Source organism: Microtus oregoni, unplaced genomic scaffold (genome assembly GCF_018167655.1).
Source record: "Microtus oregoni isolate MIOR12 unplaced genomic scaffold, Mior012 000004F_ref0000308, whole genome shotgun sequence".
Classification (NCBI taxonomy): domain Eukaryota; kingdom Metazoa; phylum Chordata; class Mammalia; order Rodentia; family Cricetidae; genus Microtus; species Microtus oregoni.
The window spans coordinates 1253658-1325746 of NW_024543063.1; the positions used below are offsets into that span (position 1 = coordinate 1253658).

Here is a 72089-nt window from a genome sequence, read left to right on the forward strand (position 1 = left end):
ACTGCTCTTTCAGAGGTCCTGAGTTCAATTCCCAGCAACCACATGGTGGCTCACAACCATCTGTACTGAGATCTGGCACCCTCCTCTGGTGTGCGGGCGTACATCGAGGCAGAATGTTGTGTACATAATAAATGAATAAATCTTTAAAAAAAAAAGAAAGAAAGTCTAACATCTTCACCAGCATTTATTCTGCCTTAATTTGTTGGACTCATAGAATAGTACCTAAACTTTAATAGGTTATGTTATTCTTTCTGCAGAGTTGGATGCGGGGTTGGAGAGAAAACATGAGACACAGGGCGGTCCCACGTGGGTGAACTTTAATGAGGGGGGTGTCGACAGGTGAGGGACAGGGGTGAAGAGACGAAAGGAAAAGAGGGGGAAAAAGGGGCGAGTTATGGCATCCCCCTGTTTTTAAAGGGGAATCAGGGTGCGTCTGGGAGTGTTGGTGGGATGCTGGGAACTGTAGTCCAGCCGCCTTGTCTCCAAAAGGAACAGCATTTCACCCTTTTTGGTTTATTAAAAAAAATTGGGACGGTCTAAAAGGGTAGGGAATGGGGGCATAGCCCAGTCTCTCATGACTGCTTCCTGCTGGCTTTGAGCGTCGAGGGATCCGCGGAGTGTCCTATCATTCTGATGGTGTCCTGTTGATTATGTCCTGGCTTTGGGCGTCTTGAAATAGCTGATTGAAAGAAATCGCATCTATCTGGAAATCGCATCTGTCTGGCTCTTGAGTAGCTGGGTCATCGCTGAGATGCTGGAAAGCAAAAGTTGCATTCGTAGAGAAAAAAAATTAAAGGAGAGAGGAGGTTTGGGAGGAGGTTAGGAAAATTAAAGGGGAGATTTGGGGTGGGGGGTTTAGGAGGTCTGGGGTTAAGAATGATAAAAAAATTAAATGATACTTATTCCGTTAATGATCCGCTTGTGTTTGCTTTGTTTAGGTGGGTCGGGCTGGCATCCTGGAGCTTAAAGAAAATGTTTCAAAAGAAATAGATTTTAACCGTGTATTCCTTAACATTTTAGGGGTCACTGCTGCAGTCAGTGACTGGCCTGTTATGTCAAGGAACTTTGTTAAGAATTTGCTCTTACCACCTAAACCTTTGACTCCGTGTTTGATGATGATTTCTGTAACGACAGCTGGATGGTTATTTAGGAATTTAAAGAAGGGAGGGTGTGTTAACACAGGAGGATTAAGTGAAGGATGGGACCACTGTTTTCCTTAGACTGGAGTAGAGGGGGCTGAACCTGGTGTCCTTTGGAACTTAAGAGAACAAGGTCCTGTCTGGGTTACGGTGTATGGGGATCATCTTGAGCCGTGGAGATGAACGGTTTAAGAAGTGACAGGTGAATCCAGTGAGGAATTCCTTCAAGCTTGGCAGCTGTGGGAGTTAGAAGAATTACTCTGAGGGGACTCTGCCATTTAGGGGAAAGGGGTGAGGGGCGTTGGCCTGGAGGTGGACATGTGTTAGTACATGGTTGAGGTAGTGAGTGATCTGTGTGCGTAGGTGGAAAAGGAGGGGAGTGAGCAGGTGATCAGGAAGGGGAGAGGTCCCCGATGGGAGGCTGGGGGTTAAAACCAGCCGCCTGTACATGAGTTCGAAGGGTGAAATGAAAAGGGGGCCCTTTGGGAGAGCCCGAAGTCTGAGAAGAGCCAGAGGCAGAAGTCTTACCCAGTCGAGGTGGAGTTCCTGTGACATTTTGACCAGGGCTTCCTTTAAAGAGTGGTTGGTCCATTCTACCTTACCTGAAGACTGAGGGTGGTACGGTATGTGGAATTTCCAGGGGATTCCACGTGCCCTAGACAAATTTTGAGAAATCTGGGAAGTAAACTCTGGGCCGTTATCTTTTGGCAGATCTGACAGGAGGCCGTGGTAGATTTTAGGAACCTGATATCCTTAGGTGTGGGTGTTTTAAGTGAATAACAACAGGGGAATGGTGATTAGTGACAGCGGGAGCCCAGAGGGGCTTTGGAAGATCGAGGGGGAGGCGTAGGGCGGGAAGAAGATGGAGAAGAGTCCAAGGAAGCTTCCAGCTGCCTGTGTGACCTGTGTCGGGGGGAAGCTTCCAGCTGCTTGTGTGACCTGCTGCGGGAAAAATGGGGTGAAGCTGAGTCGGAGGGGCTAGGTGAGGCCCTTGCAGATCTAGAACGGGACTTTCTTGGGGATCTAGAAAGAGAACGGTTAGGTGACCTGGAAGAATATTTACACGGGACTCTGTTGGAGGGGCTAGGCGAGGCCCTTGCAGATCTGGAATGGGACTTTCTTGGGGATCTAGAAGGAGAACGGTTAGGTGACCTGGAAGAATATTTATGCGGGACTCCTGGATACCTAGAAGTGGAACGTTTGAGGCATCATGGGGGGAAGATGTAGGTGAGTCCTTCCTGTGCCTAGAAGAAACTTTTGAGGAAAGAGGGATAGGTGAGGTGTCGCTCAACCTGGCAGAGCGGGAAGGGGTGGTCCCTCGAGGCTGGAGGGGGGGGGTGGAGGTTCGTCCGCGGGATCCATGGCAGGAGCAGAGGGTTCCTGGAAAGATGGCATTGCTAAGAACATGTGGGCAGGTGAACAGTGAGAAGAAGTAGAGGGGTCAGTTTTTAGGGCCATGTAAAAAAGGCCATAATGTACATCATTTCTTTACATTTAGCTGAACGGTGACAAAAGTTAGCTAGCTCCCGTAAAATATCGGGGTCAAAGGATCCCTGAGAAGGCCATCTGAAGTTTCCCTGTAAATTGTATTTTGGCCAAGTCTTAGAGCAAAGACGGATGAGTGTAGATAACTTAATGGAAGGAATCAGGGCGTGAGGTTGTAATGTCTCCAGTAGCTGTCCTAGAGGAGAGGACGGGGGAATTGTTTTTGAAGGCTTAGCACCCATGGCTAGAACCATGGAAATATCCACAGAAGGCACCCGGAAATGCCACGAACACAGCGGCTCTGGACATAGGCGTCCGAGTGACCAGAAGGCAGTGTTATAGCCTAACTGACCCAATTCTAGCTTCCGACGGGAAACGGGGTCCTGGCTAGAAGGGGATAGTCAGGCCTGAAGGCTGCCCATCGTCGCAGCCAAGGTGCTCATACCGTAATGAGCTGTAAGTAAAGAGGACAGGAAAAGATCAGAAAAAAGAGGGGAGAACTGGAAGCTCCGAGCTCCCAGGCGTGGGTAAAACACAGGTCTAGCCGAGGGTGGAAGGCTGGGGTGGGGGCGGTTAGTGCCCGTGCCCAGGACACGCCAGAGAAAGCTGAAAGCTCCGCCAGCCAACTCTGGGTGAGAGGAGACGGTAGGCCAACCCAGGTAAACTCACGAATCAAATAGGTGGAACACGTGGAGTGGTCGCAGGTTGTCGGTTCTGACCTTGTCTGGGGGAGGCCCCATCTCCAGGAGGTGCCAAAAAACGGGAGCCAAGGCCTCAGGTGAGGGTACTGGGACAAAAAGGTCCCCGAGTAGATAGCACCAAAATGTTGTTCTTTCCGCGGGGTTGGATGCGGGGTTGGAGAGAAAGCACGAGACACACGGCTGTGGGTGAACTTTAATGGAGGGGGGTGTCGACAGGTGAGGGACAGGGATGGAGAGACGAAAGGAAAAGAGGGAAAAAAAGGGGGGAGTTATGGCGTCCCCCTGTTTTTAAAAGGGAATCCAGGTGTGTCTGGGAGTGTCGGTGGTCCAGCCGCCTTGTCTCCAAAACGAACAGCAGGTTATATATATAAAAAAGAAAGGAAAGGTGGATAGGGGAGCACGGAACCACAATTCTTAGTTAAGGGAGCCACTTTAGGGTGGGCAAGCGACTTGACCCTAGAGGGGCTCCCTAGTGCCCAAGATGAGGTTCCCAGTTAGTTCCTTGGGCAGCTGAGGATTGGGAACCTGAAATGACCCTATCCTAGAGCAATACTGACGAATATCTTGCATATCATCATAGAATCTTCATCTGGTGATGGATAGAGATAGAGACAGAGACCCACACAGGAGCACTGGACTGAGCTCCCAAGGTCCCAAGGAGGAGCAGAAGGAGGGAGAACATGAGCAAAGAATTCGGGACCACGAGGCGTGCATCCACCCACTGAGACAGAGGAGCTGATCTACGGGGAGCTCACCAAGGCCAGCTGGACTGTGACCGAAAAAGCATGGGATAAAACCGGACTCTCTGAACGTGGCGAACAATGAGGCCTGATGAGACACCAAGGACAATGGCAGGGGGTTTTGATCCTACTTAATGTGCTGGCTTTGTGGGAGCCTAGCCAGTTTGGATGTTCACCTTCCTAGATATGGATGGAGAGGACCTAGGACTTAACACAGGGCAGGGAACCCGGACTGCTCTGTGGACTGGAGAGGGAGGGGGAGAGGAGTGGGGGGAGGGGGAGAAGGGTGGGAGGAAGGGGAGAAGGGTGGGAGGAGGGGGAGAAGGGTGGGAGGAGGGGGAGAAGGGTGGGAGGAGGGGAAGGGAAATGGGAGGCTGGGAGGAGGTGGAAACTTGTTTTTTGTTTATGTTTTTTTTCTTCTTTTCGCAATAAAAAAAAAGAATGATCATCTATGGTGTCTAGAAATTGTTCATTTCCATAACTGAAATTTCATGTCCAGTAAATATTAATTCTATCTTTTTAATTTTTTTTGTATTTGCAACCTCAAATGTTAGAAATATGTCACAGAAGAATTGTTTCATTATAGTATTTCACTTTTCACAATAGCCTCCAAGGTATTACAGTTACCGTTCACATATGTGGCTAATCCTTCTCATATAAAAAAAATCCATCCATTCATCCACTAGTAAATGTTTATGCTTTTCCCAAATCCTGCTTATTCTTAATACTTTCAACAACTTTCAGAGCAGTGATAATAATTCTTCAAGATACTGGTTTTAGACAAATGCCCAGACAAAATATTACAAAAAAGTTAATAACCCAGTTGAATATTAGGCAATGAACTAGAAGAGATATTTATTTAAAGAAGGCCTATAAATGTAGACAATGTATATGAAAATGCTCTCCAAGTTCTTATGACAGAAACATAAATAAACAGTCTTCTCTTCATTCACATTGGCATTATTACTGCTCTTACATCCTCAATTTTAAATATCTCGTGTCTTTAAACCCTTTCCACCAGAAAGTTTGCTTTAGTAATATATTCATGACTTTCACAATATTCTGACTTCTTGACGATGTCCAGTTTCCTGGTCTTCCTTTTCTAAAGCTTCAGAGTAGCCCCAATGTTTGCATTATCTTATTATCCATCCTACATTGCATTGTGAGTTATCCAATCACCATTTGAAAGTAATATAAAATTAAATTCATTTGTTCTTTCTCTGATATTCTGCAAAACTTGTATTTAGTTTTACCCAACAATAAAATAAAAGCTCATTGCCTCTACATCAGACATTCCCTCATACACACAAATGACTTTCAGTTTAGGTTTTTTTTTTCATGTGTTCATGCTTTAATTAATGAACAAAAAAGGCCATAATTTTGAAACAATGCAAATGAAGTCATATGGGAGATTTTAGAGGGAGAAAAAGAGAAAGTAACGATGTAATTACATTATAACCTCAAAACAAAAATAAACAATAAAAAAGAAAAATTTTTAAAGCTTTAAAAAAATAAGTAGTTTGCTTTAATGATATTAAACCATCCATGTGTGTTGTCCCCCAGTGACCTAGCTAGAAAACATGAGAAAGGCTTGCTTAATGAAACTTTCTCTCTTTTAAAAATTATTTTAATATGTTTTTCATTGAAATCAAATTATATCACTTTATTTTCTTGTTTTTCTCCATCCATGGTATACATACCATATTTTAATTATTCATTTGCCCAGATGAAGGACATTTAGGTTGTTCCCATTTTCTGGCTGTTGTGAATAGAGCAGCAATGAACATGACAGATCAAGCATTTGTGGAATAGGATGCTGAGTTCTTTCAGGCATATGCTAGGTTTTTGTCTTAACATTTTGAGGATTTCCATACTGATTTGCAGAGTGGCTACACCAATTTTCATTCCTACCAACAGTGAATGAGTGTTCCTCTTTTTCTACACCCTCAAAAGAATTTGTTGCCAGTTGCTTGGTTGACCTTGTCCACTATGACTGTGATGAGAGGAAATCTCAAAGTTGTTCTAATTTGCATTCCCCAATTGCTAAAGACTATGAATACGTTATCAGGTATTTCTTAGCCATTCTAATTTTATAACTCTTTAATGTTTCTTGAGCTCTGGAAGAACAATCACTATAGTAGTCTCTTTGCTTGGGGATGCTTTGGCTGTGGCTCCTGGAAATAACTTCTTGATTCTCACAAAGAAAGCATAGCATTATGCTTTCTCTTCTTTGGCTGAATGCTTCCATGGGACTTTCTGGAGATGTGGCAGCCTTTTGCAAACAGGGTTGCTAGTCATAAAGATCAACACTGAAATGAAGTGGAGTTAACATGGACTGTGGAGAATTACTAACTGAGGCAGCTCTAGCAAAGTGGGAACTTCATTTATAGTTTGAGAAAAAATCAATTTGCCTTATTAAGTTGACCTGAGGTTTTGTCATACCTGCCAGGAAACTGAAGATATTAACCAGGATGTAATTGTTTTGTGTACTATTCGACAGTCTCATATCCCACAGGCCACTTCACTTTCCTACTAGCCCAAACCGCATTTAATCCTTCTTTATATATACTCCTGTCACAATTCTTCATGAAATACTCATAGTCTCATAGAACACCAAGATTTCTCACTTTCCCATTACTAATTTTCTGCCTTCAGTGTCTACGGCAGTTTTTTGTGGCCTCTGGTGACATTTCAGGAAGAATCTGCACCCTCCCTATAAAATATAAACTGCTGCATTTGCATTCCTTTTTATTTCCAAAGCACTTCTGAGTCCTTCCTGGGCCCCATCTCCACCTGCCCTCCTAGAACTGTTAATTTTCCTATGTAGTACTTTATTTCATATTCTATCTTTTATCTGGATTAAATTTGCATCATTTAATTGATTTCCACCGAGAAACACAACTAGTAACTGTTGTATTTCTTCATCTAATCTGCACGGTAATGTCACATTGCTAAAGATCTCTGCACTACTTGATACAGCTGTGCACTGTATCTTTCCCAAGCTATGATACCTCAGCTAGGGTATCAATACTTTTGAGATCCTACTCTGGAGTTCTTTATACATTACCAAAGTTACAGGAGACTTCAGCTATTCTTATGACTTTACCATTTCTAATCGCATTTTGTTCACAAGTACATATAAATACGTGTTTTCATTAATCCTTAACATAGTGTTAAACACACATCACTAGAAGCCACTACAGTTCTACTGTAGTAGAACCTACTATAATATACCACAAACCTCCTACTAGAATCAACAATTCTGAAGGTTTGCAGACAGGGATCTTATAATTTCTCTTCTGCAATGTGAACAATTTCAGCAGATGATTTCTGCTTGCAAATAAAATATTATATTTATGTTGATGATGCAAATTTCAAAACTCTCTAGCAAGGTGCTGCACATCTAATGTGTAACTACTATTAGCCTAATTACATCTCCATGATAGTAGTAATTAAATAAATACCCTGTGTGGGATAAATTGTTCAGTGGTTAAGATCACTTCTTATTCAAACAAGGACCTGGGTTAAATTCCCAGCACCCACATGGTGGCTCACAACTATCTATAATTCCAGTTCTAGGAGACCCAGTGCCTTCTTCTGACCTCTACAGGCACCTGACACGGATGTGGTACACATGCCTACATTCAGGCAAAACACTTGCACACATACTAAACAAATAAATATTTTAAATGAATATTTAATGCCTCCGAGTTCTTGGCCTATAATGAATGTCTCACTTTTTACCCTCTCGTCAAAATTGCACATTTCATTTACATGAGTAAAACTTGAAATTTTAGGAGTTATGCCACACCTATTTTTATTCATATTCAGTATCTCAGTTGAGAATATTATGAGGAATTCAGTTATTGAAACTAAACATGTGGTGGTTTTCGCTCCGATCCCTTCAGTCTCCCTGACCCAGTGCCTTAATTGGCCCTGCTGGCTGCCTACGTCAACTTGTATTGGGTTTCTTTCACTTAAATGCATTTCATCTGCCACCATTGCTGTCCAATACTGTGCCTATGTATTTCAAAGCCCTCGTGACTGTTTTCCTCACCTGTCTATACTAGTATAGTAGCAAAAAGGGCCTTTTTAAATGCAAATAAATTGCATCACTGACTACCTTAAAACTTCCCATAGATCCTTATTCACATCACTCATACTGAAACAAGGATCCTTGCCAGCTCTTAATTGCTCTGTACAGCCTATCCATGATGTTGGTCCACCATTGTGCCTGTTTATTTTCATAGTGAACGATACCACACCTTTGAGCATTAAATTTCTATAGCAATTCAAATTGGCTTCCATCCGAGCAGCGTTCAGAGAGCAATTCCCCAAGAATGCTGTCCTACTGATTTTTCAAATATCTGCCTTTTCCTACACATCTCATTTTATATGTAACTCTTTTGAGAAGCACATCTTGAATAGCACACACAGCAGTTTATCTTGCTCCCACCAGAGATTTTCTAACATAAAAACTCAGTATTTCAAATTTTTTGTCATAACTAGTAATCATCTTGCTAAACTTGGCTGTGTGCTTGCTGTCTGCTCTGTTGCTGGAATACACACTCTATTTGGTTGCATCTCCTTTCAATCCTTTTGCCTTTATGTGCACAGCAGGGTTTCTGCAAAATTGTTGTGGCACTGACGTCTAAGTGTTGAGACTAATTGACATTATTTATCATCCAAGGACACCAAGGACACATGTGAAGTGCCATTATTTCCCCAGAAATCTTGTGTTCTCCAAAATATACTCAGCTACTGATGAATAACCCGAGGAATTCAACTTCTAGAATCTAATTTTTATGCAACCCTTTTCATATTCTAGCACAGATTTAAATTAATGCAAATTATGCCTTGTTCTAGAGAGAAATATCAAGGTCTGAATTACTATTTATGCCAATACAGAGATTTTAAATTGAGAAGAACAAAAGTATGGAGACTTTTTTTCAAAGTGAAAAAAATATATATAATATAGAAGCCATCCATCACTTAGTACAAATTTACTTCAAATAGACACTTTGCTAAAAGCTAATTTCATTATCCCTACATTATCATCACATCCAAGAACATGTCAAGTAATGATACTGAAGCTTAAAATTTAATAACAATACTCCCGTGGTGAGTGAAGAATGAACGTCCTCAACATCCATGTGTGGAGTCGAGTCTCTTAGGTTGTATTGCCATATGATGTATTTCTTTTCAGCAGGGGTGGAAGCACAGGACATCCGGGTACAGAAACCCCTACTTACATCATGGCTTAACATTCATTCTTGCATTCTTTTTATCTTTCTTGTTTTATGCCAACTAAACGCTTGCACAAAGTTAAAAACTATAGCCCTTGAATATCTTTCCAATGCCAAGAGCAGAACAGAACAAAATGAGGCAGCCTCCAGGCAAGGACAGGAGATCTTCTAGCATATGTAATTTCAAAGATCTGTTTTCTGGGCAGCTTGTCGAAGTTTCTCTTTTTCTGTTTCTAATGTCCCAAGAATAAAGTGACAAGTTTAGAAGCAGGATTTCTCTTTGAAAATGTTTTCTTTCTGGCCATTCTGGAGATGAGATTTTTAAGAGTGGCTTGGAGTTTAAATTAGCTTAAATATATGGCTATTGGACCTAATTACATCGATTGATTCAGTAACTGCTGTAAGAGGTTGTTATAAATAACAGCTAACACATTGTGGATTTGTCTTAATGGAGAATGTGGAGAGATGAACATGGAGTTTTAGATCTGAGACTAAGAAGCGAATTATTTTTGATGTACAATGGAAAACAGTAGCGTGAGACATTCACCTGCTACACCGTGTGAAGCAAACTGTGTGCTGAGGCCTGCAGTATGAGAGCAAGAACTGGCAGAATGTTGGGTGGAGCCGGCTTGACACTCTGAGGAAACTCTGAAGTGAAAAAGGGCCTACAGGCACAGATGGGGGAAATGCTGCTTTAAAAGTAAGAGAACTTTCTGCCCACAGCTTGACATCTATATTTACAGATAATCCTATAATTCAGACCTTTAGAAGATTAAAAGATAAAAGCTCTGCCAGTACTCTTAAGAGAAACCGTTGTGAGGAGAGCAAACTCCAGCCTTAGGAAGAGATAAGCTGGTAAGAAGCCTGTCAAATTCAGATAGCATCAAGGAAGAAATGAAAGTAAAGGGTTTGGCTTCCTCCCAGTATTGTTTTCTCATACTAAGTCAATGTCCAGTAAGTGAAGGGAGGGGAAAGGGGGCAGAGTAAAAGCCAATCAATGCAAAGAACATCTAGTGTGAAGATACAGTCTAGACTGTAAAATAGGGTGACTGTTGGTGCTTCACTGAAATCAAACCAAACAGGCTCCAACCACAACAGTTTTAAAAGAGTCGCAAGTATTAGGTCTGTGCCCATCTCAAAGGATGAAGCCAGGGATACTGAAGTTGAGGGAGGAAAGATTGACTGACCAAAGAAGTCACTGACACTAGCTCAGACTGACACTAGCTCAGGGAGTGTGAGACCTGGTATAGATCAATACTTCTCTGAATTTTCTTAATATTCTTTGCTTGACTGGAAGTTTTCATAAAAATTATTCTATTTCTTCCCACCATTATACTTCCTGGGTGACCTCCGATCTTAGGTAGCATGTACAGGAAATTGGGAACAGGCAGGCACTCCTGTTGGTAAAATGGCACGCTGCTGAAGGTACAACTTGAACTCTATCTAAATTGGCCACCATCATGAGGGGAACACTTGTAATGCCCCTACTGAAATAGATTTAATTACAGAATACTACTCCTAAAACAGGGTGTGGAGAAGCCACCAAAGGATGAGCTACAGCCAGTTAACTTGGGATTCCAATCAAATGCCCATTTCTTTCCTTATTAAAGGACCACCGAATTTTTTGAGTTGACAATAAAGGCAAACAAAAACCTGTATTTTCCCAGTGTGAACAGCTTCAATAAGATGCTTCTGACCATCGGGAAAGTGCAAGAATGCTAAGAAACCCTAGGCAATTTGACTTTTCCAATTCTGTATTCTGTTCCCAAAGACAGACATGATAAAATTCTTTCTCTGTCTTCACGCATAAATCCCTTCTTCTATCAAGATGGGATTTAATTACTCCTGTCTTGAATACAGGAATGACTTAATGGCTAGCTTAAATGGTCAAGTACAGCAGAAATCACATCTGAGAAGTTCTAAGATATCATATAAAACTTCCCATTGGCAAAAACTAAAATTACATATGGGTAACATGCTCCAATAATGCGGAAAACAGCCAAAGATGGTGCTTTCAGCTACAATCCTTGTGTCTGGAGTCTGACACAGGAGGATTGCCACCAGTCTAAAACTATGAGATTGACAGTGAGCTGCAGGTCAGCTCGGGCTTGTGTGAGGCCGTGTCTCAAAAACAGAAGAAAAACCACAGAAATGTGGACAGTGGAGAGGGGCTCCAATAATGCATATGCCATGGAGAAGGATACAAGTGCCAACTAGTTTCTATTGGATCCATAACATAATTCAAAGACAGAACAAAAAAACGACAAAATTCAGTGATTTTCTTCAAGACTTCAGACGACAAAGAATAGAAGACACAGAACTGGACACTTTATCCAGTCTTTCTCAGTACAGATCTTCTCTCAAAATAAGAAATGCATTAGAACATAATGCAGTCTAGCTAATTTTCAATAACATGCAACATTAGCAGCACCTTAAGACATGCTTCTGGTCAAAAGTGCACTTAGAGAAACTTGTTATGACACCTCCATGGAAGGGAGATGTATAATATAAACAAACAAACAAACATAGTAAACTCCTTTAAAGGCCAAGATCTGAGCCTGGCGGTAGTGGCACATGCCTTTAATCCCAGCACTCGGGAGGCAGAGGCAGGTGGATCTCTGTGAGTTCGGGGCCAGCCTGGGCTACAAGAGCTAGTTCCAGAACAGGCTCCAAAGTTACAGAGAAACACTGTCTCAGGGGGGGGGGGGGGAGACCCAAATCTCAAACTTCAACCAAATGCTAAGGCAGCATCAAGACTCAAAGCCACCAAACAGTGAAGCTATCTAGGAAAAGCAGAAACCTAAGATAAATCACATTACCAAAGGGGTAAACCTCAATGAAAATGAAGGTTCAAATTTCTATCAACATAAAGCAGGCCCAGGCAGCTATTCAAAATCAATACAACCCATATAACCTGCTGAAAGGAAGGTCTGAAAGCCCAGTGTCAGCAGCCTGGAAGACAGACCAAGTGGCACAGATCCAGTCCCCTGGAGCACAAAAAGAACCCAACCAAATGTTTGACATGTACCGAGGAATCCGTGTGATGGGACAAACAGGTGACACGTGCTGGGGAATGAGAGTGATAGGAAGAGCGAATACCTGAGTGCTCTTTCAGCATCACCAGAACAAGTATCAAATGTTTTCATGAAGAACTACTATGTATTAGAGATGAAAGTTTAAGATTTAACAATTTAACATTGTAGTAAAGCAAAATGCTGCTTAGTAGTACATAGAAATATATAAGCATAACTTCATAGTGCTACGCTCATACTGTATCTCCAGTCAAAATTGACCTTTTATAAAATTTGAATTTTTTTTATTTTTTTTTTATTTTTTCGAGACAGGGTTTCTTCGTAGCTTTTTGGTTCCTGTCCTGGAACTAGCTCTTGTAGACCAGGCTGGCCTCGAACTCACAGAGATCCGCCTGCCTCTGCCTCCCGAGTGCTGGGATTAAAGGTGTGCGCCACCACCACCCGGCCTAAAATTTGAATTTTTAATGAAATTCAAACCTGTGTATCTCCCTTGTACTACTGACTTTGTCATTTTTGTTTATATTCCCCCCCCCCCTTTTTTTAAATAGAGAAACCATGTTTGAGGATTTGCATCTAAGTTCCTCTAACTACATCTAAGCCCCTCATCTTCCCTTTAAATATAAATGTATAAATCCCAGGGATCAAGCTAAGCCCTAATGGGATATAATTTGGGGAACTCGAGAAAGACTGGTCTGTCCTGCAGATAAGGACATGCATCCTGTAGTCAGACAAGCTATATTGGGGGTCTCCAAAACTGGCCACCACTGGATTCCTGCTGTGTGTTTGTGTTGTTTCTCACGTGATGAACATATAGATCAGTTTCCTTCACTTGACTTTAAATTAATCACGGTGTCAGGCACAAGGAATAGAATGTGCAGGAGCCCATATTCGTCCACATCTGGACTGAAATCTTAGCAAGAGATGTTGCTGCTTTCCATGCTTACCTTTGTAGGATCTCAGAGTCTAGTCGGCAAATTCATGCTATGCATTTGAGTTGAACTCTCTCCGACAGCCAACATCAGCTCCCAGATGTGTGAGCTAGCTGCTCTGGCATCACAGTCAAGGTGACAATCCAGAGAACCACAGCCACAGCCACAGTCTGCTGTCACCACAGGAAGTATTCCAGGACAGCCAACAAAAGTTTATCATTGGAAGAGAGGATGTGGTGGTAAGTGTAATGATTGTTGTGTCTCTTTAAGAGACAAGCCACGCCCACTCCCTCATCTGCTGAGGCAGGCTGATCTTCAGCTTCCGGCCTGAGTTTGCTCTCTTTTCCGTTCTGCCTCTCTCCCCACTTCTCTGCTTTCCCCCTGTCTTCCTCTCCTCTCTCTCCCCCTTCTCTCCCCTTCATAACCCCCCTGAATAAATATTCAACCTCATTCTGCATTTTGTGCCTATCCATGTCTCTGTCTCTTGCCCATCCACCATGTGTCTCCCTGCATGGGACCAGCCACAGCTGGGGATGAGCATCCATCTCTGCCTGGGACTGGTTGCTCTCAGGGCCTGCTGCCTGCCGGCACATGGCCCACTACCACCACTTGGGGACCTACAGCATTTCTGCTGCCTACTGCTGTTGGGGATCCTGTAGCATTTTTAATTTTTCCATTACAACAAGAAGACGTTGTAGCATGTAAGTTTTCAGTTTTATTTAAAATATTACAGGCCTGGGTTATATTCAAATATAAAACCATTCTTCTTTTGAACATTTCCTCTTTGTTAGAGGAGTATCTATTGTGGGCTTGTTGAATGGGAGTAACTCTAAGGTCAATACAAGCACGGTAGAACTGAAATCAATTCATCATGAAGCAATAGCCTATAAAATAGCTAAGTTTACCAACTGAGGGAGATTTCCTGATTAGCTTTGCTACAGAGAAAATATGATACAGAACAGAACTAGGGGCCATAAAGTATAGCTGATAAATTAAAAATAAATCGTATGACTGGCAACTATCCCATTCTGTCACACATCTGAATGACCTCATTAATGCTAGCAAGCAATGGCATTCAGGACCCATGACTTCTCTGTAAGTCTTCTTCTAAAATTTAAAATGTGTAAAACCAGATCTGGGTGAGATTAGATTTGCTGTGTGATAATGAAGCTAATCACTACAGATTAAAAGTCTACAGATGGAATATTTCAATCTCTTCATCTCTGACAAGAAATCTTATTTGTAATTCACTTTCTCATACTAAACTACAAATGCCTTTGACATTCATAGATTTCCAAAATATCTCACCTCTAAGAAGATATTCAGTCTTTGTCACATTTATTCTTGGACTCAAACTCAAAAGAAATCTGCTTTATGCAAGAATTATAGATGTGAGACACCAAGCTAGTGTCCAAAATTACATTTTGGACTCAGTATATAGAGATAATATAAAAACACACAAGTTACTATATAACAATGGAGTGTTTATTTTGTAAACACATTCTGTCTGTACCACTTAAATAATTTTAAATTACATTCATTCTTTTGCATACAATAGCACAGACATTTACTACTATTTAAAAACTCAAAAACAACATAACAAATTTGGCTTTCTTTCCCCATAAAAATGAGAAATTTTTAGTAAAGAAGAATTTTAATTATTTTTTCATACCAGTTAGTTGTGGCTTATAGTTCTTTAAATTATGATGCTAACAAGATAATTAACAATAACTGATTAGTAACAGTTTACAATAATATGGTAAAAGGAACAAAAGTGCTTCAGAAAACACCATTTTAAAATAATTTTCAAATGCAAAATCTAGTACAGTACTGTTTGTCCCTAACAGCATGGAGCCCATTAATAGAGCAGTTCCAAATATACAAAGATATAACAAAATGATACAATATTTATTGCGGTAACAACAAATTAAAGGTTGTCATAATGTCTGCAACTTAAATTCCCCTCCCCTCCATAGAGTGGCTTCTTATTCCTTAGACATAGAAACTGTTCTTCAGTAGAAATTTGAAGTCTTCTCATGAAAGGCACATTCTCATCTGTAAAACGAATAAATAAATATATAAATTACACTTCTGTATAAATTCTAAACACCTCTAAATATTCAGGAGTTTTGAGGGGAATAATTTAAAGCTAAAAAAATAAATCTTTATTATAAGTCACCATGACTGGGTAACACTGTCATTATTATCCACTTCAAATATTATCCTTTGAACTGTAATTTTAGCTATTCAAAATAATTATATATATATATATAATATTCTGAGTCATAAAACCATGTCTATATTCACAATAAAGTTTCCTCACAAAACATTAACAAATGATTTCAACTGACTTAAGGCAATACAATGGTTTGTTTTACAATTTCTATGAATACAGCTCTTTAATCTTCTCAGCTTCTGAAATGCAATCAAAAGCCTAAGTCTGAAATCACATTCAAGGGAAAAAAATAATTTAGATATTTGTAGTATGGTAACAAAAAAAATCACAAAAAGACAGTTTTGGTGGGTATGGAGGATTGCCTTAAATTCATGGCTAGTTTGGGCTACATAGTTATTACATTTCAGACAAGTGAACAAACAAAGAAAAGACACATTTTTCAATAATCTCATACATTGGGATGTCTAGTTATTTTTCTTTTATATATATATATAGCGATATGAATCTTTATTCTTACTCACTCCTCACTGAATCATACAAAGCAGATCAAAGCACTGCACCTCAGCTCTTAACTCTAGTAGCGAGTAACTTACAAAGCACTGGGGTCATCTAGGACACAAATCTAACAGTGTCACTCATTTATTCCAAAGCATGGCGTGGTCTGAGAACTCTATCTTAGAGTTTTCCTTTTGTTTTTATATGAACTTCTTAATTTAACTCCAGAATATTCTACATCCACAAAGCCTGAGAACAAATGCACATTTATATAACATCACACCTTGGCTGGAACTTTCAGCTCCCCTTGACACACACTTTCTTCCTCTCCCACATGAACTTATCTGGCTATCATGTGCATGTTTTAAAAATAACTACAACTCACATATCACTGCATCAATATGCCATTCTCAACTGCTATCCTTAACTCAGCTGCCCTTTCTCAGGAAAACCAGGAGGACATTAGGAATATTTAAGAAAAATACCCGAGTTCCTCTTCCTGAAGAAAGAATCGAGATGGTATAAAAGGCGGACAGGCAGGCCAGTCAAGAGGGCACGGCACAGTCTCGGAATGCTGGGTAGTGAGAACTATGCCTATTAAGTTACGGCAGAGACAGACACTGAAACTGGAAACTGGACAGACTGTAACCACCGAAGACAGGACTGCTAGCACACCCTGTCCTATTAAGGGAGCCATACTGTGAGATGGAATAATATCCTAGATAAGCGAAGTTCAATAATTTCTGTGATGATAAAAATCTATCACATACCAAGAAGTGCAACTGCAATCACAAGCTGCCAAATTATTCCAAGAATATGAAAATGCAAAAGCACTTGGTAGGAAAAATACTTGCTACTTGCATGAATTATCATTGCATTGCCAGAGTTAAAATGGCACCTTGTTTAGATATTTTAGTGGTCAGCCTAAAAGCAACAGAGCTTTAGATTAAGTAACAGTTTAAGTCTCTGCAGAACTTACAACAATTTGAAATAGACAAAAGATAGGTAGACTCTTTTATTAAGCAAAGCAGTCAATGCTTTCATGATTTGCAGTACACTCAAAACAGTTATGCAATAAACTGGTCTGCATGTGTCGTGTGCAGAACAGCATTAAAAATTTAAAGCATTTCTTTTTGTTGTTTAATCACCTAAAATATATTAAAGTATTTAATCTTATTTTTTTTTCAGACAGGATCTTACTTTGTAGTTCCAGAAATCTTCTTGCCTCAGTATCCCAAATTCTACAATTATAGCATTATCTACCATGCTTAGTTCTAGGTTTATATTAACTGTCACAAATAATGCCCTTTAAGATCATCATCATCACCATCATAATCATGTCTCATATAGCTAAAAATGCTTGCAAATTCCCATTATTGTTATTATTATTATTATTATGTCTCATATAGCTAAAGATGATTGCAAATTCCTGATCCCCTAGCTTTATTTTCTGGGTCAGAAATTTTATTTAATTTTGGAAAGCTGGGAAGATAGTGATCAATTAATAAATTAGTTAAGATAAAAATCCCGCTTTTCTACTTTGTAAGACAGCTGTACTTGCAAAAGAACCCACACAGCTTGGTCGTCACTCAGAAGATGAAGGCGATCTTGACTTAAAGCCTCTTTTCTAAAACACCTTTTTGGCCAGTTGGTTGCTGAAGTTCTAAAAGAAACATTTAATTGAAGAAACTATAATTTGCAAGGGAAGGTTAGTGTTGATTTCTAGAAGTAGTCTTCACAATGTGAACAGGCAAAGGCTCGAGAGTGGAAAGCAGCGGCAAAACCTTAGTGATGCAGTCAGTCTCCCTTACGTGACAGTGATGTGGCCAGGAAGAAGAGTCCAGCCTCAGGAGACTGGTCTAAGCCAGTCCCTTAGCGAGAAGTGACGCTCAAGAACCATGTCAACCCACCACATCTAACTGCTTAATACACGTCACAGCACTTTTCAGTCACCCATCTGTAGTGCCAGCCCGATAAGGTCCTGCTAATTATTGCACATGTCAAAACTTACCAAATCTGTTTTCTGATTCTGACAAGCTGATACAAACAGCTAGGAAGCATTTTATGACTTGGTATCTCCAGGTACAAATTATAATGCACACATACAGTATTAAACTACAGTAGCAGAGTGAAAATAGTAAGGAAGCAAATTCGGGGCTTTAAAATGACATATTTGACACAAATTACTAGCATGGCATTAAAATGACATTAGTATTAGCTTTTATATTCCATCTCCTTAATTTTAGAGTTGTCTTCTAGCATGTATTATTATATTTTTACTTTTGATAGAAGTTAAACTTAACACTACTAACATATTATTTCTATTTGTTGTTTGAACTATAAAGTTGTTTTAAGTGTCCAACACTAAAGTAGAATATTGACACAGAAGAAAATGCAATCTCAATTTTTTTTAAAAAAGTATTTTTAGTGATAATAGGGCTGCCTGTTTTCCTGAGTTTTTCTGCCCAAAGGAAGAAAAAACTCCACCCATCATTGAAAACCTGACTTTTCCTGCATTTATAGTCCCTAAACAATAGGATGAGATACTATGACAGGAATACTCTTTAGAAACAGCACCCAAAACTAACTTTAAAACTGTGAGGAAGAAAACTCCCCTCCCTCTCTAGAAATGATTTGTTTCCTGGCAATAAAGCAAAATTTTAAAGTACTTACACCATAGAAGTAAGATAGGACCAGAGCTAATTACTACAACTGCTACCGCAGAACACGAATGTTCTTCACGAAGCAGGAAAGAGAACAAGCCACAGGTCTCAGACTCCTAACTTATGAATGCACTTCTGGAAAACTAACAGCAATGGAGGGCCTTAGCATGACATAAGAGACAAAATGTTACGTTTATAGGTATAAATCAATGAATATTAAACAAATGGAAAGAGATTGTCACAGGATGGGGTGTCTAAAGTTATTTAAATTCTCTCAGCTCCAATTCTCCTCTTTCAAATGAGAGTCAACCAAACTACTTTAGAGAGCATTTTGCTAACTCTTCTTCCAGTACACCTGAGACCAGTTGCCATCTCAGCCACTCCTGCTACAGTTCCCAATCAGAGTGAATTGTTCCCACCTAGGGACAGCTGCATTGATTACTGAGATACTTTCTACCCACTAAATTTGAGTATTATTTCTGCCAACAGAATGTAGACTCACTGCTAAGTTTTATTATACACGACAGTAATAAAAGTGAGACATGTAATAAAAGCTCACACCTACAATCTCAGCATTTGGGAGGCTTACGGAGGAAGATCACCACAAGTTAAAGACTAGCCTATCTATATTGCACTTATACATCTGTCTGTCTGTCTGCTTGCCTACCTACCTACCTACAGATAAGACAGATAGATAAAGGCGCTGTAGATTCATCCAATGGAACTGACAGGTGAACTGGTATCGACAACTCTGGATTTCTGCTGAAGAAGTGCAAAGGTTGTAAGAGTCAGAGGATTAAGAAGTTTGTTGTCAGATTGTTGTATTTCCTAGAAATGTCAAAAGCTTCATCCACAAATTCTTAACAACACAACTGCTTAAGATGAGGTAAACACAGACAACATCAACAGGAATGCCAAACTCAAGGGGAAAGACCACAAGGCCTCAAACCTATACAAAGAAACTACAGGGGAAGAAATAGTATTACCCGGGGACGAGCCCATCAATTGGTTATCCAATACCAAATGGTCAGCCCTGAAAACATAGATAAGTAACATTATATAGGCTGAGCAGGTTGTACTTATTTATTTAGGAGTGTGTATGTATGTGTACATGTGTGTGCATACATATAAACATATATGTATGTTATAACGATACATTTAAAAAGCCATAAATTTGAAAGAGAGTAAGGTGTGGAGTATGGGAAAATTTGGAGGCAGGACAGGGAAAAGGGAAATGATACAATTATAATCTTACAAAATAAAAATTAAAGAGCAAAACAGCATATATAAATTTGAATGAAGAATTATAAAAGGATTAAAAGTAAAAAACAGACCTTGTTTGCAAAGTTATGGTAGCAGAGATATGACATAATTTTGAATAATACTCATTTGTCTGTCTTATCCATGTACTTAGAATATTTATTTGCATAGATTCTAAACTGGCTAAATGATTAAAAAAAAAGAAATTCATGAAAATACCTACCTTAAGTTATGCTTGGTAGGTTTACTCAGGTTAGCCTTCCCCCTTGAGACTCTATGTTGCTAAAGAGGCTTCTTAAATAATTGTGAGGTTTGGATGGATCCACCTAAGCTAACAACAGGAACCTGCTCTGGGTCTTTTTCCCCTCTTGCAAAGCACGCCACCATGGAGCTATAGCTCAGGTCTTAGGTAGGATTTTATAATTCTATCTTCTATCACATTTTCAATAGTTCTAAGGGAAAAAAAGACCAGAAATGGCCCAGTCATCCTTTTTATAGTGTGACAAACTCCAAACTTTAACAGTTTTATGTCCGTTCTTTGATGGCTAGCTTTTATTTCCTCTTTATGGCATCGTATGTGACGAACATAATCAGCGCAGCACAGCACAAGCTGCAGTCACCAGCCTCCAGCAAAGCCTGCTCCATCGACTGTTGCACCAGTAGCAGTCGCTACCACTGAATGCAGCTCTCTCTTTCTAACAACTGAAACAGGAAGGGGAATGCTACATTTCTCAACTCGTCTACTTCAGGAATCGTACTTTCAAAAGGTGAATGGATTGCCTCCCAAATGCGGGGATTAAAGGTGTGCGCCACCACCATCCAGTTTGCTCTGATCACTGGGATACTGCAAATCATCCGTACTTCCTCACAATAAAACTGGCTTCATCCTTGATAAAAACTTCTACAGTTTCATACGGTTTGAGTGTGCTCCCCATGTATAGCTGGGCTATATTTAATACCTACTGTGATCTAAAATTTCAAGATGACTTCACTACTTTATCTCTGAACACTACACCACCTTTATTATCACTATCTCTCTCTCCTTTGTCTAGAAAAGGTAATTCCTAAGTCTGCTTGACAGTCTCTGAAACCCTTAAATAGCACAAATCACTCTTACATTTGCAGGATTTAACTCACCTTTCTTCCTACTCTCGCCTCCTTCAAATCCCAGAGCAATCATCAAAATGAGTGGTTGAGCCCAGTCCCAAGGGATACACCTACAAAACACTTCCCTACCTGAGGCTCAAGGAAAATTGCCAGAGTGAAATGATTCCAGGAGCAAGAGGACCAGGAAATTTGCTATGAGATTGTATCTCCTAGTGATATTAGAAGATATACCCATAAATTCTCACTAACATGGTCACCCAAATGTGACCTGAACATAAATGACCCAAGAGAACATGACAAACTGAACAGAGAAAAGTCCAGGTAGCCTCAACCCTATGCAAAGAACTACTGGAAAGTAAGAAATGCTAGGAGCAGGAGAGATGACCTTCTTCTGCAGAGTGTACACCAATACACCAATTGGTTATCTAGGAATTTATTTTTTAGGTTACAAACTTGATGTTATATGATTATATGTGGTAGTTTCATGAGTTTCTTTCTTTTGTTTCTGAAACTTCACCTTCACAACAACTAAATTTTAGGTAGTTATTTCTGCCTGTTGCAATTTTGCCATTGATGAATTCCTGTATTAGTTAACTTCATGGGAGCAAGCGTTTAGCTTGGTTTACACTTTGAAGGGCACATTCCATCACAGTTAAACTAGGATGGCAGTAGAAAGAATATGAGATGGCTCTTCACACTGTACCCACAGTCAGGAAACAAAGTGAGCAGGAACTGGGGCGTTTTTTGAACCGTTATGTCCTACTGACAGTATCCTATTTTCTTTAGCAAGTCTCTATTGGCTAATGGTTTTACAAGCTGGAGACAACAATGGTACCAGCTGAAAGCAAGTGTTGAAACATGAGTGTACGGAGGATGTCTCACATTCATTCTACAGCCTCTTATAGACAGATGAGTTGATATTCAAATCGACTTCTTCTTTGGAGGCAATCATGAACTGTTAATTTCATTTTATGTCATTCTTTTCTATGAATGTATATAGCAGACATCTCATAAGTACCTACCATGCTTAAATAAAATTATGGTCATTGCAAATTATAATAATAATAATTTTGAAAAGTAAATTGAATTCTAATGCCATTGTTTTACTTAACACTTTCACATGGAGTTCTAGATGAGATCATCTTGTATTTACTCAGTAAGTCTTTGTTCTCAATGCTACTTCATTTTATTTTCTTTTAATTCTAATATAAAGACAAGTACATATTACATACATAGACTTTTAAATGCAAGCTAACAAATTTAGTTGGCCCACACTTCAAAAAGAGAAAACCAATAAAGCCAGTCTTACCCACCAAACTACTGGCTTTTGACATTCCTCTTGTTTGCTCATCAGAACCAGATGAAGACAATAGGCATTCAGATGCATGACAAAATGAAATCAAGTTAGAATTGAGCCATGTTTTTCTCCGTGATAGTTTTCATAGGACTGCAGGGTCCTATAAAGGCTGCTGCTGGGCCTCTCTACCACCAATTGGTAAAGTAGTATCCCATATCTGGCACTGAGAATTATATTTAATAAATAATAGCTTCTGGGAGTGATGCTATTCAGCCATGTAGAATATCTCCATCCTAAGAACAGAGAAGCCTTGGGATTGAAACAGAGGTAACAAAAACTGAGCTATTCAATTCTACATGAATATAAAGTCACCCAGCATGAACCCTAAGAACAACGGGAACCTGAGGGATATGCCCAGCAGTGCAATAGTGACACGAGCATCTCAAGGACAGCCAACAGCTTTTAGACTGGCCTCTCCAGAGAGGAATACACACCTAATATTACAAACACACTAAAACAAACAAACAAACAGAAAACCCACAAAGCTAGAAGCTAAGGAACATGGGGCCTAATTGGGGATTCATTACTGTTGCTTTAATAAATTGACATGGAACCAAATTGCATTCTATACACCTGTTTATACCAATAGGCAAATGTCACTCTTATCTGTAATTACAGATATATTTCTTTCAATGAACAGCAATGAATGCAGTCATGGTATGCCCTAAGCAGAACACTTAAACTACCCCAGAAGGCTCAGGAAACATTTCATAAGACTGAGTGGAAAGAATGCAACATGCGGAAAACACAGAAAAGGACTATGAATTGCTGCCTTCAGGGCATGACACATCCACTGCAAAGAGCGGCTTGAGTCATCTGCACCAAGCATGTCTAACACTGGGCCTGTCAATAGCCAATGGTGAACTGGGGCCACAGTCCTCCCCGATGAGCTACTGGCTCCTGAACAATTCTCATGAAGGCACAGTCATTCTTCTGAGTTATGGACCTAACTGCGAGACCACCACGCTCAATGGGTTATTGTATACCTGTGTTCACACAAAGTCCAGATTAAACTCAGCACATCGGAACCAAAACGAAAAGGCATAAATGTGGGGAAAGGATGGTTGGGGGTCCCCAGGAGAGAGAGCAACAAGGAAGGGGGTGAGGTTAGGAAGAATGCACTACACACAAGTATGACACCTGATTAAATAAATTTAATCAAGTAAATGAATGAGTTCTGTGCTCTCAGATTTACATGATTCTAGACTCAAACTTTCCTTCACAAAAAATCCCCCTTTCTCTTAGCATATTTTGCCCACATGCTGTAACCCTTGATGCCTCTTCTCATTCTATTTGCACTGGTATTAATCATACCAAACCCCTTAGGAAAGATCCTGGCATGTCATGGGACTAGATCTGACCACAGACATCACAGCTACATGAGGTGACAAAACCTGAAGTCTTAGAGTTCTGTCTGGAAGTACTATTTGCAAAACAAATAAATCAAACAACAAAACCATTTAGGAATATAAAAATAAAAGCAAGCTTACTAAATACTTCTCAAACACAAACATAAAACAAACATATGCAAAAATAATGAATGCCGCAAGAATGAAAAATTTCAAGCCCCAAATACTGCAAAGAAATTTGCAAAAGGTGGCTCATTTTAGGGAACGTATACTATTGGCTATATGCATTTCAGCAAAGGCATGTGAATGAGATGGGGGGTTTAGGCAGGACAAAGGACATCAGTAAACACAAACCAATAACATTTGCTAAATTAAGACTGTAAAAAATCATACATCAGTTTTCTGAGCAAAGATATGCATCACTATTTAACTACGGTACCAACTTACCTTCGAGGATGATTGGCATCAAATAATGTGTTGTCATCATCCTCATCATCTTGTTCTAAAGGTGTCAATTCCATGTTTTCTATGTTAGTGTCCAAAACTCCATATTTCCTAGTTTTGCGGTTTCTTCTTCTCATCCTATTAAAAAGAACAAATAAATTAATAAAATTATTTTAATATAGCCTAATCATCACCTCAAATGTAGTTGTAAATTAAAGAAATTAGTTCACGTTTCCTCCCAAGCACACACTCAGTAAAAAATGATTACTATCAGGAGTATGAAGACAATCAATTTAGCACCAAAGGTCATAGGTAGTTCATTAAATAAATAAACCTATTCTGATATATCTGTATGGCAACATTGCTCCTGTCTAGCACACTCTCTACTCTTTTCACCCTCTGTTAACTGAAGTTGAGAGATCACATATTATTTCTATTTATGGATATGTGAGTGAATGAAACTCGTGTGGATACTCACGTAGGCCAGAAGGATGAGGATGTCACAGCCTTGCGGCTGTAGTTACTGCTGGTTCAGAGATGCCCCATGTGGGTGCTGGGAACTGAACTCAAGGTCCCGTGGAAGAGCAGCAGTGCTTTAACTGCTGAGCCCTCTGTGCAGTCCCAAAAGATAATTCCTAAGCCTTACACCAGATATTAAAATTTCCTGAAGCCTTCACCTTTAGCCTTTACCTCAAGTCCGTGATGCATTCTTATTGATAGACACAATTAAGCATTGCTGCTACCATGAAGAAGTTAGATTTAGATAACAGAAGGTTCTAGACACAAACTCAAATTTAGATTAATGGTTCAGAACCTGGACTACCCATCAGAATCACCTGGGATTTTTAAAATGATCATACTAGGGCCCTAATTAAACCAAAATGTCAGGAGTAGAGACCAGGAGTCACTAAGCTCGTGATTTCTGACTCACTGATCTGAAACTATGAACTTGTATTCAATGCCCAAGTCAATTCCAACGCAAAAGCTCATGGTAGGCATAGTATGTAGTTCCTCCACAGGAACTTTTTGGAGATTAGAAACAAAATAAAATATTTCAGCAAGTGACCACAAATGAAACTTCCTTTACTTAAACACTAATTTACTCAGCTTAAGATAATAATGTTAATTGATATTTAGAATATTCATTTCAGCACCAATGGAGAGTAATAGGAGCGTCTTCAAAAGGGACTCTGAGAACCCAGAAAGACAAAGTGCCCATACATTTACATAAACATATATTAAGTACTTAAAATGCTAAGTACAAAATATTCACTTCAATAAACAAAAATTTAAGGTAAAAAGCTATTTTATTTTTTACTATCCAGTTTACATTATTTTTTCAATCAAAACGTAAAGGAGAGTTTAAAATCTACTACATTTAGTCTTTACTCTCATACATGTAACTGTTAATAGCCATATACCTGGTTATTAATATGCACACTTTTCAATTAGGCATAACAAACACATACTGCAACATGAATGTATATTTTGTTGGGTGTCTCATAAAAATTAGAAATATTATCTAAAACAATAGAAAAGTACAGAATCCTGAAATGGCAGGAGAGAGTGAAGCAGTAATCTATATTCAGCTATATTTAATCACAGCATAAGTGATTCAAGTGGCTGTCTTAACATAGATGCAGATTCCTTAATGTTTCATTAAACATATTCAGCTCAGTCATAACTTTCTGTTTCAGTAATATGCATCAGTTATTTATAGAATGAAAATAAAAGTACTAAAGTAAGCACGATAAAATTTTATGTAAAAATGTTAGATGCCACATAAAATAAACACAACAAAATAAAATTCCATGTCACTTTACTACTCTACAAAAGTGTGAACACCTCATTTGATACATAAATTTGGATCTTTTCATTTCCTTTTAATGGAATATGGGCAAGGAATGTATTAAGTATAAAATAATAGAGCCATTGGAATTTCTTTGTTTCATAATACATCCTAACTAGACCGAGGGATATATAAATCAGTCACATGCACACACACGTACTTATGAATCAGCTATGTGCTTAGACAGAAAACAGAGTAGATTTCAATATATAAATATACACCTACATATTTATATACTTATATATTTCACAAATAAAACTTTTTATCGTTATTTTCTTTACCATAAAAATAACCAAGAATTAATGAAGCAATTTGTGAACAAGAATTAATCTGAAGCACTTTTGGTAATAGTAATATAAGCAAATAACACTAGTGAGCCACAATGTTAATTCTTCACAGTTTTCTTCATGAATTCAGAATTGGATGTGCTACATACTCAAAACTTTGACTAATTGGGAAGTTCTCATTTCACTTCATCAAACCAAATACGCCAGTTTTCAGTTGAAATTCTTCTAGAAACAGACACAAATAATGATTATGACATGTAGACTGAACAACGTCTTCCAAATTTTAAACTTGAGTTAGAGTTGAGGAGATGAGATAACTATAAGAAATGCAGAATGTGGCTTTATTTTGATATTATGATCCTTACAGAGAAACTCAAGTTGGACCAGGTAACAAAGGTGCTCTCGTGTGTGTGTGTGTGTGTGTGTGTGTGTGTGTGTGTGTGTGTTTTAAATGGATGGGAGACTGTCTTAGCTATTGTTCTATTGCTGTGAAGAGGACACCATGACCAAGGCAACTATTATAGAAGAAAACATTTAACTGGGGCGTGCTTACAATTTTAGAGGGAAATCCATTACATCAGAGCAGGATGTAGACAGCAATGAAGCTGGAGCAGTCGCTGAGAGCTTGCATCCTGATCAACAGGCAGAGCAAAGACAATGGGCCAGGTGGGGCTTTTGAAACCTCAAAAGTACACCATTTACTGGCACACTTCTTCCAACAAGGTCAGACCTCTTAGTCCTTCCTAACAGACCACCAACAAGGAAACAAGCACTCAAATCTATGAGCCTATGGAGGCCATTCTTATTCAGACCACCGCTTTCCTCTCCAAGGCTCCCATAGGGTTGTATGAAAATAAGACAGTTATTAGTAAATGGAAAGGGCTGAATGAGATCCTCCTTCACAACATTTAGAATGAACCAATCATGTCAATACTAACACTTTTGAGTTTCCAGCCTCTGTAACTGAGTCAATATATTCTCTCATATGTTTTCCCATGTCAGTATTTGCATTCTGTATTAATCTGTTAGAACTGCCACAAATTAATACAGAATGCTAACACTGACATGGCAAAAACATATGAGAGACAAGAGTGAACTGTAAAACACACAGAGCCCCTTCCGAGAGTTTGGTACCCTTTGACAACTAAGGAAGAAAGGCTAGGCATGGAGACAGAGGGCCACTTAGTCTTGACTGGTCAATACTATGCCCATAAGCAAAGGCCAGCTACTTAAGGAGTCTGCTGTTTGTCAGAATGTTCATGCTCTGCTATACTCAGGCACTGACTAAGAAAAGGCCTAAGAACCATGGTCCTGTCATGACTGTTGAGATTGGACTTAAACCTGAGGCAGCTGGAGACTTAGCCAGACAACCATGCTTTCTACGGAGAGTAGGTCATATTGTAGGATTCTAGCTTCAGCTAGAAGGCTGCTTGCCTCCCATTAACAAAGCTCTTGGGTCCATCCCCAGCACCACATGAAATCTGAGGTAATGATGCACAGCAACACTTTCAGCACTCACCTTCACCACTAGGAAGTGGAGGAAGGAGGGTCAGAATTTCAAGGGCATTCCAAGCTACAAAGCAAACCTGTGACAGGGAAGATGCTGTCTTAAAAATAAATCAATGTGTTTAAAAATGAAAATAGGGCTATCCATGTTTTCCATGGATGCCATAATGCTAAGATCCTACTGAGTGTATTCCTAAGAAAGAACTGAGATTCTTTTCTATATCACCTCCATCATGTCTAATGAATGCATACTCTATCAACTTTAGTAGTCTACTAATTTCCCTTGCACGTCTAGCCTCGTTTAGTCCTGGGAATTGAAGATGCGAGTACTGGTAATTTTTCTGACCTCCATTCCAAAATTGTAGCATGCATTTGTTTCCCAACCAGTCTTAAAGTCTGATCTAAAAACCAGGACTACCAGACATATTCTCTTGAAATCTGGGCCAGGACCAAGTTATAAAGCACTCTCCAGACAATGCCAACACCTGCACCAGCTGCTGGGACTTCACCATTGGTACCAACTCTACTGGATTAAGGACACCTGCCAACTAAAATCTGGTTTTATCTGCTATTTTGCCTCATCCCATAGCTAGCCCCATTTCATAGAGCCAATAATAACAATATTTTTTCTCCTAGCCACCTGCTTTCTCATCTCCCTCAAAGAGCAGCTGCCTGAGGAATCCAGGAGGACAGCAAACTGGATGCTGCTCCTGCCACGCCTCTCACTGAGTGTGAGCACACTAACTCCCAGCTCTCCCCTCTCCCATATCGCACCGTGCCCACAGGAAGTAGCCAGACTTGAGCTGATACCCTATATCCAAGGACTCTGGGATGCTTGATTGAAAGTGCGACCTCAGCCCTCTGACACTCCTATGTCCAAAGAGTCTGAAATGTAATGTTAGGTTGGTGTCATCACCCCAGCCTCTGACATTCATCCTTGGGGTGTCAATGGGGCACCAATGGAGTGAAAAGCTCCACGTCAACCTCCCTCCCCCTCCCAGGAGTTGCTTTGGGCCAGGCTCCATCTCCAGGAAACCAAATGCTGACCCCTCCCCAGGGTCAGGACCATTTCCACAGGCTATTTAGGCTCGCGCCAGAAAAAGGAACACATGGTTTCAGGTTTTGCGTGTGCTCTCCCTCTGTGTCTTCCCCCCACCATGCTCCTGACCCCCCAAGAGTGCTGCATTCAATAAACTTGGGCATTTTTGATTTGGTCTAATTTGGTTTGATTGGAGTTCTTTGCACCAGCAGAGAGGCTCCCCTTTAGAAATATTCCTAACAGTAGGAAGACACTGTCTCAAAAACAGAAAGATGGTTTCAAATTTGAAATTTGCAAGACTATATCCTCTATCTAGTAAGAAGCTAGCTGAATAGGGTAGCTTATCACTCACAACACTGTTAATAGGGTTGAAATGGCAATTTAAAAGCAAATCTGGGATGGATCATTGAGCAGCACGGATAATAAGATGCAAAGGGTTAAGGGAATGATTCACATGTCACTGAAATATATTAGCAGAGATAAGACTATCCCATTGCAAATACTCATATTCTATTATCTGGAAAGGGACATTAGAACTCACAGACCTGCTCTCCGAGGCAAAAGAATGGTGATCAAAACAGGAAAAAGGTTCGGTGGTCCATAGCTGCCTAGATCAGAACTCTCCAAAGGTGGAATCAGGAGGAACAGGAGTTCAAAGCTTGCCTCGGAGATATTTTGAATTAGATACCAGCCTGAACCACATGTAACCCTGCCTCAAAGGAACATAAACAAACCAACAAACCAAAAGCATAAAATAAATTTTATCAAGAAGGAAACACATTTAAAAAAAAAACAAGACACTATAAATAGAAAGAAAAGAAAAATTGAGAAGTGGTGCGTCAGAAGCCAAAGTATAAACTGCTGTATCCACTGCTCACAGAGAACAGAGGGAGTACACAGAAGGAAGGCAAAGTATGTATAAACTGTCCTCTGTAAAGATGTCTGAGAGTGGTGTGGTTAGAAGCCAAGCTATGGAAAGAGGTTAAGTATGTGGGGACAAGATGTAACAGATGAGATCGTGCATGTGCAGGGTACTATGGCCATAGACAAATGGGGATATTTCAGAACAAAAGCACTTGCTGCCTTACCCCTGTTATTCCTACCATGTGAGTGTTAGGTACTTCTTCCTGTTTTCTCAGATTCTGTGCTTTCTCATACCTTCAAATGTTCCTTCTCAATTTGCTATTCTATTAGGAACCAGCCTCCACCCGAAACCCTCCAATATCCTGAGCATTGTGTAGGCTCTGATCCTGAGCTTGGACAATCAGTGACTAGAATGCATCCTTATGAAAGAGTTCTTTGCATCCTCACCAATAGACTCCATTCTTATGCTTATACAATTGCTTCCTCCTTAAGTCCTCCTTAGCTCTGTTTATCTGGCCAATAGAACTCAGTTTTATTGCAACGGTCATAGATGCTTTGCGACTTTACTAGGGAGTATTTATGTAGCTATGTCTAAAGCTTTGTTGTGATAATTGTTACATGGAAACCTTTTCCCAACATTTTATTGTGTCTACATGTGTAAGAAGAATAGAACACAGCACCAGACTCTGGAAGTTTTGACCCAGTGCCTGAGAAGACAACACTGACCGGAGTTTCATCCCACCTCATATGAACCATCTCCCTGCATGCTAAGGGGTGGGGGTGGTCCCTGACATCTATGTGCAAAATCATGATTGCTAACAGTAACCCAAATACTTGTCTGTAAAGGGCAGCTGAGAGCAGGCTGGGTTGGACCTGAAGAGGACACATGTTAATTACAGACAAACACTGGAGTGCTAACAACAGTGAGTGCCTTTTCAAATGGCCTCTGTAAGATCCCAGGGCAGTTTCCTCCAACACTGAGCTTGATCCTTCATTCCTAAACTCTTCTGACTTCGACTTAGTACCCTAATCAGCAGTGAGACTCCTCGACTGGACAGCTGGCTTCTTGAGGAGAAACAGAACTTGTTATCTTTGAGGTCCCAACAAGCAGAGCAATTTGAGAAGTTTAACAGTCACTCAAATTTACCATGAACTAACTTACATAAATTCAAAAGTGGCTCATTAACTTGCTTGGCTATGTTTTAATATAGTCCACACTTGCAGCCTTCCTTCAAATAGTTCCCGAATAATGTGTCATACACACAAATGCAGTACATACATGTTGATGCTTAAGGCAATGCTCCTCCCACTCTCCATTCTTAAAGTTACAGAGCAGGGTCTTGGGTGGATAAAACCAAAGGACATCATAGGGAATATCAATTTCCCTTGTGTTAAGATGATAGGGAAACACAGTCCTGGAATTAACATTAAGAAAGATTAAAATGTCTTCCCTTTTCAGCTATACACAGAAAAATATTGACTAAATGCAGCAGTTTTAGCGTGTATGGAAAGACAGGTGAAAAGATTGCATTAAAAATACTCAGAGAGAGCAGGATGCCTTAATGAATAAAAATACTTCCCCTAAAATCCTGACAACCTGAATCCTGTCCCAGATCCTATCATAGGAAGACAGAAATAATTCCTGAAATTTATCCTTTGAACTCCTCTTGTGTGCCATAGTCCACATGAGACTGCATATCTCTCTCTCTCTCTCTCTCTCTCTCTCTCTCTCTCTCTCTCTCACAGACACACACACACAAACACAACTCATCAACAATAATAAAATCAACTGAAAAAAGGAATGAAATGCTGAAAATGTTTAGCACTGTAGTACACAACTGTAAGTTCTGTACTCAGGAGATGGAGACAATCAGGTGATCAAGGTCAGCCCCAGTTATGTAAGGAATTTGAGGCCAGCCTGGGCTACATAAAAATAAAATATTGCCTTGAAAAAAAAGAAACTCTCAAAAGTACGGCTTATGCTTAAATTATAGGAGAAAAGAGAGAGATTTACAGATGATGCTTAAGAAGAGAAAAAAAAAAAAAAACAATAACCACGATCACCACCAAAATGGCCGTGACCTGGCAGAACCCGTACCACACATATGTAAGTCCTTGACTAATCTTTGCAGGTAGCAACAGTTTGCTTCCCTGATTCACAAGCCTGAGAAGGACTGTGAGAGCACCATCAAAGTCACACGTGAAAGAAGGCATACACTGCAGGAGGGCTGACTTCCCAACAGGCCACACTGGAATAGACCTGGGCTAGGACAACAGAAAAGAAACCAGCATAGGAAGATTAACACAAAATAGCCCATTACTGTACGGGAACTGTTCAGAATGGACCCTCTCTATAGAATTATGACTATGAGGGGTGTGTATTTGAATAGCCCAGAGTGCTGGGCTGGACTCTGTCCTGCTACATTATCTCCTATGCTAACTGGTCAAATCATACAATGTTTTGGAGCCAATTCCAAAGATTGGAGCTTTAAATTGCTAGGTTATAAAACAGTAACATAAAACATAAAATAATAGTCCTCCCTAAACCTAAAGCGAAGATAAAGATGAGCACCAACTGTTTCTGACGACTACGAATTTCACCGTCCTTGTAGTACTTCCATATATCCTTATTGGTATGATCTCCCCCACAAAAATCACCATCTGGTAAAATGGCCATTAGGATTGCTATCATCCTTGGCAACAAGTAAACTTATATTTCCATGAGCATTTAATTCCTGAGCTGAAGGACGAAAGCAAAGAAGCATTGCAAGCAAACAAACAAAAAACAAAAACCAACGAAAAGTTGTATTCCCGCAATATAGATGCAGAGACCTCTGTGCAGTGCTAGTCTTGTATCCTTCTTGTCTTAGTCTTCACTGATCCCTGCCTGCTCCTCAAATCCTCAATCTGTTGTGTTTCCTTTCTTCCCTTTGACTTCTTGATAACACAAAACTCTAGTAAATGCTAGCACTCGGTCAGCTTTTCTTTGTGCATGTTTTGTAGAGAGAGAAGGCTGAGAGAGGATACTTCTGCTGAAATGCTCAATGAAATAACTCTGATTTTCCCTCGTAGAGTATTTACAGCTCACGTCTACTTACTTTACTAAATATTCAGGTGCAAGCACTGTGCTCCTTCCTATATGAAGAGTGTTAAGTAAAATATCCATCCTTCCCTAGTTTTCCTTAGCTTTCTCCAGTGTTTCATTCCACACTGATGACCGACAGGCTATATCACTAATATCATCATCACTGGTCCTATTTGACATCAGGAGAGTAGGCCACACAGCTTATATATTATACACTGTATTATTCACAGTATGCATAAACATTTGGGAAAGCTTCATCTCTCAAAAAATACAATTCCTTGAGGAGTCATACTTGCTAATTCTATTTCAGAGCACTTTCATCTCTCTCTATATTATATATTCAATATATATTTCTTGTCTAAGTGATGACAAACCAGAGCACAAATGAGACTTTCAAAGGACATCTGAACAAATAAACAGATTCTTTAAAATTGTGCACATTTCCAACTTTATGCGCTGCTAGTTCTTATCACAAGACCTGGAACTGACAGGCACTCAGCAATACTTATTAAGTTAATGGCAGTGATTAATGGATGGAAACAGCTTTACAAACTTTCTGTCTCTGTCACTGTCTAAGCTGAACTTTCATCAATGACATAATTTTATAATTGGTAGTGAAAATCATTCAGTAACTCTAACTCTTAAGAAACCAGATAGCAAGCTGGACATGGTAGCACATAGCTTTAATTTCAGCACTCTGGCAAAGAGGCAGGGATGTTTCTGAGTTTAAGGCTATCTTGTTCTACATAGCAAGAAATAGGCCACCTAAGGTCAGATGGTGAGACTCTATCTCAAAAGAAAGAAAGAATAAAGAAGAGAAGAAAGAAGGGAAGGAAGGAGGGAAGGAAAGAAGGAAGGAAAAGAAAAAGTAAAGCAGACAGGGCAATGTCTAGCAGTAGTAGTTATTTAAAATACATCCACTCTCTGACTATATATAGCAAATCAAGAAAATCTTTGAAGGGTGGGATGTAGGACTGACATAGCACTACACTATTTTAAAGTTTAGAACAGAAATAAGTATCAGCAAATATTAAGGTTGTCTTACTTTTTCAATTTGTAAAGTCTTAGAAAGTTACGTTCACCAAAAAATCATATTTTACAAAGAATGGCTACCCACTTCATTTTCCCAGAAATGAACATGCCATCTTCACGTACAGCATCACCTTGAATAAGGGGTATTTGTTAAAGCAGACAACACAGTCACTGGCCATGTTAGGTTCAGGTGGACTTGGATTTGGGCAGGTCCTACAGATGTGCTCCAGACAAACCCTTGACCTCGTTCAGCCTCAACTACCTTCAGATGAACATCAGCTACTTTGAAGATTTTTTGCAAGAATTAGGAAATATACTCAAATTATGTGACATTATATATGATATACATCAATTACTATTGATATTAATTAGTTTATATGCATGGTAGATAATGATCTCAAAAGGAGTGTTTTAGTTACAAAGAAAGATTCTTTGAAAAAAGTTCCACTTTATGCTTAGAATACAGGTTCTGGTTAAACTAAACTAATGCTATGTAGTTTCTAAACACTAAGTATTAATAAGACACATACATAATATTATAATTCTACTTTTAATTGTTGTACAATAATTGTACATACACATGGTTCTTGTCATCCAAAGAAGCCAGGATGGAAAGTGAAGAAGGATCACCAGCAAGGAGGACACACTGAGGAGAGGGTACTTGAGTGCGCCTTTGGAGGGACTGTTAATTATCTGTGTAACTGTTTGATGAATGTCCCAGTGCTCCTCTAGACTGGCGGTACCATGGGGACAATAATGTTGATTTATCTCAAAACGACACTGTGATTGCCCAGTGTAGGACAGCTGAATAAATACTGACTGGCTAAATGAAGACTATCAAAGCTAAATTTGGTACTCATCGCCACCACTTCAAAGAGCTCTTTATCCCTGTTTCAGAGTTCTGAGATTGGAGAAGTCAAGGACCTTCCTAAAGAAGGACAAGTTATTACAGAGAAACCTTGTCTTAAAAAAAAAAAAAAAGGACAAGTTAAGCATTACACTGAATAAAACACACACACACGCGCACACACACATACATCATGGGGGGAGGGCGACAAAAAAACCTCTGCTTTAAGGTAAGAATAATTAATCATAAATTTATAATAGGAACTATTTTTTACATAATCAACATAAAACGCTTAAAATTGTAATAACTCTCTCTGATTGTTTTCTGGCTGTGGACAGAGGTTTCTGTCCCACCTGGTCTTCAGTCGTTCAGTCCCAAAGGAATTACACAGAGGTCTACATCAGTTATAAACTGATTGGCCTAGTATCTCAGGCTTCTTATTAATTAATTTTAAATCTTAAATTGGCCCATTATTCTTGTCTATGTTAGCCATGTGGCTTGGTACCTCTTTTGGCGAAAGCAGTCACATCTTGCTTGCTCTGTGTCTGGATCACGACTAAGGACTTAAACTTCCCTCTTTCCAGAATTCTCATTGTCCCACCTCTACCTCCTGCCTAGTCACCCCACCTATACTTCCTGCTTCACTACTGGTCAATCAGCGTTTATTTAAAATATAAGTGCAAGCTACAGACTATTGTAGCTTCTGGCCTTATACATCTTAGTATAGAAAGAATGTCCTACAGAAAAGAAAAAAAAAATCCTAGTAATAATTGAGATCTTCATTATTTCTCTGTTCTATCAGCAAATAGCAATTATCCTTTAAGTTTCTAATTCTCACCACTTACCTATTCAGCAACATAAAGAAGGAGTTAAAGCTCATTCACAAACCAACAGTGTGCTTTATTTGCTGTGCACAGTGCTACAAAGATCAGTAATGGGCACAGGGTAAAGAACAAGACAGGCAAGAGCACTTTCACAGAGAGGCTGTATACATCCTGTGAAGTCTACTTTGCCTCTACAGCACTCCTGTAATGTATCCAAGTTCCTCTACAGAAAGAAAGTCGTTGTTTGGAATATTTCTAGGCTGCCAGTGTAAGTTATTTCTATTCAAATATTTGCAATGCTGAATTATGTTGAAAAAACATTTTTGAAGTCGCATAAAGTTTAATACAATAAAATTTTACAATTAAAATATTCAGTTTCACCCAGTATCATCAGTTAAACAAATGATCTGCGAGTATTCTCCCTTGGCATAAGCAAGCCAACTCGGGTTTGCTGTCACACATATTTTGGAAAGGGAGCCAAAATGAGCAACCACCATAATTAGGATGAAAAGCATAGTCGGAAGTAAAGAATATGAGTTCTGGAGATCCCCTGATTCCGTCAGCACCAATCAAGCCTTGGATGCAAGGCAACCAACTAAATTTAGAACTTGGACTACACCATGTGTTAAATGCTGCCACGCAGTTTTGATCAGTCTCAGTTGTGAATTTGGCTGTTCTCATAACACATGTTATTGAATCATCTAATAGAACCGGAAAAGGCTGAGTCCTCTCAAGTTTAACAGAAATAAACATAGAAAAGCAAAGGCAGTAAACATGTGCAGGTAAGATTATAAATGAAATAAGGTGGAATGACAAGGAAGAGAAAACGCAACAAGCAAATTATCATTCTATCACATTTTCTATGTACCTTACAGGAATTACACACAATATTAAACAACATTATATAACGAAAAATAAGTTCATTTTTCTTTAATATTTCTTAACATCAAACAATCTCACTTTGGTAGTCACAAGCTTTTAATACCTTTTCAACATTGTCTAACTTCCCAGTGACCAAGAGTGGCTGTGGATTTTCTGAACTTTTTAAATCAACGGTTTTCAGTTCAATAACATTGCTTCTACAAGGGGTTTTTCAAATGTTTTGAACTACTTTCCATTCTTAATAGTTATTATAGGCTTTAGGGAGCTATACATGTAGATTACGCACAACAATATCTAAATTGCCAGTAAAAACTGAGAAAAATTAAATATTGATTTAAATGTTTTAGAATGTTAACGGTTCATAAAACTAAAAATAGAAAAAAGAGTGGTACAATGTTTTTCTTCAAAATCTAACATTTGGCCTAAACTGAATATACAAAATAAAAACAGGAAAGAAAAGCACTAGATTTTTAAATCTGCTTCTGCATCCAATCATTTGTAATATTTGGTTAGTGGCTACAAAGAAAATCCAGCCTCAAATACATATCAACTTGGAGGATAAGGGAGCAATTCATTACCCTTTTCTGATTTTTCTTCATTTTTATACATACAACAACAAAGCTTGACAAGAGGTATTTCCTTAATATCAGCTTCAGTGTAGAATTTCAAACCTTCCCAGTAAATATTTTGTAGTTTATACGCGTCAAGATAATATATTATATGGCGAATAGTTTTAAACACTGCAACCAAATATTAAGATGTGTCATAAAAACAAGTTCAATAATATTCCTTGGATGACATCGCCAAAAGCATCGTAGCTTTTTAATCAAACACTTTTTAATCAAGTCAGGTCGGTTTTCCATTCACAAACACTTCTCTAAAAACGAAATTTTGTTTTGACAATTTAACAACATATATTAAATAATAATAGTGTGTAATGATGGGGAAAGTGTGCACTAATTTGGAAAGCAATAAACCAGTGCAAATATCACAAAATACCATCTGCGCCATTAGCTTCTCCTCAGCTGTTCTCTTGGATGGCCCTTTCTGATGGGGGTCTTGCTCTGTCTGACACCTTTCCAGAGATGCAGTACCCAATTAACCGAGTGCAACTTAGGGGAAGATTCAGGGCACCGACTAAGAAATACAACTAGCAAGGAGGGACATCTAAGTTTTATAAAAGTGAAACGCGCACCGGGCACTTTTGAACTACTGTTAGTGGAACCCTGACTCACACACAGGAGCGCACTCTTAACAGGCAACCCGTCGACAAGTTAGCCGCACCAACTGCAGAGCGGTAAGAGAACTGCACAGCTGTGCAATCAAAATTCCGGGGGGATGGGAGTTCTTCCACGTCAAGGTAAGGGTGTCTTTTATGGCAGGGGCAAGCCTGGGGGAACGAGATGCTGGAGATGGGTTACTGATTTATAAATGAAAGGCGTCAGCTTGTGTTACAGAGGTAAGGTAGAAAGGGCCATTAAGACAGTCAACCGGATGGTCTGGAATTCAGGTCTCTGACACTGGAGGCAGGGAAGGGAGTCAAACCCGGATCTCAAACATCCGCCCAGCTTCATGGGGCAGGTCACCTGTCCGCGGGCTCTAGGCCACAGTGCATGTGTGTGTGAATGTGTGTGTGTGTGTGTGTCGGGGGAGAGGAGTGGGGATCGAGGCTATGCCTCACCTGACGGTCCTGACCACGAAGTACACCAGCACAGCGCCGCTCACCACCACCAACACGGTCAGGGCCCGCTGGGTCATGGGCTTCTCGCCAGGGTTGGGGCTCACAGCAGCCAAGCTGCCACCGGCCGAGCCTTCCGCGGCCTTCCCTCCGAGGCCATCCGCCTCAGGCCCCACTCCGGGGCTGCTGCCATTGCGGCCCTCCGCGCCTCGAGGGCCGGCGGCTTCACCCTGAGCTTGGCCCCGGGGCTGGACAGCGGTGGGGCCGGGAGGCAGCGGGGACTGTGTGCGCGGCCCGGACTCGGGAGGCCCGGATCCTGGCGCCGCCCTGGCCGCCGTGGACAGCGCCGCCCCGGACCCGTTCAGCGCGGACAGCACCAGCAGGAAGAAGGCCGGAGCCAGAAGGTGGCCAGGCCGGGAGCAGCCGCGCGGGGCCCGCATCGTCCCCACGCCGCCCTCTCAGCACGCCGCAGCCGCCGGGCCAGCCTCCCGGTCCGCAGCGCCGACCATGGGCGCACCGGAACCGGCCGAGAGCCCGCACGGCGGGTGGCGGGTGAAAGAGACGGCGGCGGCGGCTTTGGCGGCGACGAGAGCTCGCCGGGACAACCGGAAGTTCGTACATCTCCGCAGCCACTGCTGCTACGGACGCCTCTGGTTGCTAATATGGAGGGGCGGGCCGCACTCAGTGACGTCAGCGGCTCGAGCCGATTGCGCACGCGCAGCAGTGGGACCTTCTGGCCGGCCAGCTTTGCTTTCTTTGCTTTCATTTTTACAGTGAACTGGCTGGCCCAGGTTGGGTAACCAGAGCAAGGTGAATGAAAATGGATTGTGTGACGCGTGCATCACACGAGTGAAAGGAAATTAAGTTCCCTGATGCCAGACTTCAAAACTGCGTCCCATCAGTATGCTTTTGGTCCCAGTTCCCTCATCAGCATTACAAACTTCAAGGAGAGCTTTTTCAAGCTTAAAGGATGCCGACTTTTCTTGGAAGCTTTTACTTTAGAAAATGTACAGTTGTTAATTCAGCTTTTTTCACTTTAAAAGGTAAACATTTGTAAATCCCTCTTGTTAGATTTCAGGGACCTGCAGTCATCCTGAAAGGCAATCAGCAAGAGAACAGTCTCCATTTTTTTTTTTTTTTTTTTTTTTTTGGTTTTTTCGAGACAGGGTTTCTCTGTGGCTTTGGAGCCTGTCCTGGAACTAGCTCTGTAGACCAGGCTGGTCTCGAACTCACAGAGATACGCCTGCCTCTGTCTCCCGAGTGCTGGGATTAAAGGCGTGCATATTTCTTAGTTTCTGCGGTAGGATAAGACTCTAACCGGGACAAGTTTCTTGCCTCAAGTTGCAAAACGACTCCTCGACTTTTAGAACACAGAAAGCTGCCTTTCCCTTTGAGTATTAACTTATCAGATATGTGGACCCGTGACTTGCCCACTCAATTTTATCTTACAGAACTTGAGGTCAGACTTTTGTCTGCTTACATTTAAGTAAAATTGTCTTTGTCTTAAGTTTCCCATTAAGTAACAGTAAGATAAATCAAATACCTACATTTGGGGGGGGGTAGTGGGGCAAGGATTAAGTATGAATATAGTTAGATATTGTTAAATACTACACAGTAATGGTAAATGTGATTAGAGTTTTTGGTTCTTTGTTGAGATTTCTTTCAGTCTTTATGACAAACAGATTTTTAAGTCTTTCTTTTCTTTTTTTTTTTAATTTATTTATTAAAGATTTCTGTCTCTTCCCCGCCACCGCCTCCCATTTCCCTCCCCCTACCCCAACTAAGTCCCCCCCCCCTCAGCCTGAAAAGCAATCAGGGTTCCCTGTCCTGTGGGAAGTCCAAGGAACCCCCACCTCCATCCAGGTCGAGTAAGTTGAGCATCCAAATTGCCTAGGCTCCCTTAAAAGAGTAAAGTTTTCAAGAGACAGTGAAAGACTCCCGGAGTGGGGAGACTCACTCAAATCTCTGGATAACACGAACCCTCCACCCCCCCAAGAACTCACAAGAGACCATCCTTGCTGCAATCACATGAGGTTTACTGACAGGAACCAGAGTGCAGGGGTAGAGGAGTTCGACCCCGAGTAGCTGGGAGAAGGGGTATTTAAGGAAAGAAACCATAACCCAAAGGGGGTAGGGAGGGCATCATTGGAAAATTCTGAAAATACCAATGATAATCACAAGGGCGGTAACTCCCTGTTTCTCAAGATTGTTCTCAAGATTATAATCTACCTTTATGGTCAGCTAGTTCCTGGAACAGAGTCACTGAACCGGCTAACCTAGATTTTTGGCTCTACTCTTCCTGGTCCTTCAACAGATGTTTAAGGTTCTGGAACTGCAGTGTAGTCCTTGAACTGGCCCTCAGCAATATCACTCTGAAGATACTCCAGCAGCTACAGAGGACCACTGAAGACATGCTCCAGAAAAGGCAGAAGTAAGAAGCAAGACTAGCATTGATGAATTCTACTTAATTCTGCAGCCATTTTCACCGGAAACCTCAGGCAATTCCTTTGTGGTGGCCGAAAAGAAGAAGAAAAACAAAACGAAATGAAAAAACACTCCATTTTATCCTAAGCACCCATCTTCAGACCCAATAGCCATTTGTCTTACCTGGAAGGTAAGTTCCCAGTAACCCGCACTTGTGACTTCACCCGGAGATGTACAGCATTACTGTATGACTAACTGCTTTTTGGACTTCTTTAACTAAATAGACAGATACCCAAAGATTGTTTTGAGTGGCCTTAACCCTGTTAACTTGGCAGAACAGATCAGTTTTTGCTTGCTTGCATAAATATTGAAGGTCTTCTTGTGAATTCACTAAAAAAGTAATAAATAAACCTTTTAATTATAATTGGATTGAATCTGTGGTCTTTTCCCAGGAGTCAAGAACTTCGTAACATCTTCTTGGCCCACAAGAGGTCTGTGATTGGTACAATCCCTACGAGGTGTTGTGCTGTGATTTGTACTGATTCACTGTCATTTACCTGCAGGTCTGCTGTGATTAGTCATCCTTTAAGTAGGCTGTTGAGTTTACTTTTGAGCCACTGGGAGACAGTCTTCTGTGTTGTTCCCCAGTGTTGCAACATTGGGCACAGTGGTTTCCTCTGTATTGTCTTTTCCTGCCAACATTTTTATCTTCATCACGACTGGAGTTAAATAAGTTGTAAGAGGAACAAAGGAAGAGATGTCACAACAACAAACTTTCAATAATGTGCAGAGGAAGAAACAATAAATCCTGGGTAGGGCCCAGTCATGACAGGCTGAACAGAGGCCACCCAGGCACCATCCAGAAATGGACCACCTGAGAGGAAAGTACCTAACATTCGAAAGGAAATACCTAACATTTCAACCCTTGTAGATAGGAACACCTGATGCCCCTTAGCCCAGCACACACCCATCTTCTTTCACAAGGACACCCTCAGGCAAATGTCAGCCAACCAGGGGTCCTGAACCTTAGAAATGTCTCACCCCAACCTCTGCTAAGATAAAAACCCCACCCCACTTGAGCTTGAGACTCTGATCATGCCAATACACTGGACATACGGAAAGTCCAAGTTCCAACTTGGATAAAGGCTCTTTGCTTTTACATACACGGCTCAGTCTCATTGTTTATGTGGTGTCTCCATGACCTGGATAGACCACCTTGGTCATCAGAAGTCTTCCAGAATGCTGTCGAACTTTAATAGGCAGGTATTTCAATGAGTGTAGGCCTGAAAAACAGAAACTGTCAGGCCTGAGGGTTCTGACATCACTGTCACTCTAAATGTCCCAACCATGGAGTCCAGTATAGGTCCCTCCAATTCTGGAAAGCTCTGCGTATTAGTGTTTGCAACTGGTTTGCACTAGCTCACTGCTGAAAATTTCAATAGTCAGGGCTTCTGAGATCTCATAGAATGAAGCCTCCAATCTAAGCACCTGGACACAAGAGCATAAAGCTCCCAGGTAGCAGGATTTGGAGCAGCTCTGCCTTCTGTCCTCAAGAACTGCTACCAGTAGAAAATATTCTCCTATCCCAACAATTTTTCAGTCCAAATAAAGATAAAGGACCTCAACAAACTGGTTTCCAATGATTGAGAACGCCAGTCTAAGCAAAGTTTAGCAAGAGTACATCTGATTTTGACCAGTTTTAAGTATCTGTATTAATTACCATCAAGTACAGATATGCTGCAGGATATATGATTACACTGTAAACCCTGAGCTTGCATTATGTACTGGGAAAAGCTGTCTCCCGGTGTATGAATCAGCTCTAGTACACACCTTTAATCCAAGAGCTTTCTGTTTGAATATTGTAAACAGGATTTAATAAAATCAGCCATAGGTTAAGAGGCAGAGCAAGTAACCAGCAAGAAACCAGTTGACAAGATAAAACCATAGAGTGTAAGAAGTCAAGAGAAAGGATAGCGAGACACACAGGAAAGAGTTCATGTAAGAAGAGTTTTTGTATGAGACAAAAATAGAAGAAAGGTTTTTGTGGAACGACAGCAGAAGAGGAAGCAGCTGGGTGCTTTCTCTGCCTCTCTAAGCTAGCAGGTTTTCATCCCAGCATCTGGCTCCTGAATGTTTATTGATAAAATACACCAATAGAGACTTAGTTTAAAAACAGCATTTGGTGTTCCAACACGTGGCACAAACACACGGACAGAGAAAACATGCCAGTAGAGGACAAACTTATGAATCATCAGATTGGTAAGATCCCTAGGAAGTCCTTAAAGAGAGTTAAGTAGTATTAAAAGGTAAATCTTTTATGCCAAATATGCAAAGTGGACTGATAGGACAGTGAAGGAAGAGAACAAACTCCATTTTGAAAAAGAACTTCATTTTAGTCAGGACCTAACTAGGGAGGTAAATGCAGCCCAGTGAAGTCATAAACATTCCCAAGAAACTGTGTCTGCCCTGGTCAAAGTGACCCACCAGGGTATCCAAAAAAAAAAAAAAAAATCTGTTTACATCTGCTTGCTTCCAATGTCCTTGTAAATACCTGATTAATCACTGTTTTGACTGTTTTGAAATTCCCCTATACCCTAATTCAAAAGTTGTATACTTTTACCCAATCCCAAACGCCAAGACTTGTGACAGCCTGCTTGCAGTTTTTCCCTTTAAAATCCCCTAACTTGAAGCCTCAGGGCCATTTTCTCCTACCCACTGTGGTCATGTGATGGATTGTGGTCCGAGTTAGCTAACTTGTAATCAATATAAACCGCAATGGGTTTACATTGGATAGAAGCTCTGTGGTAGTCTTGTTTAGGGGAACCGTGGCACAGGCACAGGAATAGAAGCCTTAGAAATACTTATAAATGAAAATAAAAGTAGTAAGATACAGAGAGGGGAATTTAGACAAGAACCTACAGCACTACCCACATGATGAAACTGAAGACGATCTGCCCAATGTTGTTAGGAAACAAACATTAGTTTATCCAGTTGCTATGCAAGAATACCAGGAGATGATAGGTACCCTCAAGTTATTAAGAAGTTAAACTAAAGCCTATAAAAATTAGATTTGATGAGATTTAAGGAATATGGGATGCATTTACCCAATGTAAAGCAGATATTAAATCCATGGTCAAGTCAGAACAGAATTATCCTCCAAGACTGGAAAGATTTGGCAACAGCAATGTTGGAAGCTGATCCTCAGTTACAATGGTGAACATAATGAAAAGAGGAAACTAGGGCCATGAAACAACAAAATAGGGCTAGAGAGATTAATATTTCCAAAGATCAGTTCCTACATAAATACCAGTATTCTGAATAGCAAATGCAACTTGAATTTGATGACATACCTCCACACCATATAGTTTAACAGATTTAACTGCTTGGGACAACATCGAAAAATCAGGAAAGGCGCTAAAATTATACACTGCCCCAAAGAAACCTTCGCTGATTTTTATTTTTTTTTGCAAAGATTGACTTCAAATGTAGAATAGTATCTACGTAGAATAGTATCATATGTAGAAAATAGACAAATATTAATCAAATCTTTGACTTTTGAAAATGCTCATTTAGAATTGCAAAAGAGTGATCAACCCTTTACAGTCAAGATCAGCACCAATAGTTGAATGGATTGAAAGTACATCTGATATTGGATCTCATGCTTATGATGCTACTCTGATAGGAGAAATAAATTCTAAAAGTTTTAAGAAAAATCAAAATGTCAGGTATTTCAATTTTATGGTAAGCAATGACATTTGAAAAGGGATTGTAGACAAGGCATTCCTAGAAACACTGGGTTTTCTAAAAATAGTCAAAACAGAAGGCCCCAGCATTCTGCAGCAGGTGTGGTAAAGGCCAGTGTTGGACTTATTAATGCAGATGAACAAAGAACAGGCAAGGTAATCCTTTGTCATTGGGAAATGCCCTATGGGTTTCCTGTGGACCCTGATATCAGATTAGATTCAATTGTTTCCTGCCATCATTGGAGAAACTCATCCACACAGAAATTAAAAGATTGAATGCCTGTTAAAAATGAAACTGCTCTGGATGTAATAAAAGACGGAACAGTTTCAGCAGATAAAATAAAAACAGGAGAGACCAGAAAACAAGTATCTTGGCAAACTTTTGTAGAATAATCTTTTTGTACACTGTAAGGAATTGTCATTGAGATTGGTTTAATAAAAAAAAAAAACTAAACGGTCAATAGTTAGACTGGATTTTTGGAGGAGAAAGAATGTTGGAGAATAAGGCAGAGTCTCCAGTGGATGAGACTCCCTCCCATGCAAACATGCAGGAAAACATGCAATAAAAGAGATTAAAGTCACAAGTCATGTAGCAGCATTCAAATTAATAGAAATAGGTTAATTTAAGTTATAAGAGCTACTTAGAAACAAGCCTAAGCTAGCGGCTGAACTTTCGTACTTAATATGAAGTCTTCTGTGGTTATTTGGGAGGTGGCAGGCAGGACAGAGAAAAATACACTTTCAGCAAACTGCTATAAATTATATATTGCCAAAGCTAAAATTGCAAACAAATCACATTAAAATTGAAGGCTTAGTATACACATAAGCAAATGTAACAATAATTTCACCAAAATCTTATCTTTAAGATTGGTCTTCTTAAGAGGTAAATATTCAACTTCTAGGGATTGGAACTTTATCTCAGATAAAACAAAGTGCAAAATGGGTTGAGTGTTTAAGGCCAGAAGGACAAATAGGAAAATTAAAGTCATAGATACAAATGTTTGATAAAATAAAGAGAATTTTGTGTTGTTGGGGATTGCAAATTAACCACGAAAAGAGAAAAAGAGGAGATTCTATCAATTATCTAGGACATAAGATAGGTTTACAGAAAACTCAACCACCGAAAAAACAAATCAGGAGAGAGCAATTACAAACGCATAAGAATTTTAAAATTTTGCCAAGTGGTATTAAATGAGTATGATCCACAATTGAATTAACTACTAGGAGTTAAGTAATTTATTTCAAACATTACAAGGTGATAACAATTTAAATTCTTCAAGAAAATTTTTATCTAAGGCTGAAAGAAAATTGACTCTGGTAGAAGAGAAATTAATTACAGGATGCACATGTGTATTGTTTGGATCCAAAACTTTATATTATTTTAGTTTTTTTTTTTTTTTGTCTTCGACTGGTCTCCCACAGGAAGTCCTATGCAGAGAGAAAATAACTCAGAATGGTATTTACTGCATGCAAACAGAATAAAAAAATCAAAGACATATGTAGAAAAGTTTTCTAAACTGATTCTGAAAGGAAAAATTAGACTTCATCAATTTTAAGGAGTATACCCAGCAGAAATTGTGGTACGTTTTATTAATGTTGAAATAGACTCACTTTGGGCAGAAAATGAACATTGGCAAAGAGCTTGCAGTAATTTTGGGGAGAGATTAGTAGAAAATATCCTGAAAGCAAGAGACTTCAGTTTATAAAAAAGAACTAACTGGATTGTTCCTTACATAGTAAATGAGACACCAATTTCTTGAACCCCTACCTTCTATATTGATGGAAATTAATCATCTAAAGGAAGGTTATAATCAGGCAAAATAAGTTAAGTTGCTTAAGGGCCTTATGATTTAGATAAAAAAATCAGAGCTATATGCCATTCTTATAGTATTAGTAGATTTTCCCAAATCTGTTAATAGTTACTGACTTTTAAAATGCAGAAAGAGTTGTTTTACATATTAAAACTGCTAAAATTATTATGGATGATTTATAATTAACTTCACTATTTTTCAATTACAAGTAATCAGAAATAGAAACTACCTATTGTAATAATACATATCAGATTTCCTAGGGTCTACCAGGCCCTCTAGCACAAGATAATGATGAGATCAATCAGCTATTAATAGGAAATGTGTTAGAAGCCTCAGAATTTCATATGAACATGTAAACAGCAAAGGTTTGAAGAAAGAAATTTCTATCACTTGATAACAAGCCAAGGAAATTAGAAGAAATGTCCTATTTTTTCTTTGAATAATCAAATTCCAATACCTTCAGGAAGTAATCAAAAGGTACCCAAAGAAATGAAATTTGACAAATAGATGTCTTTCACTTTACAGAGTTTTGAAAATTAAAGTATGTGGACCATACCATAGAAACATATTCTGGATTTCACTGAGCAACTGCTTTAAGTTCTGAAAAGGCTGATTCTATAATTAAACATTTATTAGAAATCATGGTTATTATAGGGATACCTGTATAAATTAACACTGATAATGCTCTAGTAAAATGAAACAAATTTTTTGCATATTACAACATGAAGTATAGTACAGGTATGCCCCTCAGTCTTACATGACAAGTGGTTATACAAAGATATAATCATACTGTAAAAGACATGCTTAATAAACAGAAAGGGGTAATAAAGACTTCCAGAGATATATTCCACAGTCCTTAACTAAATCTAAATTTTTAAAATGCTAATGAGAAAGGAACAACAACTGCACAGAGACATTGGATAGTAGACATAAGCTGTTGAATTAACTCATACAGTATATTTTATAGAAACCACAATATGTGCTCCATTGAAGAAGTGGCTTTGCTTCTGTGTCCACAGAAGAAAAGTTGTGGATACCCTCAAGATTCATAAAGATTAGATTCAAACAGAAGAGACCTCCTGAATACCGAAGGTGATAGATCATCAGACAGCTTGGTCATTCAATCCAGACTAATTTATAAAGAATGACAAATACCTTTCACTGGATCAGGTATGAAAAAATAAAAATAATAATATTTACAAATGATAATTTCCCAAAGATGAACTTGTCTTAACTGGCATGGAAAGAAATAGGGGATTTCTTAGATCACATGTCTTAATTCCATGTTAGAATGTTAGACTGTAGATTACCACATTGCTATGCAATCTTAGACATTAACTTTTGAGTTTTCTTGTCAAATAAAAAGGATATTCTTGTTGTTTGGTATTAAAAACACAGTTAAGAGATTTTAAATGTTTTAAGTATATTTTAGAAGTTACTACTACAGTTCAAACTTGCTTTCTGAATCTCCAAGAGTTGGAGTTATTTGGAGCTAAGATGAAATATTTGAGCATGGTGGTGGTAGCCTACACCTTTAATCCCAGAGGAGATAGTTGGATCTCTGAAAGTTAATTGTTTCTAAATACTAGAGTTACAGTGAGCAGGTATTGGTGGCACATGCATTTTATCCAAATACCTAGTGATAAAACTCATATACATTCATAATTGGTATGTTCGCACACTAGAGAAAGCACTTACCATATTTACAAATTATTATAACCCCTAACTAGAAATTTACCAGCTAATTTCCAATGGGGACAGAAACAAAGAGCAGCTTTTCTGACTGCCAGTAAGTGCTTCTCTATGAATGCAACCCAGACCAATAATGAACCAGATGATACTCTAATTATGTATATCATATTTATTGATGAATTATCACCTGGGGACTCTTCGTAAAGCAAAAAGGCATCCATCAACATTTGCCTGTTGGGTTCTATTGCAAACACTTTCCATATACGGGGAATAAATATTCTCTCTTTAAAAAAAATCATGATACTTTACAAGGCATGGAGAACCTTATACTCAGTCATTGCCATAGGAGTGACCATTACTGTAATTGGGTTGTTCAAAGGGAGATTCCCTCACAGCTTAGTCATGGAAGGAAAGGTATTACAGTGTAACTATTACCTGCAAGAAGTCTTTTGTGACCAGGATATGGTAGCAAAGGGGTCTATACCTTCCCACACAGAGGAAATAGCTCAGTTGCTTGTAACTCCCCATCCCTAAACGACACACCCATCTCCCAAAAGAAGCATCATTACACAGTGAGGACCAATTGAATGGTCACAGTATTTTGGATAATGCATGGTTTACTCTTACTGAGAAAGACACTACCAAATCAGAATAATACACTGAAGTAATAGCAGCATTATTGGCTATAGGATAAACATAAGAACGACAAAAGGAAATTTATGTCTTCTGCATAATTCATGGTGTGCATGCATCAAAATGGAAAATCACTAATAGGCAGATAAATGGCAAAGATATGTGATCCTGGGATGCATGAATGGAAATAACAAAACCTAGCAAAATTTAGCAAAGCCTTCAAACTTTATGTAGCTTATGTAGACAAAACAGACAAAATGTTTGAAAATAATAAAATAGTGGGCAAATTGGCATCATGCTTAATTAAGACTAGATTTTAAAATTTGCCAGGAAACAAATTCAGAATAAATCAGCAAGAATGATAGATTACATTTAAAATGATAGATTACATTTAAAAATAAATACACTTTAACCTTGGAGATATATATATACACAGAGAGAGAATATATAAATATAAATAAAGAAAAAGTTAAATATTGGTATATTTCAAATAAATTAATTGAAAGATAATAAATTTTCTGTTGCCCCAAACCATATTTCTCTAGGAAAGATATAACCTACCAAGAAAAGAACCTCCCACCCAAAGTTAGAGCTGGGGCAGGGTTTTGCTTTTATCTTTTCAGGCACATAAAAGCATCCAACTAAAGAATCCAGAGACCATTGGAGAAATGAAAAAAATTTGAAAAGGAATGGACATATTATCAAAAAGAAAAAAAATCATGTCCCAAGAAAAAAGAGAAAATTGCCCTAACAATAACCTGTGAGGTCTCCCAGATGATGGGTCCCTGCAATGACAAATCCACTTGGATTCTAGTAATGCCACCAAGCTGACAAACATCAACTCAAGATCAGCTTCAGACTAAGAGCTGCTCTGGACATTCAAATAGCTGAGTTCATATGAGACTGACACAAACATTCTATAGAACTTTGAAGTTAGAAGTAAACCTGAATCTGCCAAATGCTACCACATTGCACATTTTGCTAAGTTTGTCAGAAATTGTTTCATTATTGTAAAATTGATTCACTGTGTTAGAGTTAAAATCTTTTCTTTTCATTTGGACAAAAGTGAGAAATATTGCAAGATTTTTGATTGCACTGTAAACCCCAAAGTTGCATTGTTTGCTGGAAAAATATTTGTTTTTAGTGCAATGGCTCAGCTCTACCAAATATCTTTAATCCAAGAACTTTCTTGTAGGGGGCCTCTTGTTTGTTCCCAGCTGCTCAGCCCTGAAACCATATTATTTAAATCACAGATTGACCAATCACTTAATGTATTGCTAGCTAGCTATTACATCTAGTATTAACCCATTTCTAGTATTTTATATTTTACCATGAGGTTTGTGGCTTACTGGCAAGGTTTCATCATGTCTGTCTCTGCTGGTGGCTCCAAGGCTTCTCCCTGACTCTGCTTCCTTTCTCCCAGCATTCAGTTTAGTTTTCCCCACCTTGCTCTACTCTGCCATATCACAGGCCTAAGACAGTTTCTTTATTAACCAATGGTATTCACGGTATACACAGGGGAATCCCACATCACTTTCTACTTGGATACTATAAACAGTATTAAATAAAATCTACCATAGGTACAAAGGAAGAGCAAGCAACCAGTCGACAGGAAAAAAAATCATAGAATATAAGAGGAAGTCAGGAAGAAGGAGACAGAAACTCACAAGGAGTAGAATGTGGAGAGAGTTTTTGTTAGAAATGGAAGAGTAGAAAGCTCTTTTTCTGAGATGATGGGGGAGGAGGAAGCGCTGGGAGCTTTCTCTGCCTTTCTGAGCTAGCAGATTTTCATTACTGTATTTGGCTTCTAAGTGTTTATTGATAAAATAGAATGATAGAGACTTAGTTAAAAACAACATAGATTCTTCTTTTCTAATGGGAGTTGAAAGATGCATTAATCTATGGGCAGAGTAACAAGACATTACAAGTTTAGTTTAATTCTATGTCCTTATAGCAGCATAATAGTAGGTGGTACTCTAAGGTCCATGAGATATTTTGTCACTGGTTATTGACCCAATAATTGTGACATGTATTGGTTTCATGTTGTGGAGTGGGATTTAAATCTCATAAGAGAGTGGTTGGTTACCACCATGATATTTTGCCAATGTCTTAGGATTTTTATTGCCTTGAAGAGATATAATGTCCACTTATGTGGGTTTCCCCTCTCCATGCTGTGAATATGTTTTATTACCATTGGTTAATAATAAAAAATTTGCTTTGGCTGATGTCAGGACAGAATATACATAAGTGGGAAAACTAAACTAAATACAGGAAGAAAGAAGATGGGGTGAGGCAGATGTCATGTAGAAACAAGATGTGAGGTAACAAACCACAAGGCTCATGGTAAAATATAAAATAAGAGAAATTGGTGAATTTAAGATGTAAGAGCTAGCTAGGAATATGCCTGAGCCATTGGCCAAAAATTATTGCAATTATTATAATTTTTGTGTGATTATTCAGGCCTGGGTGTCCCAGAAATGAGAGCACAGTCTCTGTTTCAGACCACAACAACTCTTATAAAGAAAATATTTAGCTGCGGTGGCTTACGTACAGTTTCAGAAGTTCAGTCCATTATCATCATCATGAGGAGCATGGAGGCGTGAAGACAGATGTGGTGCTGGCTGCATTTTGAAGGTAGCAAGAAGTTGACTGACACACTAAGGAATCCGGAACATAGGAAACCTCAAAGACCATCCCAGCAATGATACATTCCTCCAACAAAGCCACACCTACTAATCATGACACCCCTATGAGATTGTGGAGGCCAATTACATTTAAACTACCTCAGCTAGTATTACATCAGAGGTCTTTTTTTTTCCCCTCAGGACAGCTGGCCTGTAATATGAACTCACAGTGGTTATATCAGCATGCACAAGACCTGTGTAAACTTTTAAAAAATAAATTAATTTAATTAATTTAAATATTTTTAATTAATTTAATCATTTAATTAAATGTTATATCTCCGGATACAAATCAGAGGTAGAGAGAAATTACTACCCACTACCCTCAGCAGAGGAACAATAGGATTGATAGGTTCTAGGAGAAAGAGGGGCAGGTTCCTTCAAGAGTGTAGCCCCTGGTAAGTGGACAACAATGGAAGTCCTCGTGTCCAAGAATATATAAGAAACACAAACTGAATTTGATGGGTGTCAAAAAATAATTAGAAGATGCAAAATTGAAAGGATAAGGAAGAGGAGTGGAGTTTGAATGAGTTGGGAAAAGAATGAATACGATCAAAACACACTGCATGGCATTTTCTACTAATAATGTTTTCAAAGAAAACATCTAGTCTCAGTTGATATTTTTCTAAACCTTTTTGAAAATATTCTGCTAAATTATGAATGTCAGTGAACAAAAGACCTCCTGCCTGCCTTCATATAATGTGGGCTCAGTGAGAATGACAGTGTAATCACACTAAACTATAATACTGTAATATATACCCCAAATGACAGTATATGATCTACAGAACCCAATTTGCAGTGGCTGCTTTCAGCGGGGACCATACTGTATGTCTTTCAGCTGAGCTTGGGGACTTAACTGATGCAGTTGCTCTACCCTGTAGCTTTGTCAGGAAGACATCTCAATGTGGGCTGCAGTGTGGTGTGTGATACATCTCATTGCCAGTTTCCAGCTGACATTTATGAGCAATGAACTGGCTCATTTGATTTTCCATTCTTTGTCCTCAGATATTTATCCCAAATTGTACCTACCTGCATGTGTTAGTATCCAAATGCACTCTCTCAGACCTCCCAAAAGGTCCAGAATTTAACTAACCAAGGAAAGCAATAGTGACAGAGGATGAAGGGAGGAATCATTATTCTGATATTTTGTTCTTCGTTTTTCTTCATGGAATTTTGATTTTTCCTAGATAGTTAGGCATAAAATTAGGGCACCGTTTGCTACCTAAACATTCCCATCTATAAGCATCCATACCAATATATCTAGGAAAGATCAAAATATAAATCATTCTGAATTTGAGAGTCAGATTAATGTTTTTAAATTATTAAAACAAAACTGTTTTCCAATGTCTCTCAAAATCTAACTCTGACCACTTGAATTTAAAAAAGGGCGGGAGATATGGAAAGTATAGTATTTAGATCCCTATATCTCAAAATTTTCTGAGACACGACTTTTAAGAGTGGTAACACAGACCATAAATAAGTAAAAACCGTGTTTTTATTATATAACAGTTCAAGAAACATTTTCTTTCCTCACTGCCTGCATCTGGGTTCTATCTTTTCTCTTCTCCCAACATCTTTTCTGCTCCATAACTATGACTAGAAAATTTTTTTTTTCTTTTTCAGACAGGGTTTCTCTGTGTAACAGCCCTGGCTGTTCTGGAACTCACTAGACCTGCCTGCCTCTGCCTCCCAAGTGCTAGGATTAAAGGCTTGCACTACCGCTGCCTTGGTACAGGAAATCTTTATAATACTATGGCTACATGTTTTCTGCTTCCTGCCCTTTATGCATTAGCCTAAAACTGCAATGTCTAAATTGCTGTTAGAGAAACTTTTCAAATTCAGATCTAGCTTGAAATAACAAAACATGAACAAATACTTTTTTTCCCCTAAAATCACCAGTCCTCAGCAGCAATAAGAGTAAGCAACCAAACCACCTGGAGACTGTTATGCTCATTAAGGATAACATATTATAGTAGAACATTATAGTATAGAGACACTATTAAATCTGTGATACAAATGAGAAGCAATTTCCCTGAGAAAAATACTACTTTGCTTTTGCAATTTAAAAAATATATTTTAAGCACATTCATATTTAAAATACAACTTATAATAAACAAATAAAAATACATATTTTTCAAAATTGGTGTAAATAGTTGTTTCTGGATTTTTATTAATATTCATGTTTCAGTCATTCACTTATCATTTAACTTACAGTTTGTTCCAAGCATTAGAAATTTAAAAAACATGTAAAGAACATTTTATAATAAATTTATATTAAATTGATCAAGTTGATATGTATAGTGGGAATACTGGGAATACAAAACAATGTTCTAATTTATTAAAAAAATCCATGTTTCCAATTAAATAAGCTTTGTCAAAATACACTTAAAATTTTGGCCAGCTGATTATAGTTTGAACTAGTCTACATTTAATAGTGGCTAAACCATTGAGGGCCATGTATGCACTCTATATCATGTTAGCAAATATTAAATAATTATCTTTTTTTAAACAAAACACCATTATTATTATTACTTTATAACTAAGAAAACTGAGAAATAAAATAATTTTTCTAAGACTTATGTGATTAATAGCATTGAAGAATATTGAACCCTGCTGGCACAAGCAAACAAGATTATCTACTGCTTTGTTATTATATTTGCCTAATTAAATATTCATATGTCTTGATTCTAGCTTAATGTTTCAATATGCTGTTCCTGGGATAATAGTGCATAACCAGTAACAATAAAATCACAGTGGCATACAGCAAGTAAACATTTCTCTTTCATGTATGCTTGACTAAAATGTTGCTAACTCAGATTCAACCTCTCTGTAGTTTGTTCTAGGCCAGCTATTTAGTTCGTTTATACCAGGTAACTTCTTATATTCTTCTAGGATCAGAGTACTAAAGGGATCAGTAAAGGAATCAGGTTCCTTTCAAAGCTAATGTCAAGTAGAAGGCTAGTGGAGAACAGACATAGAGAGAAGCAATCTCTCTCCCACACACTCTTTTTTTGTAATAAGAAAGTGACAATTTAACCTAAAGGAGAAGTCTCAGCTGATGTTGATGTGCTTGTTTGATGGTAGTTGATACACTTAACATGAATGTATTTAATTTTTGAGAAACCTGGGAAGTTTAGCAATTAAACAGACATGTTTGGCTTCCAACACAGCTATGTTCATGTCAGTAGGGAAAACGTAAATCAAATATCACTAAACATTACATTTTCATTTGAATCACACTTAGGAAGAAAGTTTAATAATTATCCTCTAATGTCAAAATATCTATGCTTGTCCATTAATGGTGAGGTTCAAAGTCATTTCTTACTGTATCCGATGGCAAGAACTCATCTCACATTTTCATGCTATTGTTTTGGAATGTTTTAAATTTTATTCTTTAACAAAGTCATACATTCTCATTCTCTCTCTCTCTCTCTCTCTCTCTCTCTCTCTCTCTCTCTCTGTGTGTGTGTGTGTGTGAATGCAAGAGAGGGGGGGGCTATTGGACTTTCTCTCTCTGATACTGCAATTTTATCTTGAATTCCTAGGTTTGAACATTCTATTAGCCTAATTCCCTAAGGTTTGTGTTCTTTTCATATTCTTTTTTTCTGGACTGTTGAAATGTATTGTATCTGGTTGGAAGCATACCAATGCAATGCCCCCATTCTCTGGTTTTTATTCTTTCTACCTCCTCTTTGATCTTTACTGTGTTTGGAGGGCGTTACACAGATTTCCTCTTTGGGACAGTTACTTCTCAGTACTTTGACCTGTATTATGTTTCCATGCATCAATGGTCACCAAGAAGCAAACAAAAGCTTCTCTGAGCAATAACGAGAGCAGTCCATTGTTTTGTTGTTTTTGTTTTTTGTTTGTTTGTTTTTGGGGTCTGCTATTCCTTCTCTATAATTGGGAGGTCCACTCCACTAATTGAACAATAGAGAATTTCTACATAAGGTAAATAAACAACTTTCAAAACGATAAAAATAAAATAGAAGTCCAGGAAAAAAATACATGAAAATAACGTAGAACTCTTGGGTAATGGTCTAACAGAATGTATCAAAAATAGACGGCAAAGGCACGCTAGAAAGAACTGAGAACAGTAAGAAGGAAAGACTTGTCACTGAAATGGGCAGAGCAGAGCCAAGTAGGATTAGGAAGAGTATCTACAAAAGAAGGCAATAACACAAATGGGCTGTGATTCTCGTGATGAACAAATGACGGAACATCCCAACTGTAGAGCAATTTGCAATATTAGAGGCAAAGACCTTGAGTTAATAGGGATAGGGCAGGTTGAATCTAAGCAGACAGAAATCACAGTTCTCTGCTTTTACAGTGGGTGGAAGCCAATGTGGAGCAAGGCGGCACAATCTAATAGGGTTATCCACATGGCTCACAGACCTTTGCAGAGGGCTGGTCAAGAGAACCAAAGATACACTTTACTGAAACTTATTACCTATTGCCAATAGAGTTCTTAAAAGAAATGGAGCTAAGAGATTGACACTGGCCAATTCAGTGAGAGTTTGAGCTTTTTAGAAAACAGCTCTATAGGAATTACGGTATTTATTTAGAGAATAAAATGATATAAGGAAAATAGAGAGGATGACCATCGTGCAACTGTAGAAGAAAATCACAGTTAAATAAATACATACTGGAATGGTCAAGAGAGTAGAGGATAGGAAGTAAACCAGGCAGCTTTTAAATAGTGATGGATAGAAAACTGTGACTTGAAGCTTCACAAAAGTCAGAGATTGTTGTGCTAGAGAAATGGAAAAGGATGTAGATCGACACACTCCAGACTCAGGCGTGATATACAAAATCAGAAAAACCTCCAAACACAAATGAAGGAGTATGCTCTCTCCAACTCACAGACAGCAGAGACTGTAGTAGCATTGTGGAGATGTCCCAGGAAATCAAAAGATACCAATTTTGAATTCCATATCCCATCAGACTACCCTTGAAACTGGTGATGAACACATTTTACCAGAATTTAGTATGAGAAACTTCCATTTCATTCATTTACATGACAACAAATGCTAAAGAATGTTTATTTCAGAGTGAGTGAATAGATGGAAGCTTCACACTAACTGAAGATGAGGGCAGCAGCTGGCAACAGAGACAGTGTGTGGAGAGAAATGCCTGCCTAACGTGCCTCTAAATGATTAGTAGAACTATAATTTTATAAAATAATATTGCCCTGCTACATTTAATGTATATACAAGCAAAACATGGACATAGCATACATAAGAAGGCCTCAGCCAATCTGAAATGCATCTTATGAAGGGTGAAGTTTGAAATAAAATTCATTCACTGAGTAACAAGATATTTGCATGTGGAGTTACTCACATCCTTCTAAAGTTCTTACATTCATCACTTGGAAAGTGTAATGAAATAAAGGACTCTTTAGCAGTTCTCTTTAATCACATATTTAGTTTTAAAATAAGCATATTTCATGACAGTGTAATTCTTTTTAAAGGAAAATGGTGATATGATTTTGTTAGTTTACATAAGAAGATGTTGAAAACTACTAAAACTACTCATTTTTTTTCAAGTCAAGGTTTCTCTGTAGTTTTGGAGCCTGTCCTGGAACTAGTTCTTGAAGACCAGGCTGGCCTTGAACTCACAGAGATCCCCCTACCTCTGCCTCCCAAGTGCTGGAATTAAGGTATCCACCACCACCCAGTGAAAGCTACTAATTTTATAATTAAAACCTTATATAGTAAAATACATAATTGTAGGAATCCTAAGTATTTTCACTGAATTTAAGTTTCATATGCTTATTGCAGTTTCTTACTAATATGATATTTCTGAGCACATAAAATAAGAATCTTTGTAGGATATAAAAGGTGTAAAAATTATCTGGAGTCATATTTTGCCACATCATGATTACAATTAATAATTAATTTGTTATTTGTATGAAGGAAGAGAAATAAAGAATTGACATTGTACACACTCATAAAAGTGAAGTATCAAAGAAGGTATGTCAATTGACTTAATTGTGGTAATCACAAAGCTTTCATATATAAAAAATTACATAACATCATATTGTACTTGCTAACTTACTAACTTTATGTGTTAATTCTGTGACAGTAAAGCTGGAGAAATAAATGAATGTGTAACAGTGTAGAGAATCTCCAAATCGAACAGGACATTCTTGCATCAACTTACATAGAATGACTCTAGCAGAGTATTCTTACAAAGGACACCAGTGTCACATGAGTGAAAATTTTAATGTTTCTAAATGTTGCTGTTCTGAAGATTTATAAATTCAAAGGTAAATTGCTTTCAGTGAGGAGATTTATACATGAATACTTGCTTCCGAAACAATTTTGAGGAGGCTGAATACAACTTGAATTTAATTTAGAATGTCGGAGAACTTGAATTGAGAAAACTATGATGTTTATTCTGCAAAGCAAATGGAATGAACGTCCTGTCACCCAGCACAGGGGAAGTAGCATTTCCAGGCATGTGATATTATTGAAGAGTGATAGCGACAGAAGGGATGTTTCCGTCCAGGAAATATAATCTCTTTCTGAAAGAGAACTTTGCAGATTGCTATTTCAAAGTAACAAAATTGAATGTTTGGAAAGCTATAGCTTCCTGGATCGCTCAAACTATAGCAAAAGAATTGGACGATCTTAGAGTGCTTTCTTTTCTAACACAAAGTCTGGAACCATTTTCAACAAAGCAAAAACAAACAAATAAATATGGAAAACAGAAATTACCTTAGATTTAGACATTGATTTCAGACACTAGAGAATATGTTGTTGTTGTTGCTGCTGCTGTTAAAGGTAGGATTTAAAATTCAGATTTTATATCACTTTGGTAAAATCAAATGAACTAAAACAAACATTGTTCATCATAAAGAATATAAAGAAAGATTAAAATTAAACTATCTGTGTTATGTTTAAACTTTGTTCATAATTGAAGTAAATTATATCACTTTCCCACTCCCTTTCTTCCCTTGAGCCTCTCCTAAATATCCTTCCTTTAACTACTCTCACTCACCCACACCCTCAACAGCTTGTTTCTTAATATTAGTATATCTATATTATCTACCTATCATCTTTTCCATGTAGATTTATATCTATATCATCTATATATATATGTTATTAATTTTCTCTTTTTGTGTATATATTGTTTCAAGGCTGACCACTGTGCCCTGGATAACCAACAATGAGGCTTATCCCCAGAAGCACCCAATTCTCCTCCTATCAGGGATTAGTTACCTGTACTTCCTTTTCTAGTGATGGGACACCTTGAAAGTTTCCCCATTTTACACTAAAATGTCTGTTGATATTCTCATTGTTCCATTATTACTTATGCAGTCAGTTCTAGGAGAACAGATTTCATAGCAGACTTCCGAGCATTCTGGCTGTGACAGTCCTTTTGCCCCTCTTCCCCAATATCTCATTTCCTGTGGAGTCATGAGCTTTGATGCAGCTGTATCCATTGTGGCCGGGATCCCGGGATCTGGTGATCACTGTATTATGTCCAGTTATGGTTTTCTGTGAGGGTTTCCATTTGCTGTAAAGAAAGGCTTCTTAGATGAGGGATGGTACCTTAATCAGTCTGTGAATATAAAGATAAGATTTAGACTATAGTAAGGAATTATACTGTTCTATAAAACTATCAGTAACAGTTTATTTTCTAGGACCCATGGAAACCCTATGGTTCTAGACCTGGAAATCTGACAACGTATTGAGTACTGGTAATCATTTCTCTCCTACTTGATGGATTTTAAGTTTAATTAGGAAGATGTTGGTGCCACTGAAATATGAATGCCAACTCTTGCAACTTTGTGCCTATCTTGGCATGCTGGTAAGTGCCGTGGCTCATAGTTGTTGCAGATGGGGTAGCACAGTTCAATTGCTTCCTTCCCTTGGCAGTTTGCAAAACATGATAAACAAAACAACAGACAACAGATGCTCATGAGGTGGTGAAGAAGAGACACTCATTCACCCTTTATGGGAAAGCACATTGGTGTATACACTCTGCTCGCCAGTGTTGAACATCCTCAAAAAAAAAAAAAAGTCGCTAAATGTAAATCTACCATGTGATTCAACTATTCCAGTCCCTGGCGTATGTCCAAAGTACTCTTCATCTTCTACAGATTTTTGCTCAGCAATATTCCTTGTTGCCTGATTCACAATAACCAGTAAATAAAAACAACCTGAATGTCCTTCCACTGGCAAATTGGTGCATACAAACAGTGAAATACTATTCAGCTGGAAAGGAATATGAAATTATAATTATTTTCAGGTAAATGGCTGGACCTGAAAGTATTATATTGAGCAGGGTAAAGAAGACAGACAGACAAATGCCACAGCCACATTTCTGTCTTACCTGTGATTCCTAGCTTCAAGTCCTCAGATGTGAGCATGTATCATGGAGTAACCAAAGAAACCAGGAATATATAAAGGGACTATTAGTAGTGGTGAGGTTTAAGAGGTGACTTGTCGGATACAGGTGACATAAAATCAGAAGTGGAAAACTGGGATGGCAAGCCTGCTAGGGAGAAGAGAGGAAGGTCCTATCAAAGGAAAAGGAGGATTTGGGGACAAATAATACCAAGGTTGCTTGGTAAAGTTTGAAGAAATCATATTATTTTATTTTTGCCTAAAATTACACAATATATTGTAAGTTTATGTATACATATACATATTTAATAAATTATATATTATATATCTTTTCAATTTTATTTTAAAAAACTATCTTTTCTCATTTTACTTGCCAAATTTATTTCCCATTCCCTCCCCTCTATCTGCTCCCTTCACCTTCCCCCCTCCCACCCCAATCCTACTCCCCATCCACTCCTCACAGAGGGTAAGGCTTCCCATGGGGAGTCAACAAAGTCTAACACATTGCTTTGAGGCAGGATCAAGGCCCACCCCACTATATCTAGGCTGATCAACTTATCCATTCAAAGAGAATGGGTTCCAAAATGTCAGAACAAGCCATAGGGATAAATCCTGGTCTCACTGCCGGTTGCCCCACAGTCTGCCTCAGCCATACAACTGTCACCCACATAAAGAGAGCCTAGTTTGGTCCTCTGCTAGTTCCTTCCCTGTTCGGCTGGAGTTGGATGGCTTTTATTAGCTTAGCTAAGCTGTTTCAGTAGGTATCCCCATCATAGTCTTGATCTCTTTCCTCATATTCTCACTTCTTCCTCTCTTTGACTGGACTTTGGGAGCTCAGCCCAGTGCTCTTCTATGGTTGTCTGCATCTGCTTCCATCAGTTGCTGGATGGAGGTTTTATGGTGACATTTAAAACAATCATCAATCTGTTTACAGGGCAAGGTCAGCTCAAGCACCCTCTCCACTACTGCTTAGGGTCTTAGCTAGGGTCATCCTTGTGGATTCCTGGGAGCTTCTCTAGTGCTAGGTTTCTTGCTAGCCACATAGGGGCTCCCTCAAACAATTCCCCTGTTCTCTATCTCTGTCCTTCCCCCATCTTGACCATCCTGTTCCCTCAAGTTCTCCTCTCCCCTTCTCCCTTTTTCCTCCCACCTTTCCTTCTCTTCTCCAATCACCCCTACACTCCCAATTTTCTCAGGAGATCTTGTCTATTTCCCCTTTCCAGATGGATCTATGTATATATATCTTAGGGTTCTCCTTGTTACTTAGCTTCTATGGGGTCATGAACTATTATAGGCTCCTTATCCATTACTTTGCAGCTAACATTCACCCATGAGTGGGTACATACCATGTTCATCTTTCTGGGTCTGGGTTACCACACTCAGGATGCTTTTTTCTAGTTCCATTGATTTGCATAGCGGTGGTGGGAAAGAGACAGAAATCTTTAATAAATAAATAAATAAATAAAATTTTCAAATGGCAAAAAAATTTCATGATGTCATTGATTGTGATTTATTCATTTATTTATTTATTTGCTGCTGAGTAATACTCCATTGTGTAAATGTACCACGTTTCTTTTATCTATTCTTCTATTTATCATTTCCTTTGACTGATGAATCTTTCTCCAATTGGTGCTGGCAATTTTTGCCTCTTTGTCCTATCCTTGTAGTTGCTGTCTGTGCCTTAGGGAGCTGCTCTTAGTCTACTCTGGGCAGTCACTGTCTGTGTCTCAGGAAGCCACTGAGTTCTCTCTTGGCCTGCTCTCTTGGTTCACTCTGCGTAGTTGCAGCCTCTTGGTCTGTCCTGTGCAGTTACAGCCTGTGGTTCAGAGTTTCTCTGAGGTCATAGGGGCTGGGTGGGTTTGGGGGCAGAGTGGGCCTTGTAGCTTACAAGGTCTGATCCATATGAGGTTGTTGAAGCAACCTACTGGTAGGAAGCTTTCCTGCTGACTGGCTCATAAAGCTGAGGCAGGTGGGGGAGGGGCATGAGTTTTGCCCAGGTACTGAGGGCCTAGAGATTGGAGTGTCCTGCTGACTGACTGATCACTCACCTCTTGGTCTGCTGTGTGCAGGTGCAACCTGTGATTCAGAGTTTCTCTGAGGTTACAGGGGATGGGTCTATATTATATATCTTAAAGATAAATATATATATATATATATATATATATATATATATATATAATAAAGAAACATATAATACAGATATAGGTATAGTTATATAGATATCTTAAAGAAGGATAACTCACTTAGGCTGACTATGCTTCCTACTAAAGGCATAGACTAACAAAATCACCAGTACCTAGTGTTAAGAATGATACTTTCCAATGGTTGGTCAGGATGTCCATGTGACTCCCAGATCTGAGATTCCCCTCCGAATGCTGTGAATGTGTTTTGTTACCATTGGTTAATGAATAAAGCTGCTTTGGCCTATGACAGGGCAGACTAGAGTAAGGAGGGAATTCCAAGCAGATACAGGAGGAAAGAAGTCAGAATCACTGAGATGTCATGGATCTGTCAAAGGAGACAGATACCCAAAACCTTACCACAAGTCGTGTGGTAAAATACAAAATAATAAAAATGGGTTCATTCAAGATGTAAGAGTTAGCTGGAAATATGTAGGAGCTAATTGCCCAAGTAGTGCTGTAATTAACATAATTTCTGTGTGATTTTTCCGGGTATGGACAGTCAAGAAATAAATGAGCAGTCTCCGACTACAACTCCCAGAACAATACAGTATTGATATCAGCTTTGATTGCCTCTTGGAGGCTGAAGGTGGGTTCTCCATTACTAATGATATTGCACTCTTAGACATTGGATTCAGATAAGATTCATTTATTTTTGTTGAGACGGATATTACCTGAAACCTTGTTTACTGTTGTCTAACTTCCATGGTTCAACTGATATAACTGACATGATTCTAACTGTATTTTTAAAGCATAGTTGTTATAGAAACTATAAATGTTAGGTCATAAACAGAGCAAATTAGAACTCCTCATCCTATAGCAATAAGATGAGAGAGAGATGTAGAGAAGACATTGAGTTATAGCCTATGTTTATATGAGTCATAGTCTATTCTCTTTGAGTCACAGGGCATAGCCTCTGACTGCCAAGTAGAGGGCAGTCTCATGGCTTACTGAGAAGACCTTCACTCCTGTCATTCTAAGGATCAGAAGATGTCAAGCAGAAAAATAATTGGTAGTGACCTCTTAAATACAAAAGCCATGAAAAAGTAATACTATTATTTTAGCTCATTGAATTTATGTTGTGTAAAATTTTCGTGCAGGATTATGGATTTAATGCTCTTTACTTGAAGCCTTCTGTGAAAGACAAGAGTCTCATCAGTTGCAAGATGTCTCAAACCATCTTAGGGTGCATGTCAAGGAAACCATTGCAACATTCATCTTTGGGAAATAAAACCTACGTAGGATGTAGCTGATCTAGATGCGTAGAAATGGGACATTTACTCACTGCTGATAGGACAGAAAACTGGTTCAGCCACTACAATAATCAGTGTGAAACATTCTCAAAAAATGTAGAAGTGTATTTATTTTTAATATGATTGATCTATACCTTTCTTGGGTAAATTCCCAAAGGATGCTCTATCTACTACAAAGATATTTGTTCATCCATGTCCATTGCTGATACATTCATAATGGGAAAGTGGAAACAGTCTAGATGTTTATCAAGTGATGGATAATGAAACATGGCACATTTACACAGTACAGTAATATTTTTCTATAAAGAAAAAAATGAAGTTGCAAAATTTTCAGATGGGTGAAGCTATAAATATTCATTCTGAGTGCAATAACCCAAAACCTGAAAGACAAATGTCACATATTCTTTCTCCAATATGGATGCCAGTTTTGAATCTTTAAATTGAAATGCACCTAGTTAGTAGAACCCTGGTAAGGGGCCAAGTTGGGGATTTTAAGATGAGGAATAAAGTCAGATGACATTACTGGGATGGAGGAACAATGTAACAGAAAGGGATGAAAAGGATGGGCAATGGAATGTCTGGGGAGAGGATGTAAAACATAATACATGAATCATGTAAAAGAATTATACAAGAGGTATTTAAATGGAGTTATCCCACAAAAGGAGGCCAGTGTCTTTCCCAGAGAAAGCAGAATGTCATATAAAAAGCCTAGTGACAGGCAGGCATTGTGCAACTCTTTTTGGGTTGGTGGTCATTGAGGTAGGTTATCTCCATACTTCACCTCAAACTGAGGAAAGATTGACAATGGATAATTGTGGGGAGGGGAGAACCATTCTTTATTGGAAATATGGCCAACAGTTTGTTTCCTATGCACTAGTGGATGGTCTTACACTGATACACATATAGGCAACACCACCTGGACTTAAGTGCTCATCAAAAATAAAAAGGTACGTCAAATTGGTATGTGTTTATATTGGAAAAGTAAGGCAGAAGGTGGAGGGTAAAATGGGATGTAGATATGATCATGTTTTTTGTACACAATTGAATTTTTTTAATATTAAAAAATTAAATTTAAATATTAAAAACATATTTTTCTCAAACCTGTTGATTTACTTTGTAGAAATATATCATGTGTATAATAATCAAAAGTAGCAATTTTTTTCTTTTGTGAAGTAGAAACAAATACCACCAATTGCACTCATTAGTAAAGAGTCTGTTTGTGTTCATATTTTTCACATGTTCTTTAAGTAGCCAGGTTGATGAGACTTCGTGGATATAATCTGTTTAATATTTCTAGAAGACACAGTCTCACAGCGAATTTGTTGTACTTATGGGTTTTACAGTATTTTTGCTCCCTTTCAACAATCATCCCTGAGTCTTAGCAGCAGGAACTATGCTGTAGACGTGTCAGTTAGAACTGGGAGTCTTGTTCTCTGCATTTTGTAGAGTTTTCTAATTGTTTAAGCAACATCAAGTGGTCAACCTTGAGATCATGTGCATACAGGTAACATTTTATGACTTGATCAGGTTGTATTTACACTGTGTGTGTGTGTATGTGTGTGTGTGTGTGTGTGTGTGTGTGCAGTGAAAGTAACTAGTAATATTATGTTACATTTACATAAAACAATTAAAGGAAGAGTCATGAATTTGAAAGTATACAGTTGTACATGGAAGGAGGTAGATGAACAAAAGCAAAAGGGAGAAATTATGCAATTTAAAAAATAAATTTAAAAAATAAAAATAATTTATAAATAAAAATATTTTCCCAAAAAGTTTGGGGTCTATGACCAACAACAAGTGTTTTTTAAATAGAATCTATAAAATCTATAAAATTCTATAAATTCTTAAATTCCAAAGCACAGTATAATTAAAGAACCACTACACAAATGTACTGGAACTGCAAAATGATTCAATTAACTTGATGAGGTTAGTTGTGTTTCCAAACTAATGTAATGGCACATGGCCTAATAGCAGCCCTTTGGAGGCCAAGGTAGGCAGGTCTCTGTGAATCCAAGGTCAACCTGATTTACGTAGTGTATTCTAAGACAGAGCTATATAGTGAAGCCCTATTAAAAAATAAGCCTTCCAACCAAGTATGATTATATACAGCACTGATATAGAATGTAAGAGTCAGAAACGGGGTTTTCTCAAGTTTCTGGGCAGCCTGTTCTACACGGTAAAGTCCAAGACTAGGGAAGACTGCATAGTCACTAACTATCAAACTAGAATTGGATATACTGATTGTAAATGTATTCCACATGCTCATTCGAGTAGATTTACAAAAAAAAAAAAAACCCTAAGATTCTGTGTGTTGGAAATGAGATATTTCTAAAATATTCCATAATATAAAATATAGCCATATTTGATGAGCAACTGTGTATAAAGTAAGACCTGAAAAAAGAGTAGTTCACATTTAAAACACTTAAGACAACAATAACAATTATATGGAACTGTGTCACAATCCATTAGTTTAGACATTCAACATCCCTGATAGTATTAGAAAAGTTAATGATGACTAAATTTTTCTCTATTTTTTTTTTACAATTAATAACACAGCACAAGCAGACATCTGACTTTGTTTAAGCAAAATCAAGAGATCAGCCTTGAGATCATAAGCATACAAAGCAACATTTTACAACCTGATCAGGTTGCATTTACATATATGTTTGTGTGTAAAATAATAATTAACAATATTACATTACATTTATATGACACAAAAATTAAAGAAAAATCAGAATGAATTTAAAAGTATGGGATTGTACATGGAAGAGCTTGGATGAAGAAAAGTAAAAGGGAGAAGTGATGTAGTTATATTATAATTTCAAAAAAAATATAAATAAATTATAAATAAAACATTTTTTCCCAAAAAAATTTGGGTCTATGGTCAGCAACAAGTGTTTTTATATCTGGTGGGCACAGCTATAAAAAAAACACTACACATGACAGATTAGAAGAACCTGTTTATTTGGGAATATTACATTTAAGTGTTATTGCCAGGTTTTTGAAATAGAGAGAAGTGACACAAGCAGGGAAACATTTTATCTTTCTATATAAAGCAGTTTATATTCAAGATATATAAAGACTTCATAAAAATCAAGAATGAAACAGGGTGTTAACTTGCATTCTAGGTACAAACACAGAAGTACAAAAATATTAATTGTTTTATTGTTTAAACCAATAACATATTAGAAATGATACAAAGATCAGTTGGAATCTATATGGATGAGAATTGTCCTAGTATAATTGAGCATGAATTGAAGAGATTTCCAAATAGTGCCTACTGCCACAGTCAAGGTTCTACATGTCAGAAAAAAAACCTCTTTGACTAAAAACAATACATAAAATCAACATTTTTGTTAGTAGTTTATAAATGATCAATTTTATTGCGTGTGCGAAGTGACATAAAACTTCTAATGAAAAACAGAAATCTCTTACAGATAGGAATGTTTGCAAAATCATCTGCTTTCCTTACTTCTATAGACACAAAAGTATTTTTTCCAGTAAAGTTGGTAGACACTGAAATTGTGATTCCATTGTTGATGATTTTAATATGCCTTTGTCTTTGCTGTTCCTGCATATAAAATGTCACAGTCAGAGATATTGTAGAGCCCATAAAATTGTACTTACCAACAGTGAGCTATAACAATAAAAAAGTTTCAATTCAGTAGTTATGCCATATTTGGTCAATAGCCAGAAATTGCCATTAGTAGCAAGTGAATCACCTACAAGAAATGTCAAGTCAGAAAAGAAACAAATCAGAGGAAGATCTAGTCATCTGTCATAAGCAGAAAAAAGTCAATATAGAAAAACATCACCTATTACTTAATGTGAATGAAGAGAGCAGTCAATGCTGAATACATTTGTTTCATTAGGCCAAACCCACATCTCATTCATGTGATGATAAGCCTATTGCAAAATGGACAAATTTATAATGTGCCAGAAAACGTTGGAAAATGTATGTCACATCTTGCTGCTATGCAAAAAGATGCAAACTTAGAGCAAGACCTTACTCTTCTCAAACTCTTCCTGCATAGTATTCTGATGGTCAGTTCATAAAACATTATTCTCGTTAGGCTAATTTATTGAGAATAAGCAATAGTGTGCTGTGCTAGAATGAATAGCCTTGAGACAAACTTAATGTTCTGACTGAAAGCATGCAGAAAGAGATGGGCCATTACATGGATCCTAGGAGGATAATTGCAACTGGTGGCCAGACTGATTTTGGTACTAAGTACTGGAGGCATCATACTCAGCAACTGTATTAACCTTCTTTCACTGAGAAATATCTTGCCCAGCCTCAATATGAAGGCTTTTGATTTTTCTTGTTTTATCCATTTTTTTTGTGGTGTTTGATTGCTGTGTCTTGGAGGCCTGCTTTTTTTCTGAAAGGAAATATAAGGGGTATTTGGGGATATGGGAGCTGAGGGAGAACAGGGAGGAAGGGAGGAAAGGGAGACTGTGGTCATATGTATTGTATAAGAATATATTTTCAATTAATAAAATGAATTAGTGAATGGCATAAAGACTACAAAAATAAAAAAAATATTTTATTTTATTTAAGAATAGGCTTCATTCATAAAGCCATTGTGTTAAGTAGGGAAAAACATGAAAAAAAGGTAATCCTGGAATTTGGAGCATGCCCTTCTTCTAAAAATACTATTATATTACAACTCTCATGAATGATAACTGTGCTCATCACCTATGACACAGACGGGCAATTACGGTCACAAGGTGGTCTTTTTAAAGATGGAGACTTGGATTATAACAAGAAAGGCAGGAGTTTTCACTTTCTTTTCTACCTGAATGCCCACATGAACTTATACTCATCTTAGGGAATGTTTAAACTTCAAAATGACTTCTGATGCCCCAGAATCTTTAATAAAACTGTGGAAGGGTGTCTGTTTCCACTCAAATATAGCAGAAGACATGGTTATGCCAATTGTAAGTTCAGGCTACAAGTAGCTTACAAGAGTTTTATTTATAAATTTCTTTGTTTAGATTTATTTAGATAAGGTTCTGTAGATCTTTTTAAAATCAAGAAATTGAAATATTTTCTAGTGACTACCTAAATGAGCAAGGGAATTATTTCTTCACTATGAGTCAAAAGATGCAGCTCAGCCTTAGGCTTGTTGTAGTTTCCCGAGGAAAACAAAAGCCAAAAACATTTTCACTCGGCTATTTTGAATTCTTGAGCTACAGTGGTGTTTCACTAAGATGTGCATTAATGTGTACTTTAGAAATACATAAGTCATATAGATTATGTACATGGGATACTATAAATCATTTACATGAAATTATTTTTTGTAAATAGATGATGTCAAAGGTTCTTTAAGTTGATCCCTGATCAAGAAGATTCAATAGACTAAAACCAATTAACATACTAAAATATTAACAAAATAAAAATTGGTCATCACAGCAGGTCCAGAAAATATTTTATGTAGGTATTAAAAACTTTTGACATATTATTCATTAAAGAAATGTGCCGCAGTGCAATAAAAATCATTTTTGTGATGAAACAAATGTCACCATACTCAAGGCTTTCAAGTTGGATGCTTGTCCTTGAAGATCTAGGGCAAGACTATGGTGTCCATCCCATCATTTTTATTCAGGGTATTAATGTGATGGATATTTTCATCAGAGCATGAAGGTAGCAGAAAAAAGAAATACTGTTCCAATTGTCTCTGCTTAAGATGATATTCTCTTATACATAGATGACTAAGGATATCACAAAAACTGTGGAGGAAACAAGTAAATTTGTGTGATGCTGCAGGAAATAAAATCAACATAGGAAATTCAGTTCTGTGTTTATAAAGTATTGATACAATATTGAAAAAAAATAAAAAAAGAATAGTCCCTACCCAAATATATAAAAGGAACAGTGTTGAGAAAACAACACTGTCATTTCCCCTGAATGAAGCTGGGAAGATTCCATCCATCTTCTAAATATCAATGACCTAACAAAGCGCATCCTTTTAGTGTCTATAATACTCTTAAGGACATATGAAAGACAATGTGTTCATTTTGACATTTAGAATTTAGGTATTTTTTATTTTAATTTAGGTGATTTACTTTATTATGTTTTATTTATTTTTCATAGATACTAATATCTAGCACTCTATAAGGCATATATCCAGTAACAAAGCATTTTTGTTTTTCTTTCTTCATGTCATTCTGGCCCTGGCAGCTGTCTATATATGAGGATTGAAGATAATGAATGTACTCAGTGTGGGAATTATGAGTAAATGCTCATGAAATACTTCAAACAGTGCCAGGAGCTTTGTAATGCTTATGTATATACCCTTTAATGGATTATTCTCGTTCATCATCCTGACGCTCAGGGATATTTTTAGGGAGAACTTAACCTGCTATTATAGTTTCCAACAACTCCAATTCAGGGTCTGTTATACTGTAAAGTATTCTGTTATAAATGAAGTATGTGTTTTTCAGTGTACTCAGCTGAATACCCTAGGTTTTGAGTTCTTTGGCAGCATGAATACACTATATAACATTCAAATGTAAATATAGCTTAGCAGTTAAGTCACCATTGTGATTTATTTGAAGCTCTCACAAACAAATACCAATATTGGCTGGTAGCTCAGAATTAGAAGAGGAAGCATTGGTGGGTTTAACTTGCTACAATGGTGTTCAAAAAGGGCAACGCACTGGCATTGGAAAGCAGGCTTGAATAGACAAGACATTCAAAATGTAGCCATTAGAAAGCAGGTTTGAATGGGCAGGGATTTCAGAATATGGGAAGATTTTACTGTTGATTAACAGATTAAGGGTACTGATTTCATCTCAATATATATGTGTTCTTCAATAACTATCCTTTGTTGTTATAAAATCTTCAACATGGTTTAGTGAAAGTATTGTGTTTGGGGATTCAGTTCAATGCCAGAACATGAGCAAGGCTCCATGTATAAAAAGTCTTGGTTTTGACAACCAGCAATCTACAAATAAACAAAACTTGTCAAAAGACATGAGTTTATACAGTCATGCAAATTATAAATTATATGAGAAAATGTTTGGTATACACATATATGTGCTATGTTAATGCAATATAAAATACTCCCTTTTCCTAGCAACAATTAATTAAAATATATGATTAGCTCTACACACAACTATACCCCAGAATTTGGCAGGAAAAGGTAGGAAGATGAGAGTGTCAAAACAAGGTGAGCATGAGTTGGAATAAGGTCAAGAAATAATGCTGACATGTAGAATTTCAGTAAATGTAACAAAAAAACTGCTTAGAGATCTTGATGTTGAAAAGTTAAAAAGAAAAAAGAGCAGCATGTAAGACACTGGGAAATTAGCTGCTACTCACATTCTTGAGTTAAAGGTAAAGGAGATGAGAGGCTGTTCATTAAACAAATGATCCACAGTGTCTGGTAGAAACTGGAACCATGGAAGGAGTGAGGGAGGAACTCAGGAAAGCAGGAAGGAAACAGGCAGGAAGGCAGAAATACAGGAAGGGAAGTAGGAAGGAAGAAGGAAGGCAGAGAGGCAGGAAGGAAGGAAGGAAGGAAGGAAGGAAGGAAGGAAGGAGGGAAGGAAGGAAGGAAGAGAGAAAGATGTTAGCTGGCAAAAAGCCCTACAAATGGAGATTTTAATCAACAGGTCACAAATAGGATGGGAAAGAGTTCTACAAGAAGAGCACAGTGTTTTACAGGGTACTCAGCATTTCACAGCTGATTACATGACAGCATTTATCTGTCAGCACTCCCATTTCTGTGAGGAATGTAGCTGTGTAACGAAAACTTCTTTTTGACACATCTCTCATATCGATGATGCATCTTTGCACACCTATGTCTGTACTTACGGCAGTGTTGTGAGGGGCTTTGGGAAATTGCTTGCTTACATGGAGTTTATCTTTGAGACATAAAATATTCATACGTCTAAATTGTACAGTTTTTTAAACTAATTTTTATGTATTTTCATAGTTCACAACTTTAGCCTTAATAAAAGGATTAACTCCTCAGGGATTGGCCAGCAAAAGGAAACACTCATTCAGTTTGCTGGAGTGGAATGCTTTGTTTATGTCACGTGGGTATTTCAGCATATTTTCAATTTCATGTGCAAATTATTGGTCATTTTGGAGAAGAGCTCAGTACACTGTAGACTTCACTACCATCTAATTCCAAATATGGAAATTATAATTATTAATTCATAGCAAAAGTTTGCAAAGCATATTTTTAGGAACCATTTCCATTTCTCCATCATCAATGTCATATAATTCTGCTAAGTTTCTGATTTGTGTTTTATTTTAAATGAACAATATATATATGTATATATATATAATAATGCATATATATAATTTAGTCAGTGAATTCTCACCTTACACACTGCTATTAAAATTTAAGAACATGCCCAGGTATAAACAATATAAGCATAGTTCACAAAATCAAGAACATGGTTTATAAGAAATTATTTTGTTGACAGAAGATAAATTGTAAATTTAAACTTTATCTAATTTTCAGTCTCAAAGACAGAGACATCACTAATTGATTCCATTCATTTAGGAATAAAACAGGTATCTACCGAGTTCTGAGTCTTGAGTGTTGGTACATTGGGTATGGCTGATACAATGGAAAAGTCTCACTGAATCAACATCATCATATTGGAAAACTCATTATTCACGGAGTTAGGGACACTCCCATATTAAACAATTATATAAGATGCAGAAAAGTATTTAAGCTAAGAAGCTATTTAGATTTTTTTTTTCGAGACAGGGTTTCTCTGTGGCTTTGGAGCCTGTCCTGGAACTAGCTCTGTAGACCAGGCTAGTCTCGAACTCACAGAGATCCGCCTGCCTCTGCCTCCTGAGTGCTAGGATTAAAGGCGTGCGCCACCATCGCCCGGTTAGCTACTTAGATTTTGAGGTTGGAAGAATGTCTGATCCAGTTCTAATCTGCCATTTGAGAAAGGCAACCCATCCATACATTGACCTCACTAAAGCACCTGTTTGAAATTAGTCAACTGTCATCATAGAGGCTTCTCATATTTTTTAAATTGATTTTTATTGAGCTCTACATTTTTCTCTGCTCCCCTCCCTGCCTCTCTCCTGCTCTTCAACCTTTTCCCATGGTCCCCATTCTCCCAACTTAAACAAGAGATTTTGTCTTTTTCTACTTTCCATGTAGATTAGATCTATGCTTCTCAATGGATGAAGAGGTGGTTAATGCAGAATCCTATAACTGACTAAAGTGCCAAAAACACACGATGATGGAGTTCTCTGTTTTAAATAGGAGAGCCGTTTAGCCATGGATAAGGCCAAGAACATCATAGAAGTCACAAAAAGA

At 38.3% G+C, this 72089-nt stretch overlaps 1 protein-coding gene across 2 annotated transcripts; it reads right to left on the reverse strand.

The window, feature by feature from the left end:
- Positions 1-14743: 14743 nt before the first annotated feature.
- LOC121447127 (membrane protein FAM174A-like) lies at positions 14744-38617 on the reverse strand. 2 transcript variants are annotated; one of them, XM_041650197.1, is made up of 3 exons: positions 38020-38612; positions 24127-24261; positions 14744-15327 (listed from the first exon to the last, which is right to left on the reverse strand). In XM_041650197.1, the coding sequence occupies exons 1-3, from the start codon at positions 38454-38456 to the stop codon at positions 15324-15326; spliced, it is 576 nt and encodes a 191-aa protein (XP_041506131.1). In that variant the 5' UTR covers positions 38457-38612; the 3' UTR covers positions 14744-15323. The 2 variants fall into 2 exon arrangements, with proteins under 2 accessions (XP_041506131.1, XP_041506132.1); XM_041650198.1 differs by lacking the exon at positions 14744-15327 and having other exon boundaries at positions 24123-24261; positions 38020-38617.
- Positions 38618-72089: the final 33472 nt, after the last annotated feature.

Excerpts from the sequence above, each read along its gene's own strand:
- LOC121447127 (XM_041650197.1), bottom strand. The coding sequence starts at position 38,456 with ATGCGGGCCCCGCGCGGCTGCTCCCGGCCTGGCCACCTTCTGGCTCCG. Across the intron at positions 24,262-38,019 it reads TTCGTGGTCAGGACCGTCAG|GATGAGAAGAAGAAACCGCA; the intron begins GTGAGGCATAGC and ends TCTTTTTAATAG.